The 51,997-nt window shown below is 35.3% G+C and overlaps 8 protein-coding genes across 9 annotated transcripts; 5 read left to right on the forward strand and 3 right to left on the reverse strand.

The window, feature by feature from the left end:
- Window positions 1-3,331: 3,331 nt before the first annotated feature.
- LOC18596502 (uncharacterized) lies at window positions 3,332-6,087 on the reverse strand. The gene is made up of 4 exons (XM_018122697.2): window positions 5,469-6,087; window positions 4,632-4,766; window positions 4,052-4,138; window positions 3,332-3,637 (listed from the first exon to the last, which is right to left on the reverse strand). Exons 1-4 carry the CDS (start codon window positions 6,015-6,017, stop codon window positions 3,542-3,544), a joined length of 867 nt encoding a protein of 288 aa, XP_017978186.2. The 5' UTR covers window positions 6,018-6,087; the 3' UTR covers window positions 3,332-3,541.
- A 3,633-nt stretch (window positions 6,088-9,720) lies between these two features.
- On the forward strand, window positions 9,721-11,809 carry LOC18596504 (uncharacterized). The gene is made up of 4 exons (XM_007025021.3): window positions 9,721-10,201; window positions 10,449-10,595; window positions 11,032-11,118; window positions 11,349-11,809. The coding sequence occupies exons 1-4, from the start codon at window positions 9,893-9,895 to the stop codon at window positions 11,532-11,534; spliced, it is 729 nt and encodes a 242-aa protein (XP_007025083.3). The 5' UTR covers window positions 9,721-9,892; the 3' UTR covers window positions 11,535-11,809.
- A 2,145-nt stretch (window positions 11,810-13,954) lies between these two features.
- On the forward strand, window positions 13,955-17,155 carry LOC18596505 (transmembrane protein (DUF616)). Its single transcript, XM_007025022.3, has 4 exons — window positions 13,955-14,251; window positions 14,357-14,560; window positions 14,863-15,423; window positions 16,553-17,155. Exons 1-4 carry the CDS (start codon window positions 13,999-14,001, stop codon window positions 16,900-16,902), a joined length of 1,368 nt encoding a protein of 455 aa, XP_007025084.3. The 5' UTR covers window positions 13,955-13,998; the 3' UTR covers window positions 16,903-17,155.
- A 1,825-nt stretch (window positions 17,156-18,980) lies between these two features.
- Window positions 18,981-19,872, forward strand: LOC18596506 (uncharacterized). The gene has a single exon (XM_007025023.3). The coding sequence runs from the start codon at window positions 19,197-19,199 to the stop codon at window positions 19,635-19,637; it is 441 nt and encodes a 146-aa protein (XP_007025085.1). The 5' UTR covers window positions 18,981-19,196; the 3' UTR covers window positions 19,638-19,872.
- Window positions 19,873-22,893: 3,021 nt separating this feature from the next.
- On the forward strand, window positions 22,894-23,493 carry LOC18596507 (uncharacterized). Its single transcript, XM_007025024.3, has one exon. The coding sequence runs from the start codon at window positions 22,900-22,902 to the stop codon at window positions 23,362-23,364; it is 465 nt and encodes a 154-aa protein (XP_007025086.3). The 5' UTR covers window positions 22,894-22,899; the 3' UTR covers window positions 23,365-23,493.
- A 2,140-nt stretch (window positions 23,494-25,633) lies between these two features.
- Window positions 25,634-26,014, reverse strand: LOC18596508 (uncharacterized). The gene has a single exon (XM_018123002.2). The coding sequence runs from the start codon at window positions 26,012-26,014 to the stop codon at window positions 25,634-25,636; it is 381 nt and encodes a 126-aa protein (XP_017978491.2).
- A 1,084-nt stretch (window positions 26,015-27,098) lies between these two features.
- Window positions 27,099-33,025, forward strand: MNS3 (alpha-mannosidase 3). The gene is given in 7 exon segments (XM_007025026.3): window positions 27,099-27,501; window positions 28,305-29,266; window positions 30,262-30,523; window positions 31,720-31,917; window positions 32,095-32,243; window positions 32,366-32,604; window positions 32,607-33,025. Coding segments are annotated over 7 exon segments (1,929 nt in total). The 5' UTR covers window positions 27,099-27,423; the 3' UTR covers window positions 32,648-33,025.
- LOC18596510 (potassium channel KAT1-like) lies at window positions 32,996-37,109 on the reverse strand. 2 transcript variants are annotated; one of them, XM_018123425.2, is made up of 11 exons: window positions 36,766-37,100; window positions 36,469-36,684; window positions 36,198-36,353; window positions 36,039-36,096; window positions 35,621-35,938; window positions 34,954-35,193; window positions 34,643-34,741; window positions 34,515-34,547; window positions 34,236-34,421; window positions 33,485-34,154; window positions 32,996-33,255 (listed from the first exon to the last, which is right to left on the reverse strand). In XM_018123425.2, exons 1-11 carry the CDS (start codon window positions 36,942-36,944, stop codon window positions 33,110-33,112), a joined length of 2,301 nt encoding a protein of 766 aa, XP_017978914.2. In that variant the 5' UTR covers window positions 36,945-37,100; the 3' UTR covers window positions 32,996-33,109. The 2 variants fall into 2 exon arrangements, with proteins under 2 accessions (XP_017978914.2, XP_088663281.1); XM_088807155.1 differs by lacking the exon at window positions 32,996-33,255 and having other exon boundaries at window positions 33,335-34,154; window positions 36,766-37,109.
- Window positions 37,110-51,997: the final 14,888 nt, after the last annotated feature.

Below are 51,997 nucleotides of genomic sequence, written 5' to 3' on the forward strand. Positions count from 1 at the left end.
TTGATTTTTCTCTTTTGAATCAACAAAAAGAAAGGGCATTTTCGAGGCCTTTTCTTTTAGTGGACCATTTGATAATTGACGGCGTTTCCTAGGGAGCTATGAAATACACAGTATGATTCAGTGACATGACAAGGCACTGCCCTTTTTCAGTTCTTTTCCTTTTCATTTGGCATAAAAAAAATTAAAAATAATCAAAATTCTGTACCCAGGATGAAATCAATGTCGCTCGAGTTTGCTCTCTCGCTTATTGATTCCCGGCCGCTAATCCTATCTTTCTTGGGGCATCAAAAGGCGGTTGAACTTTTAACGAATTTCTATTTCTAAAATCTACCGCTGTACGTGGGCTATAAAGCCCACGTGCCATAATATTAAGCTCACATAAGCTCCCGCCCCCGGTTGTTCTGCTCGTGACACGTGGACGGCTAGGGTGAGTCATCCACTGAGTCGGCGTGGCCAGTTTTGATTCGTTAACTTCGTTGTCGGTCACAAGACACGGCCTGCCCACCTTAGCTACGGCGTACAGGTTGGCCAGCTGGCTGCATAAAATGTACTACTCACTGCTTACCATTTTAGCTATGGGTTCTCGTGGTTATGGCTAAAGGCTAGCCTGACTGTCAATGTTTGGGTCCATTTCAGGACTGCACGAAATGCTTCACAATAAGGATTCATGCACATCCCCATAAAATATGTTATATATGTTGCCATTTCTTCACTGGACGTGGACCATTCTTCTTTTCTCAATGTTTAGCTCCAATTTGATTTGTCATTCTTATTTACGGTCACACTCAACCCAAACATTCACCTCAGTTAGAAAAACATCCAAGTTTCTGTTCTAAGACACTCTCTTACAAACAAATCAATATCTCTTTAAGCAAATAGAGAGATTAGATAACGAGAGAATGAAATAATAGTTGAAAAAATGACAATCTTTATCGAAGCTAATTTACCTCTATATGTAGGGGAGCAAAATAATGTTCATGTTCTTTAGTTAATTAGTACACATAGCACCTAATATATACTATATCTCAAAAAAAGGAAAACAAAATATTTGCACGTTAATTTGTGTTTTTAGGGTGTTCATTATCAAAATCCTTTGAATACGCAGTCATTAAGAATGTGAAGAATATAGAAGCTAGTTTTATAGGGCAAAAACAAGTTGTCATCGATTAATAGTTGATGAAACAAAGCCAGAACAATTAGGTAGGCAGTACCATTTATATGAAGTTTTCATGGGGAGTGACCAATGGGTGGGGTTGACCATAGAGGTATAGCGCTAGGTTTCATATAATGGAAAAATGGTCCGAATCAAGAAGACATTATTGACTTCTTTTTTCTGTCATTAAGGTTTTTTTTTTCTCTCAAGTTTTCCACAATCGTTTTCTAATGATGCAAACACATGACTTTTTTTTTTCTTTTAGAAATTTGATGTGCAACTTTTTGTTGATGTAAACGTGAGAGACTGATAGCCCAAGGTGGTCCGAGACATATAGGGACCAGGATACACACGTGGTCTTCTGAGGTGCGGGTGACACAGGTGGTTGTCAAGATTGTTTGACACGTGGGAAACCAAGGACAGAGACTGAGATTGGCAGTGCACGCGGTTTTGAATGAAGGGCAGCATGCAGGAAAGGAAAATCCGGGGGTTGGATAAGATCATTTCATGGTTTATAGCCGACTGGAGGGATCAATCAGCATGCAGCGCAAATATCTTCATTCGTGTTGACTCTGATAAAAATATATATCTTTTTGTCAATTCGAAAATCAATGTGACACCAGGGTCACTCAGGCGGCAAACGTCAAAGTGAGTGAGTTTTGCCTTTTCTCTTCGGGGGTTTCCGGGGCTAAAGAAAGTCTTTGTGCTCTTATCGTCTAAGTTGTTAGGTGGGAAATGAACCTTCTCTTGATTCGAGAAAGTAAAACCCCAAACCAAATCAATATTAACCTAAAGCGATGGACTCCTCCCCCGTCCCCCTCCCCCCTCCCCCACCCTTTTCTTTTGTTTTGGCTTAAAGTAATATGAGATTATGCATGGAAATCCTTGCCTACCTAGCTAGGTAGAAGAGATCGAGAGATTAGATAATAAACAACTTGCAAGTAATGATTCTTTAATCAAGATCTTTTGACTAATTGTTAGAATTATTTTCCATTACGATTATCAAGAAACATGATATAAATATAGATTAATAGGAAATCTAGTTAGAATGCTGTTCAAAAGGTAAATGCATCCGAATACTTATTTTATTAATTGATGTATTATCTTTCTATTTAAAAAATAATATTTAATTTTTTTTTAATTGTAAAAAAAAATTAACTAAAGAAGAAATGCATATAAGAAACAAGCATAGCCATATTATAACAGCTATTAGTGTCAAATTAACGTCAAAATTGAGTAATAACTTGACTAACCTTACAAGATAAAAAATATTTAAATCTCAGTAAGATAAGTGCGTACTGACCTGCTACGTTTAAAATTTTTCAAGGCAGAGATCTTGGTTGGAACTTGGAAAGCGCAAGATGATTAATTTTCAAGTGACTGTAAGGAAGCACCGGTTGAAATGAATTTTGTGCTAAAAAAGAAATAATTAGAATTCCTCGAACTCTGTTTGGCATGATATCAGGTTGTTTCAATTTGTTGCATAAGCCATTAATTAAAGTCATTCCGCTTAATCTTTCGGGTAATATGTAGTACGACGCACATGCATTAGGATTGAGAAGAGACCACGAGGGGCCAGGGACGAAGGGGTGGAGCCCATGACGTGCATTGGCCCAGAAGTTGCTCGAGTATCGGGTGCCTGGTCATCGCACTTGGTGGCTTTTATGGCTAACCATCCTGGTTCCTCATTTCCCAGCGCATGCGAACTACGCAGTAGAAATTAAGAACATATGCTACTTGGTGGGGAACATGAATACATAAAGTTCCAAACCTGGCGTCCAGCTTCATTTCATGTAAAAAGATTTTTCAACTATCTCATTTCGGGCTTAGACCATAGATATTTAGGTAGAATTATTGGGAGATGCATGTTGTCTTTGTGCTGGTTTTGGACTACAGGGTAAATAATAAATATGTTTTGTTAAAGAGATCTCAGGTCCAGAGCAACTGGGCATGTTGTCTTTGTATTCGAAACTCTGAATTTGTCTACTAAATTGGGCTTGTGAAAGTAATTGCACCAACCACGGTTCAGGGCAGTGTATATAAATATTGGCCCATATCACAAGAATTGTGGGTTGGCCCATTTTGCAATTGATTGGTGAATCTTGCTTCTACTTCTACGCGGTAGTTTACTCAGAATTTAATGTATCTGTAATCTGTGGCCCGTATTTAGAACAAGACTGAACAAAGTAATATTGTTTTTCACATCAACGTATTTGGAGTACAATCTAACCACAGAATAGTGGTTCATTCATATCAGAAACCCTGGCATAGAGGCTGAATACATGAAAGACTACTTAACTTGGATCATGGAGTCCGACCCTCTTGTGCTGTAAGAAAATTACTTTTGTCCATCGTTTTTACCCCCAACTCCCTGTCTTCTTATGCCAATTAGGAGCCAAAGGGCGAAAATTCGCTGGATTTTGCAAATTCATTCCATAACTGCTGCGCGTCGTCGTCTTTATCCAACATGGTGTATACAATAGCCTGTCGATGTAAAAGGAAAGAAAGCAAAAAAACAAAAAACATTGACAATCAAAGCAGATTTTGACCTCAACAAAAACATTGACAAGAACTGGTAATAAAACAAGATTTGTCTCTTTGAGCATGTCAAATTTAGTGCTGAGTAATCGGTTTAGGGCTTGAGCCATTCTCAAAGACTTTGGAAAGCTGATTGCTAAGACATCCTATAAGCACAGCACATTGGCAAAGAACTTGGATTGGGCCTCCTTTTTCACCTTTTTGTTTGACAATGCAATAGCTTGCAAACAAAATGAGACTTGAAAAGGGGTTATAAATTTGGCAAATACAGGAAACTATGCCAGCTGAATTCTGATAGGAAAGGTCTTATCTACTTCAGAAAATATATTCTGCAAATTCAATTTAGATGGATGAACCAACCTTGTAAAGAATAGGCCGAACATCAAATTCCGAAACATGTTGATCATGATCTGCAGGCAAAAAGTTCAAGGCTTCTAGGTATTTTCCCTGTCCACACAGAATAATCAGAGATTCTCAAACAAAAAAGAAGAGGAACATAAAATTTAATCCAGTTTCTGAACAGGGAATTTAATCAGCTTCACCCCCCCACCCCCCGGCCGCCTTTTTGGCCCAAGGAGGAAGCCTTATTAGCTCGATAGTTCCACCATGCGCCAACATATATATATGTATATGACCAATTACGGGATTCATGTAACTAAAACCTGCAACTCTTAACGAGAATCTTACTCAACTTTATTCGCTTTGCCAAAATTTCAACAGACAATAAAATTTTGAAGGTGTCTTAATTAAGTGGACTTCCATTTGAAATCCAAATTGAATTAAGCTAGTTACTTCGAAGTGATCAGTTTTGGTGAACTGAGACGAAATGATTTTGGTGCTCTAGTTTGGCAAAGCAGAGCAGGACCAGCTATTTAAACTAATATAACTAGTTACTTACATTTATTAATGAAGTAGAACTAGGAAAAGTTTTAGCAAATACCTGAGAGATGAGAATTTCTGCTAGTACCATGCTCATCTCGTAAGCGGACTCACCGTCCAATCTCTTGTGTTCATTCTTCAACATCTGCAGTGCCTGATCAGGCTTCCCACGTTTCATTAGGCCCACCGCCGCCAGCTACAAAAATTAAACTTTAGTAAGATAATGCATCATAGCAAACTACAGTGACCTACAACTCAAAATCAGCATTGAGTAAAAGCTCATAGTTATCATCGGAATCTGGAGTTTTTATTGGGTTATCCACTACACAGATTCTATCTAATCAAAGGTTAGGACATATTCCATGAAGCCTAGAGGATCAGTTTCAGGAATGTTAAAGCATAATGCTGGCTAGTTTTCCTAGGCTGATTCACAACCCAATCGATGAGCAATTCTGAATTGTTATATATATATGCACTTGAGTTCAAGAAAAGTAATTCCCATTTCCTGACCAAGAAATCAGGGCAACAAACAAGCCATCAAGCCTTTTTTTTTTTTTAAAGGTAACAAGCCATCAAGTCTCTAACACCAGGTTAAACATCCAACTAATAAGAACTGATTGATTAGGCGGATGTGTGGCATAATTATGCCATTTAACAGTGAATTAAATGATTATCAGACCATTTTGATGAGCTTCTTGTCCAGATTATTTTTTTTTCTCCCGGACTGCTTTTTAAATTAATTAACTGTTTATCACCGATCCCATTGACATTATGAGGACAATTAATCGCACTGATAAGAACAAAGACAACGTAAGGGAAATTAGAGAATCCTAAGACTACAAGTCTAGAGTAGCAAAAGTTAAACAGACTTAATTAAAAAGTGTGTACAGAAGTCAACCTTGAGCTCTTCAATTTGCTGCTTGGACAGAAACGGCTGCCTTAGAGTAGGCGACGGTGTCAACGTAATACCCTCCTTCACCCTCGTTTCATCTTTTGAAGTTAGGATCACAGTCACATCCAACAATGACTTCAGTGCCATTTTCTTCGGCGGTTGAGGTGTTAATTGCTGGAAAGACGGAGCTTTCCGATAAACCTGCTGTTTGGGACCGGCAATGGCTTTAAGGTTCATCTTGCAGCTGCAACCGATGATACTTAGAGCACAAGCCAAAGCTAGAGAAGCCCCTACAGCCCCTCGAACAACCTTCCCACCATCCTCTTTTGCAGAAGGCATTGAATTATTAGATCTGTCAAGTGCAAGAGGTCCGGAGGTACTATAGAAATGATGACATTTCCGGCGGTTAGTAAAACCGCTAGAAACTGACATAGAAGAATGGTTATAGCCGAAATAAAGTTTGGTGGAGGCTGGTGAGGTAACATTGGTGCTGGAAGGCATGCGAAGGGAAATGCTTGGCAGAGGGCCATAGCCAAGGCAAAGTGCAGCCTCCATGAAGAGAAATGGTTTTTTCTTTGGGGGCAAATCAAATCAGAATACTATTGTTTATTGATTGAGCTAAGCCTTTTACTATTTATGGTTTGCACATTGCTTTAAAGCACAATTTCAGAATAAAAAGGGCACTACTCCTATTTGCAAACTTTCAAGATTATCAAGAAAGGTATCATTTTGTTGCTTTAAATGGAAGTAGTGCTTGTTTATTGGCAAGGCATCAGCTCTATCTTCTTCGGTGGATAAACACCCAAAAAACTAAGAAGGAATTCTAGCTTTATTACACTTATAATGAGGACTATCTTAGACAAAAACATTAAGAGATAAATCAAGTCCATCAATCCTTAATATACTTTTATTTGAGTTTGTTACAATGCTCAACATATATATGGTGATATATATATATATAGTTAAGGTAAAGGAGGTATGTTGAGAGTTAACCAAACCTCTATAAATTCTTGTATTTAATTTCTTTTTTGCTGCTGTTTTCAGTTTACAAGTATTATATATAATTTCCAGGTATATTTACTTCGTGTTTATCATTTATTACCTTTATTTGAAGTGCAATTGGCAGGCAAAATATTCTTTTATCTTTTTTATTTAATAAAAAAATCACAATAATACTACTTGCAAGTCACTTTAACAATATGAGGATTCTATTAGTCATGAATTATGATAATTATTTTCAACTAAAGTTTTTTAACTGTTTTGTTTTTGCTCAAGTTTAAATGTTTAGAATTTGCTATTTTGTTGATAAGCTAATCATTTTCAGTTCAGATTTTCCAATTTTAGGATTAATAACTTTCTTGAAGGTTGCTTTTAGTATAGTAGAATAATAATTTGACTAATTAAAAAATAATTTTGTAACTATAAAATAATATAATCAAAATTGATAATAAGAGACAATTTAGTCTTAACAAAAGTATTACACTGTTTAATTTTATATAGATATAGATTTTCATTATTTTCGCAAACTTATTAAAACTATTCAATATTTTTGGATACTATCTAATTTACCCAATTCTGAATTTTTATTAGAATTTGAATTAAACATCTCCCCCCCTTTTATTTCTTCAAAATATTTCTTTTGCGGATTTTGGTAATTTTCCTTGAAGGTTGGGGAGATTTGATTATCTATCCTAAACCTCATGTTTTGGTCCAATGATTTAAGCTTAGACGTTCTCTTCTAAACAAAAAAAATAAATACATACTAAATAAAAATAGAAATTGCATTTGTTTTTATGAGAATGTATCCTACTATCAAATATTTATATTGTATATAAAAGCAAGTCCCAACGAGATTTCCACACTTGGCCACCTGAAAGTTTTAGAAAGAATTGTGAAGTTTGAACAAGACTTCCAACAGGACTCTTAAATTTTACCACGAGTCCCTTAAAGGAAGGGAGTTGTGATATGTTTGGTGGGTGGATCAGGTTGTCTGCAACGTACGAGTTTACCTCTGTTGCATTATAATTACAATAGAGTGCTGTTGGAATAGTTGGTGTAAATTTCCTTACCCACCAGATAAAATTAAAAATGAGACTGAAAATCTATGAAAGACGTAGTGGGAAGCATAATTTTCATATTATTATACTAGAATATTATTAGGACTTGTCTTACTGCATTGGTATGTCTTCAGACTCCAGAAATTCCTTCATATGCTGTACCAACATGGTTTGTATGATCGTCTGTGGAAAAAAAGTGAATGACAAGAACTATTAAAATGGGAATTTAACCAGTAAACTTTTTGGAAAACTACTTAATCCTGTTTTTCCTTGTGTAAAATTCAGTAGGAGAAACCTTTGTAAAGTTGGGGCCGGCAATCTGATGAGTGGCTTCCCCTGCTTACACAGGCATTCACATTTCAGGGCTTCCTCCCAAGCGAGGGACTGCCTGTCAGTCAGTTACTTAATTTGGGCAATTATTTTTTTGGCTAGGAACCTCCCTGTCCTAGCTAGGTGCAAACTGCGGAATATTTCTGTTCTATGCTTCATCTCTTGAAATCATTCTTCTGTATCTTGATACAATCTTCAACGGATAGTATGGTTCCAGCTACTTGTTTGCAGTCACGGGAATTCTAATCATTACGGGATTCTCGTAAAAGGCTCAATTTAGTTGCTCCCATACGAAAAATTGAAGCTTTCCTCAAGTTACATACATGGTTTTGAATGCCTACAGAAGATAATGTGCATATATAACTGCTAGGACATGATAGTTATGTAAATTATCTGAGTTATAATACAATATTATTATTTAGTTAGATTACAATATTTAATTAGAATTAACTTATGAATAGAATTAGTCTTTTATATATATATAATTTTGATTTATGTGTAAAATATATGATTACAGAATACAATATTTCTCTTCTACTTTAGTCTAATTGGATAATGATATTATATTGTAACTCTAACTAGATAATTTATATAATTATCTTGAAAGTAACATTAATATAATAAATCATAAAATTATTTTTATAATTATCATCTTAACAAATGTAATCGTTAACCTTCTCCGTTTTTATATTACACAAACACTATTTAACTTAATAAATAATTAATTTTGGACATATCTAATTCAAACAAAGACAACAGTATAAATAGATTATTGATTAATTAAATTTTTTTCAATTAATTATTATCTACTTATTTAAATTATTGTTCTCATATTATAATTTTTTTTCTTTTTGAAAAGTAATATTATGAATTGAAAATCTGGCCAGGCATATTTCCATAATACATATAAAAAAACATTAACAATAAACGACGGAAAATTAATAGCATGAGGGGTGCGAAAGAATTTATTCGAACAACCAAAAACATCGTTCTTTTACTTGAGATGATTGTCCGTAGAGTGCATTTCCATCCTTCTTGGAGCGGTCGGATGGGTCAGAGGCTAAGTGCCAAACAACGATTACCAAGCTTATTATCTGTGGTTTTCCTTGGAGTTTCTTCCCGGTTCGTTTTATCACCGCTCATGCATCCAGTGATTGGAAAAGGACGAGCAGAAACAGTAGATAGCCATGGTACTACAATCCCTCTCAAATTTTTCTTTGCTACCCCTTTTCACTTCTTGAAGGCCTTCTAGACCTTAGAGCCACAGGAATTGTAGAAGCACTGGAAATTAATCGAAAAGAGAAGAATAGGTGGCATGGAAACAGTTAACTGGGCAGTGAAAGTTGGCTGTGGAAGCCTCACGTTGAGGCATATAGTAGGCGTCCCACTGAGCAGGGAAACTGCAGATTCCAGAGAAAGGTTGATTAATGCGTGGTTTCGAAGTTGAAGGATACTGCTCTGCTTATTAATGTAGTGGGGTTTAGGAATATCACTCTAATAGTGCTGAGCAGATGTTATATCAATCTTTAAATAATCAAAGCTAAAGGAATAAAGAAATAAGTGCCGTATATTATCTTTTAACAGGTTGAAGCAAGGTATTATTACTCTTTTTATTTGCTTTTAACTGAAGTAACATCTCTTTACGAACCATCATTTTCTTATTCACACACTAGAAAGCGCTTGTTCCACATATGGCAGTCTGTTCGTGAGTTTTTTCTTCTTTATACAGATTCTCTTTGAACATTTTGTGATTCCATGAGAAAGCTTATACCATAAAATTATGGCAAAAAATTTTAAACCAATTTTCTTTATTAGCTGACCCGAGGACAAGGCTAAGGTATAATTGAAGTTTTTCCTTGAACATCAGCTGATTCCCAGGGGGTTGCCTTTACCCATAAAGCAAGCCAGAAATCAGATAATTGAACCTCCTGATTACATCGCCAAATTTTCTACATCCCCACCAAATTTCCTTCCGCTTTGATATTGGGTAAATTTTAATCCATAGTACAAACATTTTTCCCTCACAAAAAGTTTAGATCTCTTATGGCAAACTCGGCTAAAAAGATCAATAAAGAGAGTACGTATAGAACAATAGCTGTGGCAGCAACGCCCATTATCATCCTTGGCGGTATTTGCATTGGTTTTGGGTGGAGATATGTGAGGCGTGCTTGGAAATCAAAGCAAAATCATGTAAGGTCCGTGTCCTTGGCAGCCCTCCAAGGAGGTAAACTGGCTTTGGATAGATTGGTTGATTATCAGAAGTATCGGGGCAAGGCAACAGAAACAGATGTTGATATAAAAGAGCTGGAGACTCAACTTGGAAAAGAACATTCTAATTTCAAGGAACTTCAGGTTTGAACACCTCTATTAGTCCAAGTCACAATTTTCAGCCAAATTTATCTGGTCTTGTATTCTTCTTCTTCCTTTTTTCTTTGGTAAACTTTAATTACTTAATTTTTTTTACAATTCCAATTATCAGTTTCATGATTGCCTACTATAATATGTCTAATTTTCTATACGCATCTTGTTTTATGCCCAATGATTATAACTTTTGTGTAAGATATGAGTTTAAATATGCTCTCTGCATTTGATTTGAAAGCGTGTTCTTGCGAGGCTGGAAATGAGCAGAAGAGAAGATGAAGCAATAAAAGTGCTAAAAAATGCATTGAAAAAGGCCAAGAGGGAGCGCAAATCACATGAAGCTTATGAAATTGAAATGTTGCTTGCAGAAATGTTCATCTACAAGGTTTCTTTCTTAATTTCTTGATTTGCAGAAATGTTATTTCTTCGACTGTTATTTTTTACAACTTAGAGAGCAACTTCACCAAGACATATTAATGTTTTCAAACAATTTGCTCTTCGTGTATGGGATTTGCTTTGATTGACCAAATTCAAAGCTCCATATGGGATATGCTTTGATTGACCAAAATGGCTTGTGAATGAACATGAGCAGTAGGCAGAGTAGTGCCTGCTATGATAATGCCGCAAGAGGTGGCTTCATAGTAAATTGATAGAGGTTGGTCTAGACTTAGTGCTGCCGGTCACTATACCTTTGTTACTTGGGATCAAATCCTCATCCAAATGTGCTTCGCATTTCTTTTTTGCTTCAAACAATGGCATATGCATCCAACTTCTGGGACAAAGGTTTCTTAAATGGATTCTGCTTCGAAATTTCTCTATAGGGAGATTTTGAAAATGCTTCGAAGTGCAAATGCTTAGCAGCAGGGGAAGAAGAAAAAGTTTCTGATCCACGAATTCCTCTTTATAAGGTGATCATACTGCACTCTCAATCAATCTTCTTGACAACAATTCAATCCTTAGATAGATGTGAAATTCCATATGTTTTGTTTCATATATATATACTCTTTTTTTTTTTGTGGGGGGGGGGGGGGGGGTGGTGGGCTTCAATTCTTACTCTTGAAATTTCACTAATATACTGTTTTGATGTCAGAATAAGTCAGTTTGAATTAACGCACCTGTGCTTGTGAACAATTCCCAGGCTATTATTAATTTGATAAACCAGAAAGAACAAGATGCCCTTCAACATTGGGAAAAGTTTAGAGATGAAATGCAAGGACTGGCAAACGCACCAAGTTTCCAGGAAGAGGAGTTCCTTGTGTTTAAGAATGCTGTCCTTCATCTCAAAGAAGATATTAATGCTGCAAGACAACTCAAAAAACTGTGAAGTATACCAGGAGAGTGCATGGCTCAATAAGCAATGCTGCTTCATTGATATTCCCCTCCCCTCCCTTCTTACGAGTGGTTTGATGACTTGGGTTTGCGACATTTTCTATTCTGCAGGGATGGGAAGGGAATCATATAATGGAGAGATTAAGTGTATAAAAGAGTGCTTATTGCACTTGATAAGATCAACCTGCTTATTCATTCTCTGGCTTGTAAGAAACTAATTTGCACAAATCAAATAAAAGAATAATAATATATATTCATCTGGAAGGAAACTTGAAGCTCCTGATGAGTCGATGCAGAACCTCAAAACATGAATTGGTATTGTTTTAATGCCTCTGAAATGCATAGCATATGGCTGGATCATCTTATTACTCACGGCTTGGGCCTTACTCTTCAGTTTTAATCTCTCTTTATATATATATAAATTGATTGCTAGGAGGAAAAAGTGACCAAATTCCCAAAACCAGCAAGAAACATTTGAAACAATTGCATGGTAATTACTGGAAAAAAAAATAGAGGAGATAATGAAAAATTAAGAATTCTAACTGAATTTTTATAAAGTTAATTTATCTCGTTTGCATTGGCACTATTCCTCTTTTTTTATGCTAAATTTGTTAATATTGCTCAAAATTACTTATATTTAGCCATATATATAGTTTGCTTGGATTCTTGCCAATCCTTATCAGGCAAGGTCTATAACCAGAAAGGATATGACCCTGGAAAGTGGAAGCTCCGGCTCCATAATCCTATTAAAAATGATTATCTAAATAAAACCTGCTTATTTACTCTCACTTGTTATATATCTGAATGTATGCAGTAGGTTTTGGAAGCATAAACAAAATATAGGTGTGTAAAACTCTCTAAGAACTCGATGATAATCAAGGACTCTGCGAGTTTTTTGAAGTGTAATAAATAAATTATACTCTTTAGTTTCTTGGATTAAACAGAACACCCCAGCTGACCCCCGGCATTAAATTAGAATACCGCTTCAGAGCTAAATTTCCTGGTCCAAATTAAACTGCTACTCTAACCCATTAATAGGGACTGGTATGAGGTTAAAGCATGAACTCCAGACCACTACGGGAGAAAGGAAAACATTGTCATGGTATATGTTTGTAATGCTGATGATCTGCAGCATGGTGGAAGCACCCTTGAGTCTGTCTGCTTCTGCTGATTTTCCTGTGTTTAGTGCACTGCTCATGTCGAGAACATATAGGAATTTTGATCTTGTGTATAGTGAATTGTTAATAGGGGTTATGGTTGCTGTGAGATATGGATAGGAAAGTTTCACCTCGATCTCATAGGCAACCTGATGAGGGAAGATTGTGATTTTTTGTAAGTATTGCTGTCACGACACCACGGATTGTGTTCCGATCAATTACTAGTAGATGGCAGCAGGGACTTTTGCATGAGATTTAGTAATGAGCTCGTCCCTTGTAGGGCGGGCTACTCCGAAAATCTTATTAAAAAGCAGTTGAAAAGAGACGAGAGAAATCGGAAATGGCATTGAATAAAAGTGTAGGCCAGCTGCCTATTCTCGTGATTTTTAACTTTATAATACTGCGGTTCCCGATAAAGATAAATACAAACTAAAAGTAATCCAAATTCGGGTAAAGAACCACATGATTTTCAACTCGACTTACCTTTGGCTATGTCTATTGAAATTCACATTGAAATATTATTTTTTTAATATCAAATATCATATTTTAAGATATAATAAAAAAATTTAAAATTAATTATAAATAATATTTATACATGTAAAATAAAAAAAATTAAAAAATATTCTTTTCTTAACAAAATTGAAAATTATAAAACCTAAACTAAAAAAGTTTATTTTTTTAATTTAAACTTTCAATATATTCCTTAATAATATAGATTTTTAAATAAAATATATATTTTTTATATTAATTTATTAATTAAAAATTAAAAAATTTATCAATTTAATTTTTTTAGTATTTGAAATTCATAAAATATAATTTTTTATGTTACAATTAAAAAATAATAAAATATTTTTTAATAATTAATAAAAATTAAGTTTTAAAAAAATACATTAAAATAGATTTTCGATATTTGATTAAATACGATATAATTATAAATATGTATTATTTTTTATTAATATTTTATCCTATAATATTATCCCCGTATCATACGATAATAATAATTATGTTTTTAATGAAATTTAGATGTAAATTTCAAACCTCATCTTTCCCTTAAACTTCTCATTTGTAACAAATGGAAATAGTCCTGGAAAATCTAATTAAACTATGTAGTAAATTGAAAAACAACCCCTCTTTTCTCTTTTTCTTTTTTTATTTTGGGGCTTAGTACAAGTTTATCATGATCTCAAACCATGAGATTATATACTTCGAAAAAAAAAAAAGTTGAAATCGAAAAGAACAAATGACAAGCGAGGTGCATGACGATATCAAATATCAAACGTAGTAGGGCATAGTTATCGCTTTATGGGGAAGGTAACGGCCACAACAACTCCTCTGTTCTTCCAATCAAAACTCCTCTGCATTTCTCTCCTGTATCTCTTCACCACCCTTTTACTTGCTATCTACCACTCTCTCTCCTCTACCAAATGCCTCTTCAGATCCTCTCCTTTCGATCCAATCCAAACGCCTTTCTTCTCTTACCCTCATTCCTATGGAGAACACAAGTATGCTATCCCCACTGACCGCTCTTTCTGCTCCTCCCCTGTTTTTTTCTCTGGTATGATGCCTTATCTCAGCTCTTTTTTTACGGTTTTTTTTTTCAATTTTCGTTTCATGATTTTTTGGTGATTTTAGGCTAAAGGGTATTGGATTTTGTGATCAGATTATGGTGTGGTGGTGGATGAGATCAAAGATTTGTGTAAGAATTCTTCAGCATTTTGGCCCGTTCTGAGTTATGTACAGGGGAAAGGGGACAGTTTTGGTGGAAATTTGAGTACCCAGAAGAGAATTACGTATTTTAATCATTCCAATAATGGCGTGAAAGTCCCTTGTGGATTTTTGAAGAAGTTTCCAGTTAGTGCTTCTGGTTAGTTTTTCATCTGAATTCTCCAGAATTACAATTTAGAGTCTCTTTTTTTTCCATTTTTTATTGTCAAGTTTAAATTATTGAAATGGTGAAAGATTACAAAGTTTACCTCTTTTTTTTTTCCTTTTTTAGCTCAAATTGAGACCTACGCTTTGAATTGTCATCCAGTTTTATTGTGAAAATCCTCAATCCTGTCTCACTTATTCTCAAAACTGATACCATAATCTAGCTATGTTTTGTTCTTATATGTTGTTATAGTTGATACTTCTTTTCTAAACTTATTCCTTTGTGGTGTAATTCAGACCGAATTGCCATGGAAAACTGCAATGGAGTTGTTGTAGTATCTGCAATCTTCAATGACCATGACAAAATCCGGCAACCGGTAGGCCTTGGATCCAAAACCCTAGAGAGCGTATGTTTCTTCATGCTCATAGACGATATAACTCTTAAAGGACTTTATAATCACAAATTGATCCCACAAAACTCACCTGACTATAAAGTCGGTGTTTGGAGAATTGTTAAAGTTTCTTCCAAGAAATTGTATGAGAATCCTGCAATGAACGGAGTGATACCAAAATACTTGGTTCATAGACTTTTCCCGAACTCCAAATTCAGCATTTGGATAGACGCGAAGCTGCAGCTAATGGTTGATCCATTGTTGTTGATACATTCCCTTGTTGTATCCACGAACGCGGACATGGCTATATCGAAGCATCCTTACTATATTCATACTATGGAAGAAGCTATGGCGACTGCAAGGTGGAAGAAATGGTCGGATGTTGATGCCTTGACGAGACAAATGGAGACGTACTGTGAAAATGGGTTGCAGCCATGGACTCCCAATAAGCTCCCCTATACCACAGGTAAAAATCTCATTAATTCACAGCGTCCTTCATACTTTATTTGATTGTTTCCTTGTGGTAATTTCTTTGATGATTTGCTTTTCAAAATAATGTTAGAAACCATTAGGTAAAAAAATGCCATCTTTCTCTGTTCATAATAGCAAAAAAGTCATTGAAATAACTCAAGCAGAAAGATGATTCCAGACCTAATTAAGATGGAACGAACATCACTTTGTTTCTTTCCACTAGTCAGTTTGAAAGAAGCGACAAAATTTATTAATTAGATTCTCACACTAAAGTTGTTCGTCTAGCTTTAATTATACACAAGCTGAGCTGTATGAAAATATTATATGTAACCTCTTCTTCTTCTTTAGAATTGTACTTACATAATGGTTTGATTAACTTCAACCAACAAATTCATTATTTTTCTAAGGTGAACAACATTAATTACAGTCCAAATACATAAAAATAATTATGCAGAAATCCCTTTTTAATGCGTGTTATGCTATATGATTATTAGAAATAATCATTATGCAAAAATTAGCACTATGGCTTTTATTTTTTGATTATTTGGTATACCGACGTTATCATGTGCTTCAAGAAGAAGATCATGGCTGCTTTGCGTAGCTTTGAAGTTCCTTGAAAGCACATCCATAATTCACTTGGATTAGTCTGTTTGAATTTTGACCTTCGAGATAATCCTTGAATTAGTTTACTCTATGACACCTATTTTCTTGAGGATTCTGGCGAAGTATTTATCTGAGGAAGACGAGAACGTCAAAAATAATCCCAAGAACACCTAATTTGACAGCGACTACAACACGTTCTTGCTGTGTGAGATGTATGCAGGGAGTTGGAGATATATTTAATGGTGGTCCCAGAAAAGATGCCAGGAAAGAAAGGTCTTAATCAACAATTAATTAATGGGGTCCCATAAGCATGTTAATTATGCTTCCTATCAAATAGAAATGCCGCTTTCAATATTGTTCAAGTGTGTAATTTTTACATGCAAGCGTAAAAATCCGAGATCTTTTTTTCTGAATCTGCATCTTAATATATTGATCTTGTCTTGTTTACTGTTAAGCACATAGCAATGAGGATTCTTATGTACTATCTTACAGATCTTTTCCTTTTTTATGTGGGTTGGCAGATGTACCAGATAGTGCATTAATCTTGAGGAAGCATGGATTGGGCAGCAATCTTTTCTCCTGCCTATTGTTCAATGAGTTGGAAGCATTCAACCCCAGGGACCAACTGGCCTTTGCCTACGTGAGAGATCAGATGAACCCAAAGCTCAAGTTGAACATGTTTGAGGTGGAAGTGTTCGAGCATATTGTAGTGGAATACAGGCACAACCTTAAAAAAATTGGGGACGAATCGGCTGGCTCTGGGACCAGACCCAAAGCCAAAAGGACCAAAAGGACAAGCCATGATTTCGATTTGAACGGCAGCAGCTGCCAGAAATATCTTTTGGAAATGTGGGGTGAATCCCATAGTTGATTTTGTCCGTAACTAAGGTGTCACACTTTGGAAAAAGAATATAGAAAAAAAGAAAGGGTCAAATACAAGGGAAAATGAAAACAAAACAAACTAACCAACCGAACGACATTTCACAGAGAAAGCTGACAAACAAAACAGGTTGGCAGGGTATATTTTAATTTTATGATATTTCGGCAGGGGGCAGTTGTATTATTCTTTGGAAGCTTTTCAGTTCAACCAAGGCGTTAAAATTAGAGTAAATTTGCACGTAGTAGTTTCAGTTGCTCCATCACCTTAATAGTATTATAACTAACTTGGGCTGCCATATTGAACTTGTGTTTCAACTAAATCAGTTACGCCTCTTTCGATTTGGGCTTTTAGAGCCAGCCTGACAAAATGGGATAGTCATCAAATGAATGCAGTTAGGTTTCAACCATCCCTCTCGGTAGTTCGGTGTCATTTTCTGCGGACAAAATCTTACAATTCATTTTTGAGAAATCCAACACAAATTATCAATTCCCTTCAATGAATGTCATGCAATTGAAGTACAACAGCTCGGATGTACCAGCCTTTTCACGTGGAGGTTGAACCTTAGACGGAGGAATGATCGGTTTTAATCCACTCTTTTCACATGTTGCCACAAGTTCTTGGCTTTGGAGTACATCTAAAAATAGGTCTTTTGCACATAAAAGGAAGGTTTGTTCTTTACTTTCCAATTCTTCAACTTATGCTTATTACTCTTTTTATCCTTCTATTTAACAAGGAAATGAGCAAATGATTACATCGTAGAGTTAGTTAGAAATAAATATGGATCAAATTTCCCATTTCAATCAAGTCACACCAATTATTCAAAAAAGTATTAGTTAGAAATATATTATAAATGCAAATTAAATAAAAATTTATCACACATATATTTAAAACAGATAATAGTATTTAGATCTTAAAGTTGAATGAGTGATCGATCATGGGCAGAGCGTCCCACATGATCTCCAAAATTTTTAAATTTTTTTATATATTATATATATTTTTAATGATTCTCTCAAACTAATTTTTATTGAATAATTGTTATAAATAAAAAATAATAAAATGATCCTATCATAGTACAACAGCTCTTTAAAAATTTTAAAATTATTTATTTATTATATATGTTCCTCCAACCATTTGATGTAATTCGAGTTAGTATATTACTAGTTATCATAGCTTTCAAAAAAAAAACTAGTTATCATAAAAATTTTAACCCAATTTGCTAAGTTTATCAAATTTGAAAAAATAAAAGTGAGTCTACTAACCCACACTTATTAAGTTTTAATATAAATCTAAGTTTATTATAACATATTATATTTTAACAATTCAAGTCAATAGTTTATCATAACATATTATATCTCAACAATTCAATCTAATAGCCCATAATTAATTAGCAATTCAAGAAGCAAATAGAATAAGAGCTTTTTCAAAAAGCTACACATTTTGTGTAGAACACACAAAGTAAAACCAATTCATTTGAGTTTGAAAAATTGCTCTCTTCCACTGTTGCATGCAAAGAGTGAGAGAAAATTATTTTATAATTTTGTTCAGTTATATATATATGACACCATTATTACTATTAATATATATATATATTTGTATGTTTAATGTTTTGTAAATTTTATTTAATTTTTTAGATGATCGAGAATTGAATTATATATAAAGTTCTTTTTAATTATTTAGTTTTTTTTTTGTTTAACTCTTTTTAAAAATGCTTTAATTCCACCCTTGTGATGGACTAGTAACAAAAAGATTGGTTTTCTTTCTTTTCATTTACCAAATCTCCCGCATTCCTTGTGCCTCACAGCTCACAATTTTTCTTTATTTTTTTAATTTTTTCCTTTAACCTCGTTTAACATAATTTCAATATTTAGTGAACATTCTCTAATACCGTCACGCTGTCTTCAATTAATCAATTTCTTTATGGAGTATACGAAAACAAAATCCTCACTCCAAAGATATCGATTAAAAAAAAAAAAACAATTATTATCGTTTCAAATAAAATTCAATCTCCAAAAGGAAAAAATTACTCAACCTTATATAAATAAATCGTCTGCTGATTCATGTTTGTTCCCGATCAACATAAAATAAAATCACACCCATTACATGTTTCGATGAAAAATAAATCATACAAATGCGCCCATCTTTACAAACGAAATAAAAAAGAAAAAGAAAAAAAAATCGTAAAATAAAAACTACCCTTTTAAACTCCGCCACCCTCGATCCCCCCCAAAAGCGCCTATATAGAGTGACCTTGGACTCTTGAATTGCATTCCCACAAAAGAAGGAAAATGGCATTGCAGCAAATAGCAACTAACCGAGAAGCGGCTGAGATCTACCAAGGGGCAGCACTTTGCAAGCAAAAGTCCATGGAGCTCCTCGGCGAGTTCCATCTGCCCAAAGGGCTGATGCCTTTGGACAATCTTGTGGAGGTCGGGTACAACCGGACCACGGGGTTCGTCTGGCTGAAACAGCAGAAGAGCTTGGAGTACCGGTTCAAGGCCATTGGCAAAACCGTCTCGTATGAACCGGAGATGACGGCGTTCGTCGAGGATCGTCGGATGCGGAGGTTGACAGGTGTCAAAAGCAAGGAGCTACTGATCTGGGTTAGCGTTTCTGATATTTTTATTGATAAAAGTAATCCTAGCAAGATCACTTTTGCTAATTCCACGGGGCTGTCACGGAGTTTTCCGGTGGCGGCCTTTGAAGCTGAGGGAGAAGGGAGGAACTAAGGGGTTTATTATTGTTGTTTTTTATTTTTATTGAAATGTTGGAAATAATCATGTTTACCCAAAAATAATTTAATGAACATTTGGTTCAGTTTATTTTTATAAAAAAAATAATAATAATTATGTAAAATGATTGTGTGTTTGAGAAATGCTGAAAACGTGTTCATCAACTTTTTATTTTTGGGCGGTGTAACTCTTCAATCGTTCCAGGTATGAACACCTTGGGGTTGCATGTTATAAATGCCAACGTACCTATCAGACAGTACATTGATAAATAAGCCCAGGAAGTTCAGGAAATAAAGGGAAACAAAGTCGAAGAAGAGATGAGAAGAGCAGAAGGCTGGACAGGGAAGAAGGAATAAAACTGTAATTAATTAAAGCTGTAATTAATTAGGCCCCTTTTTATCTTTCTTCTAGGTTAGCTGAAACACATGTGCCTATACTCTGTGTACCCTTGATTTTCATCATCAGAGAATGCATTGACATTCCTTCAAAGTTCGGCAACCAAACAAACAACGGCAGGTAGGTCTTACGAGGGGAAAATTTTTAACACGTCTACCTTTAGGATGATTTTTGTCCTGCATTCGAGATCAACCAAGGTGTTTGTATTTAATTAGTAGTATATTATTGAAATTACTGTCGTAAACTATAAATTGTACGTAAGGCATAAATATTGAGGTACACAAACATAGATAGCAGAAGCAACGTGTCAATAACACTGCGGCCGTTCAGTAGTGTAAACCACGCCCCTACCAGTTAATGGCCTTAACTCGCCATAAAAAAAAAGTATTCCTGTGTAAAAGTTAATTAATCTTGAGTTTTTTTAAAAAAAATCCCTCGTATCTGAAGTGTTTTTGAAAATAATTTTTTTTATAATTTTAATTATTTTTAATTTTAAAAAATTAATTTTAAATAAAATTACTCTTAATGAAGCTAATTCATATGTTTAGGTCCAAGTCTCAAACCGACTCATATCCTTTGAATGTTTCTTATTAGACCATTTATCTCTGCAATGTTTTTTATTATAAAAAAAACCTTTAATCATTTTAAGCATCTTGGAGTGATTTTTTATATACAAAGAAAAATCTTTGAGCGTTTGAAGCATTTGAAGCATTTTTAAGCATTTTGGTGTGATTTTTAATATATAAAAAAAAATTTTGTGCATTTTGAGCATTTTGAGTATTTTTCATCAAATAGGTAAATTTATTAATTATTTTGTTAAATAGAATATAGTGTATTTTGTTAAATGAAATTTAGTAGTTTTAACGATTTTTAAGCATTGCGTAACTTATTTTTAAATATTGTATTACTAATTTTTAGACACTGAGTGATTATTTTTATGTATTATGTGATTAGTTGATATGACATCGCGTGACTGATTGATAAGTATTGCGTGATTAGTTAGTAAGGTATTGCGTTACTATGTTTTAAACATTGTGTGACTTAGGTATTACCTAAAAATCAGTCACGTAATATTTAAAAACTAATCACGTAATGCCTAAAAACCAGAGACATAATGATTAAGTCATGCAATGCCTAAAAATCAGTCTCATAATACCTAAAAATCGGTGATAATGCCTAAAAACTATTAATGCAATACTTAATAACTAATTGATTGGCCTACTAGCAGTTAGGTTTAAGTTACCAAAATTATACAATATTTTAATTTATAGATATGTCTAATCAATTTCAAGCTTACTCGTAATAAGGTTTAAGTTGTCAAAGTCATACAATATTGTAATTTACAGATATGTTTAATTAATTTCAATTTCTCAACTTTGGAGTTCTATGAATAAATTAATAAATCTAAGAATTTAAAACACGTACCTTGATATCATTTCTATGATTTGGGATGACGAGAAAGAGCTGAATAGCGAGATAAATAATATTTGGTAAGAAAGAGAAATCGAGATTTAATTTTAAAACTTTTGTGTGGATAACAGAATAGAAAAAACTGAAATTATTTTAATTTATTCGAAACTGTTTAATGAGTATTGTTGTTAAGTCATGTTAAAAATTAGTTAAAAATAATTAAAATTATAATAAATAATATTTTTAAATTGAGTTTATCAACAGAGTTATTTTTCATAATTTCTTTATTAATTTTTTACTGATTAAAAACTAGGTTGCACGTGTTAGCTACCAATTTAGTAGAGAGGGAAAATTGCCGGCGCAGCTATCGGTGTTCCCTGTTTGTGGAAGTGGGTTAGTGAGGCGTCTGTCCAAAAGTCTGTTGCGCTGCTATTCTGCTCTGTTGTTTAGTTGAATAAGAATTCTGTTGCATTGTCTGATTGGGTTGATCTGTCCTATCGTGCCTGCCTGCAGCTTGTTATAAGCTTCAACGGAGCGGCTGGCCTGCCTCGTTCTCTTGGGTGACTTACTACACAGACTCTCTGTTATTTCTGAATGAGCTAATATTATCACGTTGCTTTACAAAAAAAAAAATAATAATAAATTGCACTGCAGCTACCAGAAACCAGAAGCAATTTTAACCTGAGGCAGATTAGCATTGATTACTCGGAAAAAGTCTGCATTGTCCTCTTAAAAATAGACCTGATTCAGATTCTATAGTAGACAATGGAAAGCAATCCCTACCAGAATATTCAAGACTGTTAACTCAGCCATAAATATGTTTTACCCATGCATATGATATTCTAATTAAGTGGAGACAAACATTAATCTAGGCCACGTTCCTTAATCGCAGTGAGTAATTACCGGCAGAAAAGGGAAAAGAAAGTAAGAAACTACTGCAGTGGAAATTTCATTGGATCTAAATAAATTTAGATCATGATACAAGACAAGGTCACGGTAAAAAAAAGGAAAACAGATGTAGGCATCAAACTGACTGATCAGATAATGTCTATATATTTGCCTGGAATATTTTGAGAATTGCAGTCATATGAATGATAATCTCAAATTAAAACTCAAACTTCTTCCGACTCTGTTTAAAAAAAAAAAAAAAAAACTTAAAATTCCGTAGCAGCTGCTGCTCGGGCTTAGATTGGGCTTCCGGGAAAATACTTTGTCAAACAGATGTAGGACGAGGCTACACTACAAGCTTAGATGCCTTAACCGTGCTCACCTAAACATCATAAAGGTTTTGGGGACTATTCTATGACATTAATTAAAAAAAATACAGAGAGGCTAGGATCTTGATTATAGAAAAAATAATAAGAAAAAGGAAACAGTGAAAATTTCATTGCCAAGCAATATAAAAGGCCCCCCAATTTTGCAGTCATTTCCACAAGAAACTCAGGGCCTCAATATGGCATCATCGAAAGTTACAGAGAGTCACAGAGAGAATGCTGAGATTTATTATGGCGAAGATATTTGCAAGCAAAAATGTTTAGAGCTGTTAGAGGAGATCTCTCTTCCCAAAGGCATCATACCTGTAGAAATTGTGGAGTTTGGACGTGACCGATCAACTGGCTTTGTCTGGATGAAGCTGAAGAGCAAGAAAGAGCACAAATTCAAGCGCATTAATAAGGTAGTCTCCTATGATACTGAGATCACCTTTTTTGCAGAGAATGGTCGCGTTAAAAAACTGACAGGCATCAAGAGTAAGGAGCTGCTTTTTTGGGTCAGCATTTCTGACATGTTCATCGAAGATCCTTCTTCTGGCAAGATTTTCTTTGCTGTTCGCAGTGGCGTAAGAGCGCATTTCCCTATTTCAGCTTTTGAGCTAGAAGAGGACAAGAAAAACAGTACCGACTCAAAGCATACAACCTAGGATTCTCAGAAGTGGTGTGAGACAGGTATGGATTTGGGTGGGACAGGTTCCATATCTTACTGTACTTTATATCTGGTTGCTATGAAGATTCTAAGACTTGCAGTCTTTGATTTTTCAGCAACCAAAGAAGCATGAATAAAATCACTTTATCTACTTTTGAATTTAATTTGACTGCTTAGTTTCCAAATAACAATAAATAAATTTTAGCTCACGGTTTAAAACCAATCCTTGAGTTCCTTTAATCAAATTTATCTTTCTTCTCGGTATTCCACGGCAAAAATTGTTTTTCTCTGCGAGGAAACTACACTTGCCGTGGGCCAAGATATGAATCTCCGCCCACAAGTTGGTGTGGTGTAGGCTGGGATTGAACATACTATTGTTGAAACTCAAGTCCGATTCTAGCAAATCTAAAATGATATATATTGATATTATTATCTATTTAAAACACAATTAAATATAACTATAAAAACATATTTTGTCACAATTACAAGTTCGTGAGAGATGGTCTTGTAGATGGATTGTTTTTCCCTTTTAGGTACTACGGTAACTAAGGGATAAATTTCCTCAAATTCTGCAAGAGTTACGGATAAAACCTTGACTCTTGGCTCAGCCCAGGAACACATTTAGCAAAGAATATAATAACTCAAAATTTTCTTAATAAACTTGGAACGTTTAACTAGTATTTAACGGCAAAATTAGAAAAACTGTCATGAGTTGTAGATCTGATCAGTTCTCGACCTCCCTTTTCCCCTTCTAAAAGTTTAACAAGCTGAAGATGTAGTTAATGTGTTTAAATTTCCAAGGATTAGAGAGTTAGGTTCAGAGGACCAAACCCCCTGGGAACGATGATTTCCAGGCTTTACTACTGTAGCTAGGTAACATTTTAGCAAGACAGGTGTACCTTTTGTTGGCACGCTCTAATATATAATGAAGCCGACAAAAACCCATCTCCATGAAAAAGCTATTGGTTTTTAATTTGAAGAACAAATATCATCATGATCGTCGAAAGATAAAAATTCTAGCTTAATATAATCAAATTAATTAATTTGTTCCTTCAAAGAAAAATTAATGGACATGAAATAAGACTTCTATATATATTCTTTGGCATACAAATTCTCTAGCTAGCTAGGTTGATTTATATGAGTTCAAACAATTGCTAGGAAAGAAAACCTATATTTCCCACTTCATGCATGGAGTGCACGCTACGAAAAAGCTTCTTCTCCATGAGACAAGAGCCCTGCAAACGATGCAAATCCACATGCCTCCTTCCAATTTTCTCGGCTTATATGAGTAATGGAAAACATACTTCCATGTCAAAGTAACAGACATCTTAGTCGTAGAATTGGGATATCTAGACCGGTGGCCAATTAATTTATGCTGGCTATTAGGTTCTTTTCAGAGTTCAGATTGAATTTGACAAATGACATGTTGAAAGTCAAAAGGAAATACCTTTTTTTTTGCCCAAAAAAGGCAGTACTGTCACTTAAAGCACTCGAATCTTGAACATGTATCTTCCTGTAACTGGCATTTTTTTCTCCATTGTTGGATTTGTAGGCATTATTTGAAACCAAGCTCTTATTTCTCAAGAGTTTAGTCCAAATATAAGTCATTTACTTGATCATTTTCACCCAAAGCTAACTTTTTCACTTGCAAAATGTAACACATAACAAGTTGATTTTTGGTATCTTCTTATCGAGATTGAACTTTTTTCTTTGCTTTTTACATAATATAGTCTGATACATTTTAAATGAGAAAGAAAGGTAGCATATAGAAACTATTGCAGCTTTTATCTTACGTTTCCCATATTTTTTTCAGAATGAGAATATATATCAAAGCAAATATTCAAAAAAAAAAAAAACAGAGAAAAAGCATATATTCTGATACTCATATATATCAGAAAATAGTTAACCAAGTATGCAAATAAAATAAAATAAAATCCCTAGCCATGTTACACTGTATATTATCCCTGAACGGAACAGGGTTTTATATGCAATGAGAATGCATGGAATACAGAGGCAAAAATTAACAGAAGGAATTGCAGATCTCTAATACTATATATCTATGTACTATTTCCACTTTTATTATATGTCCCTCATTACAAGATCGATGTATAGCTTTCTCGATTGAATATCAAGACCTCAAAGCAAAAAGGAGATGAAGAAAGATTCAAAAACAAGGTGAAAAGCACAACAAAAATCCACTTGCACTAACCATGTATCTTTATATCTGCTCAGTTTCAGATGAAACATCTTGAGATGGTTACCGAGCTCTAGGGTTTTGCAGCGGAGAGGCCACAGAAAAGGACAACCGAAGAGTCGGGCTTGTCATTGTGGCATGGAGATGAACCCGAAGGAGGGACAGAACCCTTGGGAAGCATCACAGAGAAAGGCCTGGCTTTGAAGTGCTTCTTGCTGGTCTTTCTTCTGCTCATCTTCCTCTTTCTCTTCTTGTCGAATTCTTGCTTGTTCAAGAAGAAGGGCGTGGTGTTCTTGATGTCCAACACTTGGTAGGCGGGTGCAGGTTGGTTGGAAGGAGTATTCTTGGGTAGCATTTCATTGCATGAGGCAGGGCAAGCGAAGGAGACGATGAGGAAGATAAAAAGGATGAGAAGCAAAGCGAAGAAATGCTTCAAGGTTTGATTGAAACCCATCATCAGAGTTAACGCTTTGGGTTGTGATGCATTAGTATTGAGCAAAGAAAAATGGGAATAAGGTCAATCCCTGAGATCTGAAAACCGTTAATCCCAAGGGGTTTGTTTCTGCATTTTAAGAGAGAATTAAGAGAGTTCGAGGAAGGTGCAGGCGTGAAGCCGTGGAGGTAGGCGTTAAGGTGTAAAGCCTTATTTTTTTTAGTACTGGGGCCAAAGAATTTACTACAATTAGAATTTGGGCTCTGATTTCTATTTGCCTCACTGGGATTAAAGCTATGGTTATAGTAGGCGGACTTTGGTACTTAAGACCAATATCAATTATGGGTTAGAAACTTAAAATATTTTGTCAATAGCTTTAACAATTATCGTTAATTATAATTAAGATCTTAATTGCAAGCATCCATCTTTCTGTTTGGAAGATATATTTCCTCTACATTACAAAATTTCTCATATGCAACAAAATTTAATGGGTGAAGTGGAACTATTCCTCTACATTGCATTATGATTTAAACTGTTGAACTTATGTAAGTATATATTAAGAATTGCTAAGCTTTGATGATTCCTCTATCATGATGAAATGGGATTTCATTTTCTTTTGTTTTCAAGTTCTTCTTTGCCTCTTGGAAGAAAAGGATGTAGATTTTTAAAGAACAAAAAACAATTTTTTTATTTTTTTATTATGTTTAATAAAGTAAAGGGAAATTTTGTATCATTATCAGAGGAGAAAATAAAAAATAATTGAGTGTTAAAGCATTAAATTTTTAGGAAATAAATTTAGTTATTAATTACAAACAATGCAACATATCTTTTTTGTTTTTGGGTAGATGGGGTTGGAGTAAAAATAAAATTTAATAATAATGGTTTTATTAGTAAATCAAATTATCTGATTCCATCGATGAAACTCTATCAAAAATTAATTTACCAACCAAATTAGGATACTGTAATTTGTCAAATTAAATAAAAAGATCGCTAAAGAATTTGTATTTACTTTAAATTCAAATTATTTTGTAATGGTCTGATTAGTGGTGCCAGTCGTTAAAAACCTTTGAAACTGCGCGAAACTTCTTCTAACGTTCCTTGACGGACATCAAACGTGCCCAGAGGTGGAGGGACAAATTAATTCCCATCTCTCTCTCTCTCTCTCTCTCTCTCCCCCCTTAAAACGCACGGCACGACCATCCTCCATTGACTTGTAAAGCAGGTAGCAATCTTCATTCCCAGGATAGCGGACGATTCCCGCGACACTCGACCTTCCCCGCCCAAAATTATTTTCCCTCGCTTTCTCGCACTTTCTCTCTTATTTTCTTTTGCCCGTTAAATTTCCCGATCTACTAGTCGGGAGAACTCTGCCTCTGCCTCTACTGCTAATTTAAAAGGAAATAAACAAATAGATCACAGTTTTTTCAAGCATGTCGAAATCGCTTCCTTATTCGATGAAAGATGTTCACTATGATAACGCCAAGTTCCGTCACCGATCTTTCTTCAAGGTATCAGATCTCCCTCCCTTAAGCTCTTTTTTTTCCCCTACTTCTCTGGATTTGACTCTTTTTTAATTTATCTCGTTTCTTAATCGCATTTCATTTCTTTTGGCTTTTGATTTTCCTGCATTATAATTCTCCATTTTTTTATGGAAGTGAATTGGAATTTGTTCTTTTTAAGTTGAAATTGCCTTAGAGGATGCTAATGACAAATTAATACATTATCGTTGCGGATCTGTATAACGATGTAATTTAAATGTGAAAACACGATTATATCGAGGAAAGCGATCAGAATGCAAGGGAAGAAATACTAGAAACGATTAGTAAGGAAATTGGAGCGCAGAAAATTAAAGAAATTCCAGGTCATTTGAGAAAAACTCAAGGAGTCTGATTTAAGTCCTGTTAAGCTTGACAGCCCGGCTAGCTTTAAAGTAATGTGGTTTTGAACTTAAGTGTGTGGATAATGCCGCATATTCAGTTCTACAAATTCATTTTTCACATCACTTAATTGCTTGATGTATGACTTATGACTCTAATTTGGTGTATGGAGCATTCTAATTGTTACTCTTTGTAAGTGTAGTCACTCGTAAGTATCAACACCGAGAGTCTTTTGCTGAATTGCCTAATGTGTTCATGGTGGAACAAATGACTAAAATTTCTAACAAGACTGCTAAAGATTCAGCAATCCTAGGTTATTTCTTTCATTTTTAAGTAGTCTGCATTATTTGGAACGTTTATTTATCATGCTTAACAGTTTATTTTGCAATAGGGGTTTAATTTGAATGCATTCTCAATTCTTCATACTATTCCAGGTGATCACTCAGAACCTACTTACTAGTAACATGAAGCGCGAATGTGTAAGTTGTAGTACAGGGAAGTTTCTGGGGTTATTAATGATCTTTGGCTTAGCGTATCTAATGTTGACTCATGAAAATAGCAGAGATTCTGTTTCTGATGGATTAGGAAAAGGTATTAGGACAAATGAAGAACATAAGGTAGTTACTGATGTTGGCATTAGATTTAAAAAGCTTTTCAGAAGAGCACCCAGGCTTCCTCCTCGATTATCTCCAGATGAAAAAGTTAGTTACAGTAATTTTACTGGTAAACCCATTAAGCCTAATGTAGAAGCAAAATGGAATGCTAGGCAACAAAATGTAAAGGAGGCTTTCACCCATGCATGGTCTGGCTATAAAAAGTTTGCAATGGGTTATGATGAGCTTATGCCAGTGAGCCAGCATGGAGTTGATGGGCTAGGAGGTCTAGGTGCTACTGTTGTAGATGCTCTTGATACTGCCATGATAATGGGTCTAGATGAAGTTGTTTCCGAAGCAGGCTCATGGATTGAGTCGCACCTTTTAGAAAGGATTAGTCAGAAAGGGCAAGTTAATTTATTTGAAACTACAATACGTGTTTTGGGTGGTCTATTGAGTGCATATCATTTGAGTGGGGTGGACCAAGGCGTGAACTCAGCACACAAGGGGCCAAAACCTACTATTTATCTAGACATTGCAAAACACTTGGCCAATCGTCTGCTGTCTGCTTTTACTTCCAGTCCAACTGCCATTCCTTTCAGTGATGTCATGCTACATGATTCCTCAGCTCATCCAGCTCCTGATGGACTGAGTAGTACTTCAGAAGTTTCTAGTTTACAGCTTGAGTTCAATTACCTCAGTGCAATTTCTGGTGATCCAAAGTATAGCACAGAAGCAATGAAGGTTTTGGCTCATTTCAAGACTCTCCCAAAGGTTGAAGGACTAGTTCCTATCTACATCAGGTATGTTTCTTTGGATGCAAGAATGCCATCAATCCCAAGCCATTATTACTTTTAAAATCCATGTCTTTCTTTATTTCTTTCTTGGATTTCTTTTGCTGGGATGATTGATTTTAGTCATCAAACACATCTGAAAATAATGTCATAACAAGGTTTTTGTCTGTTTCCTTTTTTTGGATGTTCAAAACATGCTGGATTGCTTTTGGCATTTTGTTGTCACACCTGTTCTTCTACAAATTTCGTGTTTGGCTAGAGCTGTGTGATAGACCAAAATCAGCAGGACTTTTTCACGCTTTTTGAATTTAGATATACTTGTCATTTACTTGACCTTCATCACGGGATATAGAATGAAAGTTCTAATTCTTTGGTCTTTGTGATTGACTGGATAAGATATTAGGTTCAGAACACGACATAATAGGTTGTTTGAAATAATTTTCGGCTTTTAGTTATCTGATAGCAGTTCTTTTTCCTTATCGACTCTAGTATAGCCTAGGTACAATTTATATTACTGGGAGATCTTTTCTCAGTTATTTAATTGGATGCTTATCTATTCACAAGCAACTCGATGATAGAGGGCAAACAGTTTTTCAGGCCATATGTGCTGAACTTATCATAACAGATGTAGAAAGAAGATTTCTTTGTTAGCTGTGAATGATTTATAAGATCATGTAAGAAGAGCCTGGCTTGATAATTTCCCTTTTAATGATTGTGTTATCTCTTTTATGACGTCCACAAAATGTGAACAACTTGAATCCTTTAAGATTGTTCAAATGATAAATCTTACCTATTCTTGTATGTACAAATTACCATTTTCTTTGGACAAAAATGATTGAATGATGTCAATATGCTTTATCAGCCATTTATATCATTTTTATAGTTATCATCATAGTTATTTATTTATGATTATCTAGTCCTAATACCACCTTGGTACTAAATGCAGCCCTCATTCTGGTGAGTATTTACTTATTTGCTCTTGATTATCTTGCTATATAATGCAGCCCTCATTCTGGTGAATTTAGTGGAGAAAATATTAGACTGGGATCTCGAGGTGATAGCTATTATGAGTATCTAATCAAAGTGTGGCTTCAGCTACGAGCTATTCAGGATGGTAATTTCACATATCTATATGATATGTATGAGGAAGCAATGAGGGGTGTTAGACACTTGCTTGTTCAGAAATCAATTCCAAATGAATTGGTTTTTGTGGGGGAATTGCCTTATGGATCCAAAGGTTCTTTCAGTCCAAAAATGGATCACCTGGTATGTGGTGCTTTCTCAATCCTTAAGTTTTAAGGAATACCCTGCTAACTGGAGATTTTCAGTGCTCCTTTTTAGGTGATAGATGTTAAATTTACCCTCGTCCTGCCATCCTACTATTTAAGTGTTATAATCTTTTTGAGGTTAAGCTGCCACATGATGTGTATCTAGGATATAAGATCTAGGTATATTTGCTTGAGAATATGGGGACACTTCTTTTCTTTTGTTCCTCATTTTCATGAAAGAAGTATGTATTATTGTGTTAAGCAAATTTGGACTTTGGTCTCCACATATCAAATATTATGAAATTCATTTCAGAATGTTACTTTCTTTTTCAATTCCTCCTATATCTTCCAGAACAACCCAATGTCCTTTAATATTTATTTGAGAGAAATTTTCCTCAGATAATATAATGTGTCTTTGGGGTGCTGCTGCACCGCAGCTTCTTCATGAGACAAATTTCATACATGTAGCATGTAACGCTATTAAGCATATTGAAAGTAGCAACTTAATTGCTCTGTGCTGTGTGGTAACCTCTTCCAATTTTCTGTGGGCAATTTTAACCAACCAGATGAAACAGAAGTGCAGGCTGCAAAGAACTTTGATCTTTACCAAATTTTCTTCGGTGGTTATGATCCTTAAGTTAAATTTTTGCTGTGTCATACAATTTGGCATTTGCCTACTGACAAGTTTTACTGCTGGGGAGCTTAGATTGTGAAAATTTTCTGTTAAGAATTGCACATATCTGATATCCTTAGATACATAAATGTGAAGCCTGCTCTTTGAATTTTCTTTGGGTCTATCCCATGGGTTCGACAAGAGGTTTCCTTCTTCCATTTCATAAACCCTCAAATCAATGATGAAGCAAAATTTGATTCTGTTTCCTTGGCACCAAAACTTATTGGCTTTACCATCAAAACTAGAGAATTAGCTCACACCTTCAAAGCAGTATTCTTTGGATCATGGATTGTTTCTTTTCAAAACTATGATGCTGTGTGGTGCAAAGAAGCAGTTAGTGAGTGGAAGAGTTCCTCCCACCAGAGTGTTTCTATTCTATTACAGCTGTAGCTGTTTACCTAAATGAATGCATAAGTTATATTTCTGTATTTATCATTGACTCTCATGAAAGCATTTCTCTGTTGTTGGATCTAAGAGAGTACTTTTCATTGATATGAAAGTATTTTTACTGTCCTTACCAGGTGTGTTTTTTGCCTGGTACTCTTGCGCTTGGTGCCACTAAAGGCATCACAAAGGAGAAAGCTATGAAGGACAACCTTCTTACATTTGAAGATCTACAAAACTTGAAACTTGCAGAAGATTTAGCCAAGACATGTTTTGAGATGTATTCAGTAACTTCCACTGGTTTGGCTCCTGAAATTGCATACTTCCATACTGAGGTTGGTTGGTTCTGCTTAACTTGTTTCTTTAAAGCAGTATAGGATCAAGTAAATGTACACGTGCACTAAAATGGCTCATATTTTCTTCTTCTTCAATTTAAGACCTGTCCTTTTTTTGTTTGCATATTATATGAATATGAAAAGTAACGATCTGCTGAGTTGTTCTGATTTAAACAGGAATATTTTGAAGATGGTCTTGATGGTGGAAATAAGAGTTCAGAATATGTAAATGACATAATAATCAAGCGTGCTGACCGTCACAATTTATTGCGTCCTGAAACTGTTGAATCCTTGTTTGTATTGTATCGTATCACTCAAGACCAAAAGTATACTCTTGTTGCTCTTTAGTTTCTATTCTCTCTCTTCTCTTATTAAGTTCCATATTTATAGAGTGCACATGTGTACAACCTTTTCTTTTTCTATTTTTTTCTAAGACAATGCATTGCAGATATCGTGAATGGGGTTGGCAGATTTTTGAGTCATTTGAGAAATACACAAAGGTGGATTCTGGTGGATACACTTCTTTAGATGATGTCACCACGCTTCCTCCTCAAAGAAGGGACAAGATGGAGACATTTTTCCTTGGTGAAACGTTGAAGTACTTGTACTTGCTTTTTGGGGATAGCTCTGTTATGCCGTTGGATAAATATGTTTTTAACACAGAAGCTCATCCTTTCCCGATTAAAGATGCTATTTAAAGGGTGGCACTAATGTGAAGGGAAGCATGTAAAAGCTTAATGTCTCATGGCCTGGGCACAGAATCCACTGGTCTTTGACATGGTTTAGTAGTCTGAAGGCAGTCCATGTCTGCTTGACCAGGACCCCAGGTTACCAATGCGGTGGCTTAACTTTATATGTGTTCAACACATCAATGAGTTTATCTGCACTTAGACGCCTACAAAAAGAAATGTCATGATGGCATTTACCTGGCCCACCTAATCATGACAGGAGTGTAACATGTATTTGTTCTGATAGACATTTTGGGAGGTTATGTATGGATGGGGTTTGCCCTCCAAAAATATTGAGTGAACTATGATCATATGTAATTGACTTCTCTGATTTAACAGTATTATTGCAATTTTGAGTCCCAAATCAACCGATTCTGTTATATTTTTGGTTATTATTTCATTATCATTGGCGTTGCCTAAAGGTTACAAATTGTCTGCATCTATACATAATTGGCATTTTATTATCATCTGGTCACATTGAAATCTACATTTTCATCTTCATCTTGAAGGAGAAACAGGTTATCACCATCTCGAATGACGTTTATATCATCTATTTCTGCATTCTCAGCATTAATGACCTTTGTAAACGTGTAGCCTCCAAACTTTTCCCCTGCAGTTTCACAAGGTTGCAGAATGAGAAATGAATAAAGCAAAAGCAGGTAAAGATAACTGAAGTGGTTTTTTTATTACTGTTCATGGTTTAAAAATCCCTTCTTATTTTTTGTCCTTTTTCTTTTCTTTAATCTATTTGAATTCTAGTTACATTTGAAGTTGATTTATGATTGTTTTCCCCATATGTTTAGGTTTATTTTCAAGTGCTCTTTTCTGGGCAGACTTACCAGCCATTCTGAGCAGCCCTTGTATTGAATCAGGTAGGAGTATCAACTTTCCAAGCTGTGTACTTGATGTACTGCTGCTTTGAAACTGCATGTGAATAGTAACTCTTGTCTTGGTTGGTGTTATAACCTCTCTATAACTGGGTAAACTGAAGAAATTTTGGGCCCTACTTCTATATTTGCTTTGACTATTCTTGGTGTCATCTGCTGTTTCTGGCCCAATAACCTCTATCCTATGTTCATCTAATTTCCTTCTGTTTTCATAACTCAGTAAGAGCTCATGTATGCTCTTGTTTCCCTGCTGTTCTGCCAATGCTTTCGGCGTCCATCCTCTTGCATCTGGTTTATTTACACTTGCTCCTCCTTCAAGCAAAATCTTAACCATTTCAATATGCCCCTTGCGAACGGCATCATTGACAGCTGTTTGGCCATCCTCTGTTGTTGAAATTCTGCACATTGGAGATCTACCAGTTTGACTCTCCTCTATAGCCTCTGATCCCAGGATATCCATGTCTATTGCTTCTTTCTTTGATGCATATCTCTCTGGCTGATCTTTAAATCCAGCACTCAAACAGCTTACTCCCATTGCTCCTCCCCCAAGCCTTTCATCGTGGATCAAACCTGGATCTAAGTTGGGCTGGTCAAAGCTGCTGCTCTCTAGCGCGTTCAAATTCTGCAAGAAGAAACCATCACTTATTGTTGTTATGACAATAAGTGTTTCCTCACTCTAGAAGTTGTCTAATAAAATATTTACCATGAAAAGATTATGCATTATAACTCGTCCATCTTCCATATTTACTTGTACGGTGTTCATCAATGAAGTTCCATTCAGACGTAGTATTTGACAAAGCTCAGTGGTCCGAACTGTGTATGGCTGTGGCCTATAACATAGAACTCCAATCTCCCCAAACATATCCCCTGCGGCTACCTTTCCTATAACCTGTACATCACATGTGGGCATGTAAAATTTTTTGTTGTGCTGTTAATTTACCTTAAAGAAGAATATTATTGATGTTAAAATAATATCTCATACCCGATTATGCCCATCGGCATGGGAGAGTAAGTTCTGTAATTAGGAATCAACCAATCACCAAATCAATGTCAGAAATTGGCATTGTTTGGTTTACATATTCTGCAGAAAATCAAAAGAAGCCTACTTACAACTGCTCCTGAGACAAGTATGTAAAGATCTGTTGGGGCTTCATTCTGCAGAATGACATCTTCTCTGGGTGGGAAATACTCAGCCTCCATTTCTGAAACCTTTAATGGAGTAGTGAATTTCATTAGCATCTTTTGAAAATGAAATTCAAAGTCAAAGTGAGGTATGTGTACCATTGCTGCAAACTACACCAAAACTTTGTGGATCTCTCCACAGCTCTGGCCTTTTTATTTAAGATAATATTTTAGCTTAAAAAGAGAACAACAGATGAAGAATGATATGGACAAATATAGTTAGCCATGTGAAGTATTACCAGCTGAAAGAGGAAGTCATGAGAAACCCCTTGGAAGAGATAGACTTTCTGCACAATGTGGAAGAAGAGATGCTGTGCAATGCTTGAGCGAATTGCTTTTGGCAAACTATTTAGGGTCTCTTGTTGCTTCAATCCTTCTGTTCTGAATCTTAAGCATATGTGTGATAACATTTGATCTTGTATGTTGGTGGGCAACTGATTTCGTGTCACAAATTCAGAAGCAGCTCTGACTGTATCCCTCTGTAGCACCAAAGAAGTAAACGTTTTTTGTCATTAGCACTCCCAGGCTAGAGATGACATCCTTGTCAAAAGAAAATACTGTTGAATCTGAAGAAGGGCCTGGAAGCTTGTAATGCTCAAATCAGCTACAACAAAAGACTGAGCATTCATACTTGATTTGTAATGTCATACAATGGGCAAGTAATCTTGACATTACCTTTCAGCTGGTTTTTACCTTGAACTTTTTCATATAAACTTGTCAAATTGTGGGGTAGATACAATCTCTTACGAGAATGAACTTTTTCTACAACAAATGGTGGGGTTATGATAGTACCAGTGATTGTGACAGGTGATTTCTTTTGGTCCTTATAGAACCTATTTTATATGTTAGTTCTCCTGGCAGGTTAGTGATGATTTCAAACATCTTGTAAGCTGTAAGGGAACTTACAAAATTACGGGTCCGACTTGTCCAGTGAACTACCAGGTTTGTCATGTTCCCGATGAGGTAAGCCGTTAATCCCAAATTAAACAACATGTAAAAAATATCAAATAGCATCTCTCTTGGATTCTCAGCATGCAAGTCCCCATAACCAGTTGTAGTGAGCGTTGTAATGGACCAGTAAATTGAAGTCACATATCTGTCCCAGAGGCTGTAATTTTTAAAATTTGGGTATACTGCACCAATCCAGGTTTTCGAAGGATCAGGGTATCTATCTGCAATCAGATAGTTAAAGCATCCGGCACAATGTACAGCAAACAGGGTCACCTGAAATCGAGCCGAAAGGAAAACAACCCGTTTTTCAAATGACAACTGAGTCTATATTTCTGATAGAGGTGAGATTAAATAGGAAGTTTCAATGGCTTACAGAAATGAGCTTGGTGCACCGCGTCCAGAAGTAGTTGAAACGGATGTCTTTCTCGAGTCTGAAGGAAAGCAAAACTGTAAGTAAATTTTTTGGTTCTCCCATTGTAACAGTTTTAAAATTTGAAGAAAATAGAAGCTTGATTTGAATCTGGTAATAAACCTTGCAAACAGGGAGCTGACTCGTCTCAGACGCCAGAGTCTGAGCATGTTGAGTAGCCTGAGCCAGAGTTCACTGCCATTATCTGTGAGCAGGATGCTGAGATACTGAAATGGGACAGTGGAACAAACATCGAAAGCAAACCAGGTGGATATGTACCTGATGTTGGAGCATCATACGAAGAAAGCTCATTAATTGCTTGAATAGTAGATTAACAATTTTCATTCTTAGTTGAAGAGAGCTTTGTGATCAAATGTTGCAAAATCTTATTTACCTGATGGCAATCTTCTTGGGATCATCAACAAGGAGATAAGATTGGCTGTCGAGGTATGCAACAAAGAAGGTGAGTATGATGTCGATAGCAAAGAAGCCATTGACAATGTTGTCAACAATGAAAAGTGCATCTTTCTTGTAAGTTAGGAATGCGAACTCGAATGGACAGATCCAGGCAGAGTAAATGACTAGAACAACCAGCCACATCTCCCAAGCCCTGTAATAAGGAATAGGACATAAGGAGCAGCTTTGATAAATTGAAAGAATTATTTGAGTAAACCATGGCCATGGTAATCACCTATAATGAGGGTTGAAAGGGGAAATTATGTATTTACGTAGCTTGGTCGCCTGGTTAATTCTGGCCCCAAGTGATGGAAGGAGATCACTTGAGAAGAAACTGCCATGAATATCACTGCCCATTTGAAATTCATCAATACAGAACCGTTGGAAGAAGTTTTTGGTGCAGGACAATGACATCTTAGTTGTTTGAATCCTCAAGGGTACACCTAACAATAGAGGCTGTTAAACTTATGGCAGGGTCAAGTCTCAAAGGAATGGTTATATATAGCAAGCTTGTGAAGAGGGACACGGGATTAGGTTTCCTTTATGTAACCTTTATCTCAGTTTGCTCCTGACATGTTTAAAATGAATGTGCAAGCTTAAGCAACTAATACGTCACTAAGAGTGGAAGTGAAAGTAGGAGAAGGCTGGGTCAAATTTTCCATCTCGTTTGGACTAGAATGATAAACAAGTTACAAGAAAAACATGACAAGAGGCAGGGGAAAGACCACGAAAATGGAAAGCACTGGAAGTGGCAGACATTGGGTTGCAGCAATGCAGTTGCCAGTTGCAGCAATGAAGAAATTTCTGGGAGAAAGAAAAGGATGGGAGAGAAAGAGAGAAAAGAGGAGAGAGAAAGAGAGAGAGACTTGAATGAATGAAGGTAATGGCAACAGTAATGGTGCTTCTGCTGGTGAAATGCTGCAGCTGGTGGTTGTGGGAGCTCCATCATCAAAGCATGTGAAGGTGTATCTGATATATAGACAAGCCTTTTTTTTTTTTTTTTTGCTAGGACGGATTTTAGTGAAATTTTTTTTTTTGTGTTTTCACTTCAGAATCCAGAGCTGGACCAGACAGCCGCAGTAGAATGGGGGAGGATGTTTTGATTTATGCCTGCCACGTGTTCCAATCAAATCTTTGTTTAGAGGTATGTCACTCTTTTTTACGGCTAAACATCTCCCAAAAAAAATTCCATTTCAGTACCATTCCCTCTTCGCCTTCCTATTAAGTTGCTCAAGTTGTTTGTTTTTGCCACGCAATCAGAACCATAAGTGTGAAAATGCATTCCCGCCATATAATCCAACTGCCCGCCCACGCCACCCCCACCCCCCCCCCCCCCCCCCCCTCACCCTCTTTATAATCCAACTGCCCGCCCTCCGCCCCCGTCCCGTCGAACCCTTCCCCCTTCCTTTTTCTCTCACATATGCTTTGACCCTTTTCTGATCAGTGAACGCGTTATCATTATCTATTTTTGCCGACCTCTTTTTGGTCTGTATCTGATCATGTGATGATAATTTGCATCTTTGCTTATTCCATTGAAATTCTTATATTTATTGGATAAAAAAAGCATTTTTGCCTACTTCTCGATCGGATTCATGTTTGTATCTATCGTCCTTAATGATTGCATTGGACTCCAGTTACTTGCTCTTTATGTTCATAATTAGCTTTACAAAAAGGCTAGAGCCGAAAAGGGGAGAAAGAAAGGTCAGTGGAGGACAAATTCGTTTAAGACTCTAAACTGTATGCCATAGAAAAAGACCCTAAAAAACTGTTACTCGAAAAATAAGCTTTGTATGTAGTAGTAGTATAAAACCTAGAAAAGTTATCATTTATTTTGCATTAAAGAAGTTAAGGAAGTTTTGGGACCCAAAGAGGTCCCCGAATGTAAGGTTGTTGCAAATGCAACGCAAATAAAAAATTTGAATCGAATCAAAATGAATTCGGTTTTTTTGATTTGGTTAGTTTGATTATTTAGATAGTTCGATTAGAATAATTCGGTTATTAGAGTTAATTAGATTCAGTTTGGTTAAAATTTTTTTTTAATCGAACTTAAATAAGGGGTATAATGAGGTGTTCGTATACAAAATAAATCATAAATTATTTTATTGTTGTTTTTATTCATGTTTTTTAATTATTTATTGTTTATATGAGTATCTATTTTAATTATTCTAATTATTTATCGTCATTTTTAATATTTTTGTAATATTGATTTATAAAAAAAATACAACATAAATAAATATATACAAATAAAAAAAATTATCAAGTTCGATTTTAAAAAATTGAATTAATTTAATTTTTTAATTTAATTATTTGTAAAATTTGATTTAATTTCGGTTATTTTAAACATAAATTTAATTAATTTAATTATTAAATATTCAAAATCAAACTAACTAAAACAACGGTTTGTTCTACCCTACCCGAATGTATCTTCTCGAGATTCTCTCTGTGTGGTTGGCAGATCCAACCATGCAAAGCCCACTTGCAGAGAATTTGAGAGAAACTGAGCCGACCTCAGTTGCACCTGCCTATGCTTTTGTTTGTGGTTTCCAAATAGTGGTAGAGTACTAGTGACCCTCTCTCATGTTCGCAGTTCTATCTCCTTCAATCTGATCACTACAATGGCAAAAATGCATGAATCTTTCTCATTATTGCATGTTTGATGAGTTCAACTTCAGCCATGGATGATGACACATGGCACTGATAAGGCCTGTCTTAACAAACAGTAATGAGTGCATTTGCTAAATATCTTTGGTTGATATAAGCAAAGGGCAACTAACAGCATCTGAAAATTTATTAAGAGTTTCCTCTCTTGCGGGGAATTTTTATTTGGAATTGTCATATTCTCACGCACGTGACAAAAATGGGAGTTATATTATAATATTGTGGGGGTGATAAAGGCGAATGCAGAAAAAGTAGAACTCTGCACTGTTTATGGCACCTGAGTTTGGGGTTTAATCAAAAGCATTGGATATTTGTTGTTAGTTCGAGTGTTTCTTTCTCTCTTTCTTGTTTTGGAGCTGGGCTTTTGCTTTGTTCGTCTCCCTTTCCTCCCTGCCCTTGATGAGTTGAATCTGGTAGGGTCAACCCCGTGAGCCTCGCGAGAAAGTCCTATACCCTGGGAGACTTGGATGACGTGGATGATTAAGCAGCCACTTGGAGAAAAAGGTGTTAACGAGTCATGAAAAGTTTAAAATAAAATATGATGTAGAGAAAAAAGGCAATAATCTTTTAATTAAGTCAAACCCAAAATCTCTTCCATCTTCCTGACCTTTCAGGACTATACAAGAAAACTTAAGAACACAAGCTAACCGTTAATTAATTTATTATGTAAAACACTGTGACCAAATTCTTATCATGACACATTTTCTTTGATTAAATTATTTTCTGCATAGGAACAAAAAAAAAAAATAATAGGGGACAAACAATGACAAGAGATTCGAAGAAGGACGAGGAAGCTATCTTATTGTATAGCTAAAAGATAATATAAAAATTAAAAAAAAAAAAAAAAAAACAGAACAAATATAAAGTTTTCCATCAAATGAATAATCATAGACGTGTGACATGTGACAAAGTAAAGATTAGAGTTTTGTGGTGGAGGTTAGGGCATGAAGGATAGAATTAAAAGCAGCATCAAAATGTTGTTGTGTCCTATGGATGAGCATCACTTAATTATAATTAAAATGTTTCAAACATAAATTAGAAACCAGGAGAACAAGAATATGACAGATGGGCAGTACTCAGTAGTATTTTTCTCCTTTTTGCTAAAGTATTTTGGCAGTAAGGGGAAATAAATTAATGAAGAAGCTCTTTGAGAAAATCCCATAAAAGTGGGAAATGGGAAAAGGAAAAAGTAATGGTCAAATATACCATTCAATCTGGATCATGATAAACCTAATTGCTTCTCCAATGGGAACACCAAACTTTCATGTGACCACTAAAATACCCAATTTCCAACTGCTTGTCACGGCTTCTCTACGTAGTTCTATGCCACATACATATCTGATTATCAGTGCTAATCAATCCTACCTCTGAAAACAATTTAAAACGGAAATTTTAAGTGAGAAAAAGAGTCTGAAAAGAAAGAAAGAAAGTTTTCTTGTGATCACAGGATGGCCACGGGAAAGATCAAATGGGGCAGTGGTCCTTGTAAAATAATGGTCCAAGTATTTAATTACCAAACCTTCTTAAAAACCTGTCCAAACATGTGGTCCTTGGTTCTTGAAAATATAGGAGAGGGAAATTTGAATTTAAAACTTTCTATTTGGTGAAAATTATGGTTATCAATTAAGTCATATTTCAAAAAAAAAAAAATTAAGTCATATTTCAATCATCGTGTGGTCTTTTTGTTTAATTAATGAAATTAAATTCTCTAGATTATTTTTTTGTTGAATCGTATATAAATTTGGCTCAAACAACGATAGATAGGAACGTGTTTGTCATTGAAATCTATAATTACTGTTGGATTATAAGAAAATAACAACTCCAACAATGTTTGAGGTTATAGACTTTGAAACGAAAATCAAAGTACACCGCTACCAAAGGAAAGAAGAACATATAGTTAGATTCTAGTCTTGGAAATGAATGGCTTCATACCACGAGTCGTCCTAATTAAGCATAGATTAGGTCGATTTGTGGAATATATGAAACTGACCCAAAAAGAATAAACTACATTCCATGGGCTTATCAAATTCTTTACGACATCAAAATTAGAATATATTTCCACCAAGCAAAGAGGATTACCATCTGAAATATGCCATTTTAAAAGAAGTACAAGTACTAGCAGGGTGGCGTAACATCATCCTGGTGCTGGATGTTGATGTGAATGAGAAGCAATTCATTAGATTTCTTTCTCTTTATTAATTTGATTTTCTCTAAAAAATCGTATCCTCCTCAGCACATCCTACCAACCATCCTAAGGTTAGATGAATATTCCATTTCAAAGGCAATGGCTTTTACCTGCAAATTGCAATGTTATAGGGACTCCTTGTCAGCATTTTGTTTCCCTACTCTTCTAGCAATGTTGAGGAAAGCATATAGCCTTTTAGATTTCCTTTTTTTGTCCAATTAATATGTGCCAAAAGCCTCGAAGCCTTGACCCAAAACCATTAGTTCCCCGAAATTAATGTTGTATTTTGATGGATATATGAGAAGTATGAAAAAAAGAGTTTTCTGGAGTAACAGAAGCTTGATATTTTTTATATGCATTAACTTAGTTTTAATACATAGCAAAGCTTAACTAGTAAGCTTAGATCAGTACAAGGCACAAGAATACATGCTAATCATTGCATAAGTCTTTCACTAGATGCTTAGCTTTCATAATAAGATAGGAATCTAGCTGTCTTAATACAAAATGATCACATATGATCCTAAGGTTAATAGCATGCACTGATGTGGTTTTCAATGCAAGTCGTATTTCAACACTCCTCCTTAGGACTTGCTTTGCAAACCCCTAGCATTAATCTAAGGTCTTCAAACCTCTCCTTTGGTAGTGCCTTGGTGAAGATGTCTGCTACTTGCTTGTTTAAGTTGCAGTACCTGAACTTCACTTCATTTAATTTTTCAACTTCTCGAACAACATGAAACTTCACATTGATGTACTTAGTTCTACCATGGCTTACAGGGTTCTTGGCAATGGCAATTGCTAATTTGCTATCCAAGAATAGTTTTGTCGCTTCCTTTTGTTCAAACTTCATATCCAAACACAACTTCCTGAGCTACACAGCTTGGTTCAAAAGAGCTGCAGCAATAATATATTCTGCTTCAGCTGTTGACTGAGCCACTACCTCTTGTTTTTTTGAGTTCTAGCTGAAAGCAGCTCTTCCCAAATAAAACACATATCCTGATGTGCTTTTGAAATCTGTTGGATCTCCAACAAAATCACTATCACTGTATCCAATCAATTTGACTTCATTTCAGTATTTGAAGTGCAAGCCAAGATCGAGAGTGTCTTGCAGATACCTTAAAATCCTCTTAGCAGTTTAGAGATGTTGAACAGAAGGACTTTGCATAAATCTTGAGAGATAACTCACTAAAAACATGATGTCAGGCCTTGATCCACATGCATAAAGTAGACTACCAATTAAGCTTCTATAGATAAAAGGATCAATGAGTTTGGGAGAGTTAGCATCATTGAATTTATCATTTACAACCATTGGAGTTGCAACTGATTTGCATTTCTCCATGTTAAACTTTTCCAAGATTGCAGCAATATAAGTTTTTTGACAAAGGAAAATACCCTGGTCAAATTGATCAACCTGAAATCCCAAGTAGTACCTCATTTTTCCCAAATCAATCATGTCAAACTTAGTCTTCATGGCTGCCTTAAACTGAGTTATTGGTTTGCTTGCAAAACTTGTGATAAATAAATCATCAACATATAAGGAAACCATCAACATTACTTGATCTTGGACCTTTAAGACATAAAGTGTAGGTTCATTTACACTCATACAGAACCCTTTTGACTCCAAATAGCTGTCCATCCTGCTGTACCAAGCCCTTGGGGCTTGTTTGAGACCATACAAAGCCTTATGCAGCTTGTAAACCTTGTTGACTCTGTCATTGACTTTCAGCCCTTCAGGTATTTCAACATAGATATCTTCTTGTAGGACTCCATTCAAGAATGCTGATTTGATGTCAAGGTGATGAACCTCTCAACCAAGACCACCAGCTATAACAAGTAAAAGTTTAACTGTTTTAAATCTGGCCACTAGTGCAAATGTATCAGCGAAATCAATTCCTGGTTGTGGAACATAACCTTTTACAACCAACCTGGCTTTATGCTTGTTGATTGAGCCATTAGCATTGTACTTGGTTTTAAAAATCCATTTAATGCCAATGACATTCATAGAATCTGTTCTATCAACCAAGGACCAAGTTTTGTTTTTGTCAATCACCCTTAGCTCCTCCTTCATGGCAGCCGGCCAGTGAGCCAATTCCTTGGCTTTTGAGTAACTTGTAGGATCTGTAATGTCCATATTACATCTGTCATAGATGCTTTATAAAGTCCTAGTGCCCCTGACAGCAAATTCTTCATCATTAGGATCTTTAAGAGGTTCTTGAACCAATTCTGGTAGTGTCCCTGTCGTAACGTGCGGGTCCGGGAACTCGACCGCTAGACGTGAATGTGAAAACTCACTAAAAATTAAACTGGGAGTCGCCACCAATCTTTTTTTTACTAGGTGCGATTAGCCACCTATTGACTCGATTCTAATCGATGAAAACTTAAATTAATTTTAAGCCCACCGAAAAGAACCTTAAACCGGTCTACAATTTTCTGGATCTAGGTTCGGGAGTACGGTTACGCCCGGGGAAGGATTAGCACCCCTCGGACGCCCGTTCCATGAACGGTACCATTTTTAGATTATCCTATTGGGCTTTAATTTTTAATTTCACTAGATTTTCTTAATTATTATTTTTTATTTTATCTCCTATTTAACCTAAAATGGAATGCAAATGGGTGGCGAGATGAAATGCATGGCGTGAGATAAAAATGCCGGACAAATAACCTTTTATCGAGGATATTTTTCGAATCCGCCCATCATACTGGTGGGACTCGGGATATTCTCTCACCTAGGGAATTATCCGAGAAACTCGCCTTCGCAAATTCGACGAATAATTCCCGTCATCGGGGTCATCGTACGTTTTTTTTTTAAAATAATATTTTTGTGCATGATGAACCCAATTCGGGCAAAAGCCTTTTATTAAAGATGGTTCTCGAGCCCTCCCATCATACTGGTGGGACCCGAGGACATCTTTTCACCTAAGGAACTTTTCGAGAAATACCCGCCTTCGCAGGATCTCCGAAAGATCCCATCATCGGGGCTTAAACTCGGAAACAGAAATATTTATATGCAATGATATGTATGATGCAATACATATATGCCATGTTAATGCAATTATCTATGTTTTTTGTTATTATTAATTATTTTTATTTTATTATATATTTTATTATCATATTTTCTATTCTTATTTCTTATTATTATTATTTTTTTTATACTTTACATTTTTTTGTTCTAAGTTCTTATGTTTTCCATTTATGCTTAGACAATTTTGCTTATAATTCTATGTTATTTTAGTGAACAAAAATTATATATTTTTTTATTATACTATTTTTATTTTATATATTTTTATATATTTTTATTATATTTTTCATAAGCAATCTTTTATTCAAACCTAATGTCTAATATCTTATTATATACATATATTTATTACTATTTTTTTTATTTTTTTATTTTTTACATTTTTTATAGTTTGTGCCATTTAATATTCAATACTTAATTTTAAATTAGTTGTTTTTTTATTATTTTATTATTTTATTTATTTAATGTCATGTATATTGTATTTTCACAAATTAATTATTTATTATATGTTTGAATTATTATTTTTTATTTTTTATTTTTATCAAGTAATTTTTTTGGTATAGTCAAACTTTTCATTTATTAAGAATTTCGGAACCTTGAAATCGAGGCCCTCCCATCGTACTGGTGGAGCCTTGATTCGGATTCTGAACCTAAGGAATATCGGCCCGGGATTGCGACTCCTCGCGCCCCGACCAATCATCCCATCATCGGTATCAAATTGAATAGTTATCTTATCTATATTAAATAGTTCTTTATCTTTTCCTATTTTTATTCTCTCTCCATTTATATAGAACTACCTTTTTACCTAATTTGATTTTTCCACATTTTTGTTTTATCATATTTTAATTCTAGTTCTTCCTAATTTATTTTCACTCTTATTATCTCTACATAAATTTTCATGACTATGAATCTCATAAATTTGTTCCACATTTCATCTTTTCCCACGTTTATGTATTTTTTAAACAAACATTCTAAATCCAAATATGTACGTACATTATCAATCTATATAAATCTATTTTTATCATTAAATGTTTACTTTTCCCCATATTTACTACTTAAATAAATTCATTAATCTTTTAATAATTAAATGCTTATTTATTTCTTTATATGTATTATGCTTGGGTATTTTTTAGTTAAATAGCTATTTCACTCGATTTATTATTATTTATTATATAAACAAATATATAGGTATATTCTTATATTTTTTATCTACTCTCACCATTTTTTTTTATCATCATTTTTTCATATATCGTTAAACATTCTATTTTTATCCTCCTTGATTTTTTTATATTTTCCTTCTTTATTATTTTTTTTTATTTATTATTATTTCTATTTTCTCTTAGCATCTAATCATTTTAAAAGTATTTTATCTTTTTATTTTACCTAACAACATACTATGACTAATTTATCCATCTATCAAACATTGGGCCAAAGACAACCACAAAGTCCAAATCAAAAGAAAATATTTACCTTTTATGGGCTAGAGTGGCCCACGATAACCGGATCACTCCCACTGATCTGCTTCCCAAGGCTTTCAGACCACTCCCAAAACGCACCGTTTCGGTGTCTTGTTCAGTAGCCCTTGGCGCGCCCAAAACGACCCCGTTTGGAGGGAATAAAGCGGACTTTGGATGGGTTACTGGACGACGTCGTTTAAGCCCTCTGAACCCTAGCTATAAAAACCTCCATTCCTTCCTTCTCTTTCATTTTCTTTTTTTCTTTCTCTCTCTACTCGCCGGCTCTCTCTCCCTTCTCTCTACTCTTTCACCGGCTTCCCTTCTGACCGACGGACATCCAAAACCAGCTATGCCGCCGGCTAACCCTCTCTTTGTTCACTCCGACGTCGCCGGCGTCGCACCCAAGACCGGCAGCACCCCCTATTTTTACCCAAACTAGATCTCCCTTTTTTACGCTGTCACCGGTTCCCTTACACGACCGGATCTGCCTCTTTCTCCGTTAGCGGCACCCAAAGCCCAATCTCTCCCTTCACCGCCGATCAGTTCACCCTCTCCCTACTCTGCCGACTTCCTTCTCTCTCTATCTTTGTCTAAAGCCGGCATCACAACCACCCCCAAAACCCAGGGCTTTCTGCTCCTTTTATGCCCATATTTTCTGATTCCTTTTGATATTGCTTGATCTCTATTTTTGATTTCTGGATTGTGGGTTTTTGTTTTGGCTGTTAGACTTAGGGATTTTCTTTGCAGGTTATGCCTTGTTGCTATTTTTTTTTGGTTTTTTCTTTTTTTTGCTTGCAGGTTCCCCCTCTCCTTTATACCCGATTCTCGGGTTCTGAAGGGGGCACGCTCCATTGCCTTCCCTGGGCACCCGGGGGCAAGTTCCACTATCCTGCCAGACGCGAATTTTTCGCGTCTGGCAGGTGAGAGAGGTGCCTGGCAGGGTGCGTCCGCACCCTGCCAGTCGTACCTCTCTCCTTTCTTTTTTCATCATTTTTTTTATATATATTTTTAATTTTTTCTTGTTTATAATTTAGTGTCTACAGTCCCTGGACCAAGCAACTTGTCATTTGAAGCCTTAATCACTTCTGACTTCCAGTTTTAGTAGGCTTGCTCATCAAATCTAATATCCCTTGCTACTTGAACCTTTTTGGAGCTTAAATTGAACACCTTGTAACCTTTGGATTGCAAACTGTAGCCAAGAAAAACTCTTAGCTCAGCTTTTGGTTTCAGCTTGGTTCTTTTGGCCTTTGGAACATGCACATAACAAATGCATCCAAAGACTTTGAGATGGTTAACAGTAGGTTTCACATTATACCATGCTTCATAGGGTGTTAACTTTTCCAAGGCTTTTGTTGGCAGAATATTTTGTAGATAAACAACAGTATTTGCTGCCTTTGCCCAGAATTCCTTAGGCATTGATTTTTCAAACAGCAAGCGCCTAGCCATATTCAATATAGTTCTATTTTTTCGTTCACAGACCCCATTTTGTTGAAGTGAATATGGAACAGTGAATTGATGCTTAATGCCAACAATAGATAAAAAAGCTTCAAACTCGTCTGAATTGAACTCCCCTCCATTATCAATTCTCAAACATTTCACTTTGCACCCTGACTCAAGCTCAACAGAAGCTTTGAACTTCTTAAATACTGAAAACACATCAGATTTGAACTTAATGAAATAAATCCAAGTCAACCTGGTATAGTCATCAATGAACAACACAAAGTACTTACTACCATTGAGTGATTCAACACTCATTGGACCACAAACATCAGAATGGATCAGTTCAAGCTTCTCATAGGCTCTCTTAGTGCTTTTCAGAGGAAATGGCAACCTTGTTTGCTTTCCTAATTGGCAGACTTCCAAACATCAGTGTGCTTATATATGAAGGGCAATTCTGCCACTAAATTGTTAGATTTCAGCAACTTCATTGTAGAGTAGTTGCAATGCCCAAATTTTCTATGCCATAGCTCAGACACATCATAACCATCCTTCTCAACAACTTTTAGATTCATGTGATGCCAATCTACAGGGAAATATCTCTTTCTCATCTTGACAGACATTAAAACATTGCCTGAAGGTTCAATGATAGTGCACTTTTTGTTTTTAAACAGCAAGGTATAATCATTGTCTACCATTTGACCAACACTCAATAAGTTTTGACATGCTTGAGGCATTAAAAGAACATTTGAGACATACCTGGTTCCATTTGATGTTGGTACAGCAACTGTTCCTCTACTAATGGCATCCAAAAACTCTTCATTCCCAATTTCTACCCTTACACATTGATTCTGATCAATTGTGGTGAACAAGGATGCATTTGGTGATATGTGACTTGAACAAGCATTGTCAATTAACCAGGTCTGATCTGTTTTTTCCATTTTGCCCTCTGATGCCATAAACAACAACTCTTCCGTTGTCTCAACTTCCTCTAATATTTTAGCTTGCTGGTTTTGTTGAACAGCTTTGTTTTTGCATACTTTTTCCACATGACCAAGCTTATTACACTTCCTACACTTAACGTTTAGCCTAAACCAACAATACCTTTCAGCATGATTAGTCTTTTTGTAGTAGGAGCACACTGCATTTCTGGTTTTCTTACCCTGTTGCCTTTGATTTGAAGTTGTTGCCTTCTCTTTGTTCCTTGTCTCATCTTGGAACTTTTTGTTGCCATCATGAAGGACATTCTTGTCCTTAAACTTTTCTTGCAAAGCTGTCTCAGTATGCTCATCAAGCTTGATTTGTTTTTTTGTTTCAGCAGCTTAAAGGGCATTTACCAGCTCTTGCACTATCATTAAGGTGAGGTCTTTGGATTCCTCAAGAGCTACAATCTTTGACTCAAATCTCTCATGAATACTCACCAGCACCTTCTCCATAATTCTTGAATCCAAAAGCTCAGCTCCCAAGAGCCTAACTTGGTTGACTATCTTCATAAACTTATCCACATAGTCTTTCACAGGCTCATTCTCCTTCATCTTCAGCACTTCAAATTGCCTCATTAAATTCAGAACCTACATCTTCTTGGTTCTGTCTGACCCTTGAAACTCCTCCTTGAGCTTATCCCATGCTTCCTTGGCTGTTTCACAAGCCATAATTCTTGCAAATATAGGTTCTGTTACAGCAGCATGAATATGGAACAGTGCCTCGTACTTTTTGGCTACTTTTTCACTATGCTGTCTTATTTGGTTTATAGTGGGTTGGCTCTGAACTCAAGGGTTTCTCCTCCATGTTCAACAACTTCCCAGAGGTCAAATGCTTTGAGAAAAGCCTTCATTTTGACAGTCCATGATGCATAACCCTCACCATTGAAGATTGGTGTAGAAAGACTTGTTGTACTACCACTTGATGCCATACCTTTTGAAAGGAGGTTGTTTATGTGCTATGAAGGTTTTTAAGCTTGCTAACAAGCCTCTAAGAACATTAGAGCTCTGATACCATGTTGTGTTTTGATGGATATATGAGAAGTATAAAAGAACAGCAAGTGAAAAAGAGTTTTCTGGAGTAACAGAAGCTTGATATTTTTTATATGCATTAACTTAGTTTTAATACATGGCAAAGCTTAACTAGTAAGCTTTAGATCAGTATAAGGCACAAGAATACATGTTAATCATTGCATAAGTCTTTCACTAGATGCTTAGCTATCATAATATGATAGGAATCTAACCGTCTTAATACAAAATGATCACATATGATTCTAAGGTTAATAACATGTACTAATGTGGTTTTCAATGCAAGTCCTATTTCAACAATTAATCTCATTGTTGCAAGACTTTGGATTATAATTCTATGTCCTTTCCTTTAATTGTGTTTAGGATTTATGCTTGAAAGGGTTGATTTTCTTTATATATGTTATAAATACTAGTAGTAATTTTCTAGATGAAAGAATGAACAAAGAAGGAAAGGATAAGCACAAAAGGCAAAAGTAGAAGAAACCGTCCAATATGGATTTTTCCAGAGAATTCATCTGGTTACCATTGCCCTAATTGAAATCGAATACAATTTTGACCAATGTTCAAGGTGGGATGGAAACTAGAGTCCCTGTCCCTTACACCATTTTCTTTGGGCATGCACGTGCAATGCGCATGAGTGGCTTTTGCCTGCTCAGAAGAGTTATTCACATTTTTTTTTTCTAAAAAAAAGAAAAAAATCCTTAATTTGGTCAGTTTGGGTGAAGAAGCACATGGTAATGAAGGTGGGACAGATATATCTCCCTATCAAAACCCCATCATTTCATTTTACCCAAATTGTCTGTCGTACCAACTGAAATTCAGTAGGGCCATTACCACCCCACTTCGCCAACACACCCTCCCGACCTATGCTTTTTATTTCCTGCCATGGCCAAGCTCTAGTTATTTTCTGACTAGGATTCGAGCCTTTGAACGAACACCAACATCCAAGGTCAACCCAATTCAATGAACAAACCCATATCTCATGCTTTTATACTTATCATTACTAAACTGTAACCCATATCTCATGCTTTTATCCTTATTATTACTAAAATGATCTTTTTAATTATTAAACTTAGTTAGTTAAAACACTAATTCAATCATCCTTATCTAACTTCATTATTAAAGAGTATTGAAGAACTGTTTGTTTTTTCATGGTGCAAATGACACTCTGCTATTCATTTGCTGTGTATATCCACATGCTTACAAGATTTAGAGTTCACAAATTGGATCATTATCAACAGATTTCAAGGTGAGATACCTTACTCATAATTCAGTTGCTCAATACCTTGCTCAGGGACGAAGTTAACCAAATTTTATTGAAGAATAAAAAATAAAAATTAAAAAATTTATAAGAGATTATTAAAAAAAACAAAATATATATAATATTTACAAAATTTTTAAAATTTTAAGGAGGCCACAACCCCCATAAATACACAGGACTCCGCCCTGACCTTGTTCAACCTGTTTTGCTGCGTTTTCATCCTTAATAAAAGAATATATTTTTTCTTTTATATCCTTCATAGATATGACAAAATTCTTAAAGTTTAATTTTCGTAACAATATCGTACTATTTTCATAACATAAATTAAATATTTCTAAATTTTAATATTGAATTCTTTTAGTTATATACGGAACAGTAAATAGATGGACGAACATAGAAAGGTACTTACATAACCTAGTTAGTAAATCCAGCATGCTCCACTAGATATTGAAAAAACGGAAAAAAAAAAAAAAAGTTAGCAATAAAGGAAAGTCTATTTAAGATGGCTTTGAAGTAATGCGGTTTGACTAAGGAAGCCCAACTTAAGTTGGTGAAGTTGTACGGATAAAACAGCCCAGCCCTTTCTTGATTTGTCATCATTAACATGAAGAAACCATATACTTCTTTATATCTTTTTAAATGAATTCCCTCTTCTTCGTGACAGATTTAGAAATTTGAGTATGAAGTGATTAAAACATAATTATATAAACAATTAAAAATTGAGGAGTGGTGCACCCCGCCACTATTTTGGTTTTATCACTACTCTTTTTTTTTAAAATTATGCATAATAATACTGATAAAATGTATATTCACTAAAGATTTCTTCGATACATATAAAAGTTTAATTCATTGAAAACTCCAAATATTTGATTCAGTAGCAACATGATGTCCTCTATGATATCTAGTTGTTAGGCAACAACTTAGTTAGTGCACATGGCTACACTAGACATTATAGGAACGCATGAAGCTCTATATGATGAGCAAAATCAAATAGAAAAATGTCGGTACTCTTAACCCAAGGTCAGCTGACCTGATCCCAAGTTTAGTCTTCCTCTCTGTTTTATTCGAAAGAAAAATAATTAAGAAGAGATAAAAAGATACCAAAGATAGTCCAAGGACAAAAGTGATTGGCCAGCAAAGACCATTAACTCAACCAAGGACAGATGAAGCGGACCAATCAAATTAAGCCAATTAGCCAATGACATCTCTCTCTCTCTCTCTCTCGCCATTGCCCTGAAGCAAAGGCTGTTACAATGTGGTGGCAATCCGAAATTAAAGAGCATAGCTTGCTGGCCTTAGCTGCATGTTGAACCATTTAGTCTTGCTTTTTTCAGTCATCTCATGTGATGAGACGCATTTTTCATGGTCCACACTCTTTCTAGTGGTTGTCACCTTGCACTTATCCTTTCAACCAAGGGACCAAACATGGCCTAATTAGTTTTCTTGT

Source organism: Theobroma cacao, chromosome 6 (assembly GCF_053813885.1).
Source record: "Theobroma cacao isolate CCN51 chromosome 6, ASM5381388v1, whole genome shotgun sequence".
Taxonomy (NCBI): domain Eukaryota; kingdom Viridiplantae; phylum Streptophyta; class Magnoliopsida; order Malvales; family Malvaceae; genus Theobroma; species Theobroma cacao.

Excerpts from the sequence above, each read along its gene's own strand:
- LOC18596502 (XM_018122697.2), bottom strand. The coding sequence starts at position 6,017 with ATGGAGGCTGCACTTTGCCTTGGCTATGGCCCTCTGCCAAGCATTTCC. Across the intron at positions 4,139-4,631 it reads CAGAAATTCTCATCTCTCAG|GGAAAATACCTAGAAGCCTT; the intron begins GTATTTGCTAAA and ends CTGTGTGGACAG. Across the intron at positions 3,638-4,051 it reads TTCGGCCTATTCTTTACAAG|GCTATTGTATACACCATGTT; the intron begins GTTGGTTCATCC and ends TTACATCGACAG.
- LOC18596504 (XM_007025021.3), top strand. The coding sequence starts at position 9,893 with ATGGCAAACTCGGCTAAAAAGATCAATAAAGAGAGTACGTATAGAACA. Across the intron at positions 10,202-10,448 it reads CTAATTTCAAGGAACTTCAG|CGTGTTCTTGCGAGGCTGGA; the intron begins GTTTGAACACCT and ends TTGATTTGAAAG. Across the intron at positions 10,596-11,031 it reads CAGAAATGTTCATCTACAAG|GGAGATTTTGAAAATGCTTC; the intron begins GTTTCTTTCTTA and ends ATTTCTCTATAG.
- LOC18596505 (XM_007025022.3), top strand. The coding sequence starts at position 13,999 with ATGGGGAAGGTAACGGCCACAACAACTCCTCTGTTCTTCCAATCAAAA. Across the intron at positions 14,252-14,356 it reads CTCCCCTGTTTTTTTCTCTG|ATTATGGTGTGGTGGTGGAT; the intron begins GTATGATGCCTT and ends TTTTGTGATCAG. Across the intron at positions 15,424-16,552 it reads TAAGCTCCCCTATACCACAG|ATGTACCAGATAGTGCATTA; the intron begins GTAAAAATCTCA and ends GTGGGTTGGCAG.
- LOC18596506 (XM_007025023.3), top strand. The coding sequence starts at position 19,197 with ATGGCATTGCAGCAAATAGCAACTAACCGAGAAGCGGCTGAGATCTAC.
- LOC18596507 (XM_007025024.3), top strand. The coding sequence starts at position 22,900 with ATGGCATCATCGAAAGTTACAGAGAGTCACAGAGAGAATGCTGAGATT.
- LOC18596508 (XM_018123002.2), bottom strand. The coding sequence starts at position 26,014 with ATGGGTTTCAATCAAACCTTGAAGCATTTCTTCGCTTTGCTTCTCATC.
- LOC18596510 (XM_018123425.2), bottom strand. The coding sequence starts at position 36,944 with ATGTCATTGTCCTGCACCAAAAACTTCTTCCAACGGTTCTGTATTGAT. Across the intron at positions 34,742-34,953 it reads ATGACTTCCTCTTTCAGCTG|GTTTCAGAAATGGAGGCTGA; the intron begins GTAATACTTCAC and ends ACTCCATTAAAG. Across the intron at positions 34,548-34,642 it reads TACTTGTCTCAGGAGCAGTT|AACTTACTCTCCCATGCCGA; the intron begins GTAAGTAGGCTT and ends TCCTAATTACAG.